This window comes from Sorghum bicolor, chromosome 5 (genome assembly GCF_000003195.3).
Source record: "Sorghum bicolor cultivar BTx623 chromosome 5, Sorghum_bicolor_NCBIv3, whole genome shotgun sequence".
Taxonomy (NCBI): domain Eukaryota; kingdom Viridiplantae; phylum Streptophyta; class Magnoliopsida; order Poales; family Poaceae; genus Sorghum; species Sorghum bicolor.
The window spans coordinates 10,596,947-10,669,035 of NC_012874.2; the positions used below are offsets into that span (position 1 = coordinate 10,596,947).

Below are 72,089 nucleotides of genomic sequence, written 5' to 3' on the forward strand. Positions count from 1 at the left end.
GCTCCCAGGCGGGTGAAGTGGTGATCCTTCACATCCAAAAGGTTTGTTTTGATTTTCAGTCATTCACATTAGAGTTCATCACTTCCTTCAGCCAGATGATTAGTTCTGTTTTACTACTTATCTATAAAAACTTGCCTATTTAGAGACACAGAGAAGTTTTGCAAAAGAGTTTGTCTGCATATTATTGTAATGCTTTTTATGTATTTTGTTTTAGAGACCGTTAAGGAAGCAAAGAATGAGGGGCAATGCGCATGGAGGGCACATGGCCTCGTGGACACGAGCTCTGCCACAACCTTGTCCTCACATTCTCGGCCACCGGCGAGCCCTAGACAAGAGAAATAGGTGCTGCGAGAGGAAGAAGAAGCAGGCTGTGAGGCTAATGAGCGGGGTTCGCTCATATAAACTAACAACATCTTTTTTATGAAATTTTATCTTGTTTTCTATTTTACCGTAGAGCTAGCATAAGCATCATGGCACATAGAAAGTTATTAAAAGTCCCTCCAGATTGGAGGCACCACAACAATTCAGGCCTCGTGGCCTCTCCAGATTGGAGGCACCACAGCAATTCAGGTCTCGTGGCCTCTCCTGCGTTCGACGTACACACATCTCCTCCCCTCCTTTGGAAACTGCCCACAAGCACACATGCCTGTCCGGCCCGTCCTGGCGTCCCTGTTTCATTTTTCCAGATAGCCCCCTCCACCTGGGCTGAAGCCCCGAAGCCTAGGCTCCTTTCTCCTCTCCCCTTTCTCTCTCTTCTCCCTACTCACCACCGCGCTGGATTCAGGAAGCCGCAGAGCTCCGTAGCATTGACGGATACCACAGCCAAGCAGGATCAAGAGAAGCTACGCGACATTAGTTGTTGGAGCCGACGGACATCCCACGTCAGCATGTGCGGGTAATCCAACGAGGTGAGTTCCTCTACCACCAAATCTGGTGTATGGCCCCGATTCATCTCCGATCTATGAAGGGAGGAGTGTGGTGTGGTGGATCCGAGCTCTTGACGGCTCCATCTCGCCCCATGGGCTAGAAGAGTCCAAGCACATGAAGACCAACAGCTTCGTTGTTTCCACAAGATCTACTAGCTCCACGGTCATCATGTTGGAGCGTTCCTGCTTCCACCAAATCTGTGAGTTCTCCATCATGTGGAAGTAGAGATCGGAGTGGAGACAGCGACCAGCTAGGATGGCTCGCGGATCTCTGCCATCTAGCAGCAGCCGTGAGCGCTCCGACGCACGCTGGAGTGGCACACTCTGTAGGCAACAGCATGCTGCAACGGGTTCATCCCACTCATCAGGTACTATGAATGAGTTTGGTTTGGGGATTTGTCTATCTGCAAACAGACTCTCTAATTTTTTTATCTGTTTCTTAGTTGATTTAGGTAACAGTGGGAGCAAGTGAATGCGGTGGGGAAAGGGGAAGGTTAGAGAAGTGGGAAATTTCATGATAATTTCTAAATTAAAATTAGTAGATGACGAGTGGTACAATATAATGTTGAAATGTTACTCCTTGAGATACAGATAGTCATTACTCTCGTATTTGTATTACTAACATCTTTGCCCATGTTTAGTTATGACTTAGTGATGCAGTTATGCAATTCTGCAATCAGTTTGCAATTCCACAATCAGTTATATATAATGTATCCTATACCCATTGTTCTGTTAGGCTCTGTTTTGACACTGACGATACACTTGATCCTGGAGGATTTGTATTCTGATCTGATTTACTTGCAAACAAGTGTATGCAACCAACTTTGATTTTTGATTTATCAAGTCCTTCGCCGGTTCTGCCGATGTCATGTAACTTGTGAAATGATTGTTTTTGCATTGCAGTGCATTATGCTTCTGTGGCACTCCAGGAAGGGATGTTTCTTTCAAGATATACTTCATTATCTTAAAGAATGTAATGATCGATATATTCCAGGAGTGTTGACACCAGTTTAAGTATGTCACTTGATGTGTGAACTTCCATCAAATTCAGGTAATAAAGTACATCTAAGTTATGCGGACATATTTTTTTCTGACATATTTGCTTTCTGGCATTCACAGTTTTTATCTGCTTGCAATGCTACTGCAAAAGTTGTCAAGATTTCATAGCTACACAACTTCTCATATGCACATGTTTCATAGGTACACAGATACTTCTCTTGGCATGTTTACTTCAACAATAAGTTAACATAACACCTCTATAGATATTCTTTTGTTCGCATTATGTTGAAAAAACAATTTTATCTGTAGTTTTGATCCCCCTAATAAGTAGGTTGATCTAGTTTGTGTTTGTACTTTGTAGCGCACCTATAGCGCTATATCTGCAGATTTGAAAGCCCTAGTTTGGTTTTGGATAATTGATGAAACCTATGTGTACTAACCTTTGTCATGAGTGAAATACAAAGATAGGTTGGTACACACCAAGTGATGGAGCTAGATGATGGTCATGGTGATGGAGATGACCAAATTATGATATTCAAGTGCTCCAACTTTGAAAAGAAGAAAGAGAAAACAAAATGGGCTCAAGGCAAAGGTATTTTTAATAGGGCCATTTTGTTTTGCCACTCAAGACACCTAGAGGGTGTGAGTGGATTTAGGATAGATAACCATACTATAAAGAGGGGAAATCTTTAATTGCAATGGTTATCTAGTGCCACTAAGTGTGAGTCTCTTTTGCATATGCATTGCGCTTAGTGACGTGGTGAGAATACTTGAGAAAGCCCTAAAAATCATTTGTGAAAATGCTAACTTAAGTGCTCAATTGTTTTTGGTACTTGGTGGGAAAGTTAGCACTTTAAAAAGGGGTTTTGAGTTGAAAAACCGAGCTAGTAGTCATGCCCAAACAGCAAGGGGTCGATCGGAGTTATTCTCTACCCTACCTGGATATTCTGGTATTTGTGCTTGCAACAGAGAGGGGTCGGTTGGAATTTTAGCTGCCCCGCACTGGAAATTTTTCAAAACTGGAGTTCACCCACGCCAACGGTCAAAAGCGTGTGCGTCTGGAATTATTTCCTACCCGCACTGGAATTTCTCGCGAGATTGGGCTGCTGCAACGGTCGGATGAGTGGCTGGCAGAGGATAAGGTCGGGTTTCACCCCTTCCTTTCTTCCTCCTCAATCCATTCCCCATTCTTGCTCTCTTGAAGAACTCCAAGAAAAGAAAAGCTCTCCTCTTCTCCTCTCTCACTCCCAAGGATTTGTGCTCCATTCAAGTGAGAGAGAAAGCTCTAGAGATCGATTTGAGAGCTCCAAGAGGATCTCCTCCCTTCCTCTCCATTCCCATGGTTGGTACTCTTTGGTGAGAGGAGTTGGGAAACCCTAGTGTTTATGCATTTGTGATTCATATTTGTGGCACTAGTTGATTGTTGGGATTGTGGATTTCTTGTTACTCTTGGTGATTGCCGTCACCTAGACGGTTGGTGTTGGATTGATTGGTGAGGGGATTTGGTGATTGTGTCCGCCCCCAATCAAGGTGATATTTGTGAGGGGTTGTTGTGGTTCCCCATCGGAGTGCTAAATTCCAACTCTAGTGGATTGCTCGTGTCATTGAGTTACCGCACTTGAGAGTGGGGTCTTGCGGTTTCCTTGCGAGGGTGGCTTGCAAGTCACACCGAAGAACCATCTAGGTGTTGGTCGACACAACGGGGACTAGCTTACCGGCAAGTAAGTGAACCTCGGGAGAAAAATATTTGTGTCATCTCTTGTTTCCCGGTGAATTGGATTGTTTGATACATATATTGTTGGAATTAATTATTTGGTGATTGGCAACATCCTCTACTCTTCACCGTCGGTATAAAAGTCAAATTCCCTTCTCTTTCATACTTGCAATTTATCTTGTTAGCTCTCTAATTAGTTAGAGTAGAGACCTAGCCGTTTGAGTGCATAGAGATTATAATTACTAGAATTGCAATAGGTGGCTTGCCTAACAATTAGAGCTAAAGCAAACCGCTTTTATAGCCATTTGTGTTACTAACAATTTGCTCTAGTGTTTTATAGATTTTTTAATAGGCTATTCAACCCCCCTCTAGCCATCTAGGACCTTACAAGATTGCAATATGACTATTTACTGCTAATGTTAAGATGTAATCAAATTTGCAAGGCAAAGCTTAATATATTAATCATTGCCTGATTTTAATTTTTTTTTCTTCTTTAGTTGTGTTGTTCACTGCACATTGAAATATTTACTTATTTTCCTTTGCTACCAAAGACGCGTAAGCAGATCATGTAGGTATAGGATCATGAAATATTTATTTACTTGGTAAGTGATGCTTTTGAGAAAATACTTAATCACCAAAAGAGACAAGAGCAACCAAATGACATATTAACTATTTAGAGTTAGGATCCAGATGTGTCGATAGTCCATAACTTTATTGCCTTATCATAATCTATGCACATCATACCTTGTGCCGTTTTTCCATTTACCGACATGTTCATCATACCTATAATCACCTAAAGAGGAAGGCTACATCCTTTTGCCTCTATTGGTTGCCCCTAGCTGTTTATGTGTGTTTGCTCACCTGCTGATCTACGTCTGATGTTCAGCACCAAAGGAACTTAGCACTATGATGATCGACTCTCTGTCTTTTGCAAACCTCATGGCGACAAACTGTGTAGTTCTCCGTTCTAAGTTACCAGCTGAAGTGTTCGGTTCTTATGAATTCCCGGTCATATATTGTAATCACTACCGGATAGCAGGGGTTTGCCATGTGCCTGGCGCACACGGCAAAGTCCAAATTACACACGGCAAAGGCTTTGCCGTGTGTTGCTCACGGCAAAGAACACACGACAAACTCTTTCACGGTGAACCTTATTTTTACCCACGGCCAAATTTTGGGCACACGGTGAAACTTTGCCGGCGGGAGACGGCCTAACGGCAGGGTCACACGGCAAAGTCTCAATGTTTGTCGTGTGCTAGGGTTGGGCACAACGGCAAACCCCAACGAAAAAAATCCAAAGTCCTAAATTTTTTTGTGGCCCATGGGATTTGAACCCATGACCTCCCTCTCGCGCTTCTTCGCTCTTAGCCACTACACCACGCACCACACTATGTCTTGTGTTTATATTACATTTCGGTTACTCAAATATTATATCAAATTATGTGTAAATTGATAATTTGAGATCTTAAATGATTTCAAATCAAAAAGTTGTCAACTACAAAGTTTCATAACTTTTTGGGATCTACAATTTTCATTTAGGGAGTTTCTCCATCCGAGGTCGTTTACAAAATTTGAATTTTAAATTTAAGAAATCCAAACGTTTTTGCATGACAAGATGATTCCAAAATAAAAAGTTGTCAACTACAAAGTTTCATAACTTTTTGAGATCTACAAAGTTTATTTAGAGAGTTTTTCCATCCGAGGTTATTTAAAAAATTGAAATTTTAAAATTTTCAATTAAAATGCTGAAAATAATTAAGAAATAGTAAACAATTCCGAAAATTTTCTAAACTTGGACACGACACAACCTATATGGTGTAGTGCCTATAGAAACAGTTTTAAAATCAAACTCAAATATAAAAGTCAAATCTACTCCAACTCAGGCTTCTTCACTCATATCTGTGTGAAACTTCTTCGAAGGTTGTCTGGTTTCTATACATCATACATGACAACTTGTTCGAAATCTTTCTAAACTTTTTTTATGGCCTCTATGTATGATAACATGACATATGTATAAGTTTTAGGATTTACGGAATAAAATAGCATTTATTAGAATTTTCGAAATGTACCGACGCACATTCTGCGTCGTGTCTCCTAAGCACGGCATTCAAAAGTCATTTCCGTTTCGAATGTGTGTTATCAGACAGGGTTGGGTAACATGAATATCATTTTTTCGATATTTTTTTCAACTATTTCACTGACTCGTAGTTCAAATTTGAACGTAACTGGAAAAATGAAAATAAATAATGTTAATTGCAAAAATATAGCAAACATGTTTCAAATTTTATGAAATTTGAGTATGGAGTTACAAATGGTGAATGTGTAGAGAAGAAAAAATTTGGAGGACAAAAACTAAAAAAAGATAAATTGTTTGTCATGTGTCGCACCCCTGACACGACAAAGTTTGTGTTTGCCGTGTGCCAGCCTCAAACACACGGCAAACCCAGGTTTTGCCGTGTGCCTAACGGCCACACACGGCAAATGTTGACGTCTGGAGGTGGGCGTTAGCGTGGGTTAGTTTTTGCCGTGTGCTCTGTTTTTCCCGTGTGTTGCTCACGGCAAAAGTTTGAGTTCGCCGTGTGCCTGGTGTTTGCCGTGTGCAACACACGGCAAAGGACAGATATACCGTGTGTCTGGCGTTTGCCGTGTGCGTGGATTAGACACACGGCAAACTCGACCTTTGCCGTGTGTTGCTCACGGCAAACGGGCTGACACACTACAAAGGCCGGCTCTCCGGTAGTGAATGAACAGTTATGTAATATATAGTTCAATAGAATCATTAATGTAATGAAGGGTGTGTAACATATAGCTGAACAGAACTATGAGAGCTACAATGGACATAAAAACCATATCGTTGCTTCATTGGTCTTAGGTACTGACTATTGTGATGATGGCAATTACTATTTATTAATGTATGTGACTGACATCTTTTCTTTACCATATCTAATTATGGAGACATGTCTATGGAGCATAGACTAGCTTTTGTTCTTCAAATCGTGGTAGGGCGCCTGATGTTCTAGTTACTATGAAGCTTTCAGGCCTAAGTGTAGCAGTCAAGGCAGATGCTTTTCACATGCTGTCAGGGGTGTGGAAGACCCCTATCGAGAGGTGTTTTATGTGGTTAGGTGGATTTTGACCGTCACAAGGTTTATGGTCTCTCCTCACTTGTTCTTATTGCGTCGTTGTGCTTCTGTCAAAGCTGATTTCCTTGTTCATCATAGCATAAATCTCATGCATATAAATATTAGACAGGTGAATAATATTTTCGAAGGGCTTCCAATTTAAGCTTGAAGTCCACCTGAACCACCTCATGCATATCAATTAAGCATATTTTTGCTGGATTTGGCTCCTGTTGGTAGATTGATTTTTTATGATATATATCAATCAATTTTCTCTAATAATGACATCAATTAAATTATTGGATTACCCGAGTGTGTGATTGGATAACTCGAGTGTTTTAAGGCCTTGTTCAGTTGGCAAAATTTTTAGATTTTGGGTACTATAGCAATTTCGTTTTTATTTGACAAATATTGTCCAATCATGGACTAAATAGATTTAAAGGATTCGTCTCTCAAATTAAAGGTAAAGTGTGTAATTAGTTTTTGTTTTCGTCTAAATTTAATACCCAATGCATGTGCCGCAAGATTCGATGGACTAAATAGACTTAAAGGATTCGTCTCTCAAATAGCATCTTGGAATTTTCTTTTCTACAATTATTAAACAAATTCTAGCATACGCTAGACATATTTGACCTTTTATCTGGTTAATTTTGGGTGTTGTTGGCAGTTTCGTATGTACATGCCTGTATATGTAATTGAATAATATTATAACATTGCAGGGATGTTGAGGAAGCTATAGCATGCTCGAGTCTGACAGCTCGTGAGTTTTCTTTCTTTCTTTTTTTTTGTTGTGTGATTTGTATTATCAAATATTACTGTAGTTACCACAGGCATTGGGTAAATCATTTTTTGGTTGTATGATTTGCATTACCAAATGTCATTATAGCGCTAGCACGGACATTATACTAGTCAACCTAAGGTGAAACAACAATCAGACCCATAAAACAAAAGCATTCAACCTAAACACAAATTTGCCTAAGGCACATCACAGATTGGACGAGGCAAATTCGAGAGAAAACACAAACTAAAATAGCCAAGTGATGCAAAGAAGCTCAGAACTCGTTGAGAAATGAAAATAAATAGCGTGGAAGAAGGAGTTCTGCTCGTATTTTTAGTTCCGTGTGTAATACACGACTATCTACTTGGGCTAATTTCATTGTTGCCCTGGCCCATCTGAGCAGATGCATTCTCTCCTTTTCTTTTCTATAGTGGAACTGAAAGCTCTACTACTCATCGTCTCATGGCCTCATTGGGCTGAAGCTGCATCCCTAGCCTTTCGATACTCATGGGCTGAAGCTACACCGAGGTTTTGACACATCGGAACAGCCTTATTCGTGATGCAAGGAGACGTGCTAAGGTAAAGTTAAATTGTTTTTGAGGACACGTGCTCCCACTTATTTCATGTTAGATTCGTATTGAGAAATATATATATGAATCGAGGTGTGTTTCTCAATGCGAATTTAATGGTAGAGGCAACGAGAACTCTTAATAGAAAAAAAATTGCCTATGATAACTCTGTTACAATGTTAACGGCAGTATTTTGACATCGTTAAAAATTTCCAATAAACACCAGCATAGAAAATCATTTTTCGAGGAGCCTCATTTTTAAAAGTAGAGGTAGCTCTACTAAAATTCGTCTCTAAGAGTAGTTTACGCAGGTTCACTTCTAGAAATCACTAAAACATATATAAGTAATCCGCCTACGTGATAAGTTATTTGCACGATGACAAGCCAAAATGTTGGGCCCATATGCCGATCTTATACCCCCTTATCACCACATGGGCCTAAAATATCGGTGCCATCATCATGCAAACAGCATGCTATGTAAGTAGATTAACTAAGTTAGGACAGTTTCGATGGTCAAAATTATGCATGATTTTCATAAAGCCACGTCAACATTGATACTGCCATTATGGTGCTTTAGGCCTTGTTTAGTTCACCGCAAAAACCAAAAACTTTTCAAGATTCCCCGTCACATCGAATCTTGCGGCACATGCATGAAGCACTAAATATAGACGAAAATAAAAACTAATTGTACAGTTTACCTGTAAATCGCGAGATGAATCTTTTAAGCCTAGTTACTCCATGATTGGACAATGTTTGGCAAATAAAAATGAAAGTGCTACAGTCCCGAAAACCAAAAAGTTTTCAGAACTAAACAAGGCCTTAGACCTAATGTGATACTTTGATCACTCATCTTATTCAAAAAAAATTATACAAATATAGCCAAATTTAAAGTTATTCTTGCAGAGGTTTTATTAATAAACCAAGCCACGATAAAATAAGCGGTATTTATAAGACCAGTCGTCAAATTTGGTGTTAAAAAGGTTAAATATCTTATAATTTAGGATAGATTGAGGTGTTTTTTAAAAACACCTTTGCAGTGTGTATGTAGAAAACATCAAAATGAAGATACTGATGTCCATTACTTTTATCACACCTCTTGAGATATTGGGAACTGGTTCATGCGATGCTTCCTCTCTATCTCTCTCTCTCCCTCCCCGATGCCCGACGTCATCCTCTGTCTCTCTCCCTCCCTGATGCCTGACGTCCTCCCGACGATGATGTAGGCCCTCCTAAAATCATGCGCAGATGCGTCGAAAACACCACTCTCTTGCTCTCGCCATCGCCACTTAGATAAAGGTGACTTTTTTAAATATATTTCGGTGCAGAAGGCAAAACACACACCACGGAGGCTATGAACTTTGCTTCTGCTCGATTGCACGGTTTGACGCACACTAAAGGTGCTTGAATAATAGGGTTCTGTCCTTTCTCCTTTTTAAAACAAGAAATGCTAAACAACACCCATGTGTTTTTTATACATTCCAACACATGAATTTTTCCGTGTCTATGATTTTAGGGCCCACACCTAATTCCTCCCTCACCCTCTTACTCTTCCTCCCCTCCCTTTCTCTCAATGCCCACCACCGCCACACCTGAGTGCCATCGCGCTTGCATGCCGGCGTGCCTGCGCCTCCCTTAGCGCAGTCCCTGACGGCGTCCAACAACAGTGCCTTCGTGCCTGCGCCGGCGCCGGCCACGGCGGCTGTGCCGCTAATCTCCTCCTTCTTATCTATGATATGTGATTGTGCTTGCATAGAAAACTTTTGTAATTTGTCCTTTCATAGACAAAATTATTTCTTGTGATATGTGGTTGTGCTTCCACAAAAAAATTATGATATATTTTTCCATAGAAAAAATTGTTTCTTGTGATATGTAATATGTGATCCGTGGCTGAAGGAAGAAGAAGGCTTGAGGCTGTTGGATCTTCATCTTATGGCTAACAAAATTTTGTGTATTGGAATGCTAAAAAAACGCATGGTTGTTAGGTAGACACTTTTAAAACACTCCTGCCTAATGCTTAGTCCATCTCTCAGTTAAATAACTTTAAGACAAATAATGGGGGCCATAGACAATGGACTTTGCACCAGCCATATACGAGAGTAGTAAAACAGGGACGCCGGCCACCAAACCATGTCGCGCGGTGGATGATGGAGACTGGCCAGGACAAAATAAAATGGCCACCGCCTGCCGCCTGCCGGCCGTTCGCAACCGCCGACGCCGCCGCCGTTGCTATATCCGTCACTAGCCAGTTAGCCACCAACTCGACTGGTCGTCGGTGCAAGTCCAGGCATCCACCACCAACCTACCATGGACGCCAAGCCGCAGAACCTGGGCGGCTCGCTGCCGGTGCCCAACGTGCAAGACCTGGCCGCGCGCCCCGCCGACGAGCTCACGCCGCCCGTGCTGCACCGCTACATCCGCGACGACGCCGACGTCGACGCCGACGCCAACGGCGACGCGGCCGCCTCGGTGCCCGTGGTGGACCTCGCGAGGCTCCTGGACCCGTCGCACGGGGAGCAGGAGGCCGCCAAGCTGAAGGCCGCCTGCGAGGACTGGGGCTTCTTCCAGGTGGTCAACCACGGGGTCCCCGACGCGGTGATCGCCGACGTCAAGGCGGACCTGCAGGGCTTCTTCGGCCTCCCGCTACCCGAGAAGAACGCGGTGGCGCAGGAGCCCGGCGGGATCGAGGGGTACGGGCAGGCCTTCGTCGTCGCCGCCGACCAGAAGCTGGACTGGGCCGACATGCTCTTCCTCTTCACGCAGCCGCCCGAGTACCGGGCCTCGCGCTTCTGGCCGGCGCGCCCCGCCACGTTCGGGGACTCGCTGGACCGCTACTCCGTCGAGGTGCAGCGCGTCGCCGCCGGCCTGCTGGCGGCCATGGCCGCCAACCTGGGCGTGGCGGAGGCGGACGCCCGGAAGCTGACGAGGCTCGCCGGCGCACAGTCCGTGCGGATCAACTACTACCCGCCGTGCCCGGACGGCAGGGTGCTCGGCCTGTCGCCGCACTCCGACGCCGTCGGTCTCACGCTCCTGCTCCAGGTCAGCGCCGCCGTCCCGGGGCTGCAGATCAGGCGGCGCGGCGCGTGGGTCAGCGTGGACCCCGTCCCGGGGGCGCTGGTGGCCAACGTCGGCGACGTCGTCGAGGTGCTCACCAACGGGAGGTACAAGAGCATCGAGCACCGGGCGGTGGTCAGCGCCACCCATCACCGGGTGTCCATCGCCGCCTTCCACTCCGCCAAGTTCGGCGGCACGTACGCGCCGCTGGAGGAGACGACGATGGTACACGGCGAGCCGGCGAGGTACAAAACCATAAGCGTCGAGGACTACGTCCGGCTGCTGCTGTCTTGTAAGCTTGAGGGAAAGAACATCATGGACGCCATGAAGATCAATCCCCCTGAACTGCAGTGACAACATGAATTTCTCAAATTTCAAACAATGGAGCCTGCTGCAATATATATACATGCAGATTTGTGTTCTTGTCGTCGTCTCTGCTTGTTGTTTCGTATCATCTAGATCTGTGCAAGACAGGATTGCTCTAAGCATCTTGGTCAAGTAAACCATGAATGTACATGTTCCGATTTGAAGGGACTCGTTCTTTCAGTTTATTCATAATATGCAAATCCTAGTCCTTGGGCCTGAAGCAAGTATGGGCCGAATAGCAGGCCCATCAGGCAGTTATTACAAGATATTTGTGTCCGATATATTTTATTTGTGCTGTTCCGTTCTCCTCCGGGCCTGTATAGTTCCAAAAATTTTACAAAGTTTTTAAAACTTTTCATTACATCAAAACTTGTAGTACATGCATGGAGAATTAAATATAGATAAAAAGATAACTAATTGCATATTTTAGCTCTAATTTGTGAGACGAATCTTTGGAGTCTATTTAGTCTATAAATTATTACTAGCAAATATGCCCGTGCGTTGCAACGGGAGAAAAACATCAAATGGTCATAAAAAGTGACATATCTATTTATATTTATAATTTTTATAAAATTTAAAGTCCATAATTTATTTTATTGATAACCATGACATCTATGGTATGAGATAGTTAATATTTACAATATTATGTAGCTTGGAGACATATTTATTTAATAATAAAAATAGATTATATTAAAACATGAGAAGTTTGTTGCTAGCTTTATTTTTTTATTTAGATTAGGATTCCTATAAAATATGATATATCAGCTAAATATATGTAGATTATAAACATATAGGCTTATGAAGTGTTCATATGATATAACAACACATCGTGCAAAGGTAGTGGAAGCATCTTTTTTATATTTTTTACACACTTAAATTGATGCTAAACTATTTAGCTAGCATAAATTTGGGTAAATTAGTAAATCAGTAAGATATGCAGGAATAGTGCTAAAACTTTTACCACAAATCAAGCATCACATTAAATAGGCTTCCATAAAATTTTTATAATAATTAGAGCAAAATAACTATAATTTCAATTTTACCCTAAAAAGCATAGGCAAGCATCTCCAGCAAAAAAATATACTAAAATTTATGATATTTTTTGTTTACTACATGGATCTACATATGTGGAGCTGAACACATTTTGTTTTGTAATTTTTAGATTTTTCTATAAATTTCTACGCATTTATTAATTTTCAGCCGATATAAAGAATAAAAGAAAAGTAAATTAATAGGACAAACACTTTGCACCTATTTTTTATTTACTGTATGGATCTACATATGTGGAGCTGAACAAAATTTGTTTTGTAATTTTTAGATTTTCTATGAATTACTACGCATTTATTAATTTTTAGCTAAACTAAAGAATAAAAGAAAATAAAATTAATAGGATATAGGAGATTTTGCATTGGGAACCCTGAAAAAAATTTATTTTCTTTTCGCTCTTCTAGCTAGCAACTCTAAGAGCGATAGAAAATGTAAAAGGAGATTTTGCATTGGGAACCCTAGAAAATATTCTATTTTCTTTTTCTCTCTTACAAGTGTTAAAGGAACGGAGAGACCGATTCCGGACGAGACGGGGCAGAAGAAATTTTTGAGGGACTGAATTTTTCATAATTTATTAGTAGATATATATAGGTATAAATATAGATGTATAGATATAGATAATTTTTTTTTCTTTTGCAATGACATGCTCCAAATGTGGACTAATAATGGGCCTCTAGCACTCAGCTCATCTGGGCACTCAAATGTTGGCCCAAATACAGGCCCATGCAATACATTCACACGCGCCAGCCCATCTGCATCGGCTCTGCCTTTTCTTTCTTGCGGACCAATACGAGACACGGAGGCGAAGGGTGGTCGGAGTCGGGAAGGCGTCGGCGGCAGCTCTGCTCGGTCGCGGCGCTTGTGGGAGCAGAGAAGAGGCTAGGACTCCGAAGGCAGAAGAATATTTTGGTAGACAAAATTTTTCACAATTTAGTACTAGGTATAGATATAGATATACACATGCAAACAAAAGTGCTACAACCAAAACAAAAAAAAAGAACTAAATAGCCCATTCCTCCTAGGGACTCTTGCCCGGCGGGCGCACGCTCAGAATGATGTTGACACACACGCGCTGGGAGCCAACAGCAACGCGCGCATGTTGTCATCTGTGGATCCTGAAGCAGTTTTCGTTCTTTCTTCTCGTGTCTAGTTGTAGCTCTACTTCCTTCCTTCCTTCTCATGTCTGATTTTAGCCTAGTTTTGTTTCTTCCTTCTCGTATCTAGTCTCTACTTTATACGAGTTGAATTACAAAACTATACGGATAATACGTGCTGAATTGGCCCAATTGCCATTTTATATTTCTCCTACGTACCTAGATTCACGGCCCAACATTTGAATTTTATAAGCTTTTTATTTCTCTTTCGAGATAGCGGAAACGTGGGAGATGAAACGGACGGGAGAATGGTTTCACATCTCTATGGATGCAAAACAAGTATATACAAAGTTAATATTATCTCATTTTATGCTCCATAAAAATTTTTGCGAGCTTATTCGAGTTCAAATTCAGGAACTTTATACTACCATATTTAAAAACTTTGTATTTTTAAGATTTAAAATTTTGTAATTTCAAACTTAAATTTTAAATTCAGGAATTTTATACTAGCACATTTAAAACTTTCTACTTTAAAATTTAAAACATCGCAATTTTAAATTTTATTTTTAAGGTTTAGGAACTTTATACTAGCATATTTAAAACTTTGTATTCAAGCTTCAAAATTTATAATTTTAAACTTAAATTTTAAATTCAGGAATTTTATACTAGCATATTTAAAACTTTGTAATTTTAAATTTTATTTTAAGATTTAGGAACTTTATACTAGCATATTTAAAACATTGTATTTCTAACTTAAAAACTTGTAATTTCGAACTTTACACTTTAAATTTAGGAATTTTGTATTGGCATGTTTTAAGATTCAAAACTTTCTAATTTAAAATTTTATTTTAAAATTTACGAACTTTATACTAGCACATTTAAAACTGTGTACTTCAAGCTTTGAAACCTTACAATTTTAAGATTTAATTTTAAATTGAAGAACTTATACTAGCATATTTAAAACTTTCCACTTTAAGATTTGAAATTTTATACTTTTAGTTTTTTTTTTAAAAAAAATCAGGAACTTTATACTAGCATATTTAAAAATTTATACTAGTACATTTAAAACTTTATACTAGCACATTTAAAACCTTGTATTTCAAACTTTGAAACTTGTAAATTTAAAACCTTACACTTTAAATTTAGAAACTTCATACTACCACGTTTTTATCTTTTACTTTAAGATTCAAAACTTTGTAATTTAACATTTTATTTTAAAATTTAGGAACTTTATACTAGCACATTTAAAACTTTGTATTTCAAGTTTTGAAATCTTATAGTTTCAAACTTTATTTTTAAAATTCAGGAACTTTATACTAGATATTTAAAACTTTCTACTTTAAAATTTAAAAATTTATACTAGCACATTTAAAATTTTGTATTTAAAACTTTGAAAATTGTAATTTCAAATTTCAAACTTTGTAAATTTAGAAACTATATACTAGAACATTTTAAACTTTTTACTTTACGATTTAAAAATTTGTAGTTTTATATTTTATTTTTAAAATTCACAAAATTTATACTAGCGTATTTAAAATTTTATATTTCAAGCTTTAAAAATTTTGTAACACTCCAAGTTTTGAAACTTTGTACTATAATATTAAAACTTTATACTCCTAAGTTTAAAACTTTATCATAACGAAAATTGTTTTGAAACATATCCAACATTGATATACTTTTATAGATCTCATCATAACAAATGTAATGGTGCAAAAATTAGATACTTGACAAAAAAATTATCATATTTTAAAGTTTTGTGTACCATATGCATATTTCGTATAAACGGGATCAGACATAGATCAGAAATGTGCATGCGCCTCCCGCCCCTCCCATGCGTCCACCCTCCATGATCAGTGACAGGGAAAGAAAGAAAACAAACCTAGAACGGAAAGTGGATACCCAAAATAGAAAGTGGATATGTACTACTTATAGATGTAAAAGAAAACAGAGCTAAAATAGAAAGCGTGCATGTGACTGGCGCACACATGCTGATTAATGTTTGGGGCCCCTCCTCTCAGCCCTACCCCCTCGCACTCGCTGACACTCTACTCCATGGCAAGTCTATCCTCTTTCCCCTATCTCTCCATTGGTCCTCCTCTTTCCCCTATATACTACAAGAAACTTGTTAATCCGTGCGATTTTTTTATAACAAATTCACATTTCGTCATTGATAGATGCAATCTGTGACGATAATTTTTATTTCGTCATGGATATTGCCCAATGGATATTTTTAGCCCGCTATCTCAGGACGATTTTATTAGAATCGTCATAGTGTATGATTTTAAATTCGTCATACTGTAGTTAGCCTAAAACAATCGGACTGCTATCATATGTTTGTGGCAAAGAAAAAAATAAAAATGTGTTTGCAAAAACATTCAAACCCAAATGATGATTTGTTAAATTTTTTGAACTAGGTAATTTTGTTACTTTGTTGCATGTATTTGGTGCATATGGTAAACCTAAAAATATGATGCATATATAGGATGTGCGTATGATGTGATTCTAACTCTATTTTATTTGTTTGCTGATGTTTTGTGACCACAGCGGCGTGGCCCATTCAATCGTGCTCAGCAAGGCCAAATGGGAGTCGAACCCAGCACAAACACAAAAAAAACAAACATATATACCACCGCACCACCTGTTCACTCATGGTTGAGTAGTATTCTATTTTACTTTTGTCCATTACGGCAAGGGGCAAGGGCACAGGGCCCAGTGGCCCAGTAAGATACCGTGATGGCTTTTGTTCTGTTCCCAGTTCCTCACGATGTGGACGGCGACTGTGTCAAGTCAGCTCGTGCTTCCCCTCACTATTCCCCAATCCAGCAAACCCTAAACTCGCCTCTCCGTTCTTGCTCGGCTCTAGCGAGCGGTGGTGCTCGACATCGACGAGCGGCAGCAGCCGCCAGGGCGGGCGGACGGCAACCGGGGCGGGGCCTCCTGCTGGGCGGTCACAGGAGCGGCGGCATGGCAGATCTGCAGAGCAGCGCTACCGCGGCCGGGCAGCGGGGACTGCAACCTGCTAGGCCTGCCGAGGGACGCCAGGACAATGCCGCCGACCCGCCGTGCAAGCAAGCAGTGGAGGTGAGGGACGACCACCGCAAGTAAGCAGCGGCCTGCGTGCAAGCAAGCAGCAGCTCTGTAGCTGAGCTGAGCAGCAGCGCAGCACCAGGCCACTTGGACGACCAAGAGCTCGAAGGTGAGGGATTTCCCAATTAGCTCCTCCACTTTTTTCTGATCTTGTAGGTCATCTATTACTTTGCTAGAAGTTTAATAATTTTAAAGCATATTGGACATTTTTGATGGTATGTAGGTAGTAACAGTAGCATTTGTTTTTCAGCAGGCACACAAAAGGCAAGCCTGGAAATCGGGATTTCAGAAAAGTTTGCTGGTTTCTACTTCAACTGGTATGTCTTGGTTTCTACTTCAACTAGTATGTCTTGATTTATGATAAGTCTGATTGGGATTAAGGTGATATTGCCTTGCTCTTTTGTTTTGTTAATTTCAGTAGCAATAGTGGCATCGATGGCAGGATAAAATTCCATTCTCTTTGTTTGTCTACTAGTAAAATCTATCAAGTGTTAGCTTAAAAGTTGAAATTTTAGAGCTACAGATGAATGACTGCTCCATGTGTATGTATCTTGATGGTTCCTGTTAGAAGAAAGGACATGTATTTCTTTGCTGTAAACTACAGCAGAAATTTCTTGAACTGAAACTGACAGCCCATCTACTACTTTGCTAGTAGTAGTTAAGATTGAAAAGTCATTTGCTTTGTGAGGGTGACAAATATGAAATGATTTTTCTGTCAGATTGGTTTGATACATGCTAGTTTGCTGCTGCTGTTACTGTCTTCTAAATCACCAAGCAGTAGTGTTATATTATCTTGTCATTGCAGTGATATTTGTTCTTGGAATCACCATTTGATTGAACATTTCTTTTTCATGGTTTTCAGGAAAGGAATTGGTGGATAAACAATATGAAGAAGTGCTTGATGAAAGAGCATTATTCGAGCATCATTCTACCGAGGCGGCTGCATTGATTATTTGCTTATTTGCGGCATGGTGGAGAGACAATATTGGCTATTTGAATTAGTGTTTTTTTAAATTGCCTCATCATCAATGTGTAAACCTTGTGTATATAAACATATTTACCAAAATAGTTGTAAATCTATAATTTGAAATGCAATAAAGAATTGTCAAATATTTCATATTTGTCATTCATAAAAGTTTGGGATTTCCTACAACAAATATAGATGGGCTATCTAGTGATATAAGTATCCATGTCATCATCCACGTAAACAGTCTAGATGATGTGGCAATTCATTTGTGACGATTTAGAACTGTCAAAGGTAATGGGTTTGGGTTGGGCTAACTAGGTCTTGGGCTCAACTGTGACGGTTTGAGATCGTCACAGATTTTGTTAATCTATGACATTTTTGTGAAAATCGTCACGGAGGTTAATCCATGACGCTCAATAGGTGACGTTCTTTGAAACCGTCACAAACGCTACATAGTGACGAATTTTTTGTGATCTGTGACGGAAATTTTTCATCATGGATTAACATATTCCTTGTACCCCTTACATCTGGCTATGCGTGAGAGTAATGGAGCCATAAGCATCACTATTGCTCTTTATCTCATTCTCTACTGCTCTCTCACCACCACTAACCACGCAATTGTCGTCCACTGCATTGAGCCCCACCCTTTCACGGAGTCTTCCCTACCTTCAAGAACCCCTAGAGATGAGTTCTCTATTGCCTCCTGTCTTCCCGTGGTTTTTCCAAAGCCAACCGAGGCTTTTATGCCATTTTAATCTCTGGAGAGCTCCCCACTACCCTTCGCGTCGCTCCTCACTGGAGTAACTGTTTGGGCCAGCATATGCCCCCAACTCCCTATAGTCATTGTAGACGGTATTTATGCCTTGTTTTTCACTATCATAACCGTCAACATTTCACTCATATTGGGAAGAATCCACTAGACAAGTAGTGACATAGATACAAATAACATGGTTCCACATGTCATTATTTGGATGAAGGTGGTCGATTAGGTACTTTTTAGGGTCTTAGAGCTCAAAATGAAAGAAGTAGCAAGACTACAAGTTTGCTACATAAATTTCAACATCACATAAGCATAGAGCAAGAGAAATGGAGCAAGGCTGACACCCTGGCCCCACAATGAGGGGGTCGCCTGACCCCCACCCTATGGGCCCAGTCAGTGTCAAGCTGGCACAATCGATGCTAACCTCCCTAAGCTAAGTCCCAACCCTTGGATCACAAGTACAACTCAAACAATAATCAAGGAGCAAAGTACAAGGATCAATGGGCCCTTAACACAGTAACCAAAGCAAATCAACAGATGGCACTCTCGATGACAAGCGGAGACAGCAGGAGAAGGAAGCTGGTGGGACCACCCTAACATAAGGGGATCAGCCGATTAGAGCATGTATCTTAGGAAGAAAGACTACACTTGTAGCTTTAGTGTGAGAATAGAGAGAAGAGAGTGAGGAGTTCCAAGGAGGAGTCCTGGCCTATTAGGAGCTTCTCCAAGGTGCGCCTCAGCAGATGCGAGTCTTCCTATAAGTCTTACATTTGAGTCTTTTATAGCATTTAATATTTTAATCTAGTTCTTTGCGTATAAATCATCTTACTGTGTGCACTGTTTTACTCTGGTAAATTACTCGAAGCATTAGCTACACTTAGAGTAATAAGATTAGTGTAGACGTGGTGTCTAGACTACATATTATCAGTGTGGGCTGCTTGTCACACTACAAGACACCTACAGCGAGAGTGATTGACCTCTCTAGGTGGAAAGTTCCTTGTTCGTGTGTTAGGCAAGTTAACTATGGTGAAAGTCGGGATGAGTAGGGTGCCGCCTCGGTAGGGGAGGTGGAAAACCTCTTTAACTCGATCTACCATTTTGGACACTGCCCCTAGTAAGGGAGGAGGTGGTAAACCTCACTTTAGGTAGAGTATCATCACCAAATATTAGTGCTAGTTAGACCTCTCTATACCCAACATTTACCCTTTGTTCACATCCTAGCGATCTTGAACCTAGTTAGTTCACTTCACGTTCCCTGTGGAAATCACGATACTTGGAATACTCCGGGTGAACGAAGGCTACATTGACTACCGTACACTTGCGATATAACCGTTTGCCACTTTTGGTGTCAACAGTCATCCGATCCCTACCCAGCCATTACAATTACATATCCATTTAATCTCATTAATCGGTCCACCGCGGATCTGTGGATAAGGTCCACCGCTCCGGTCCACCATTGGGTTGCCGCCTCCACCCAATCTCTGCAAGCGCCACCTCACCAATGACCCAATCACCACCGATAGCCGCTATCATATTTGTGAAAATCCCCTCTTTTTCCCCTTTATTAACCTGTCATTCGTTCTCTTTAGAACACTGCTACATGATTGATTTTGGGTGGTGTCACTTTTTTTTTTGCAGAGGCGGGCATTCAGGATGGCTTCCTCGGTTATTCCAAGGCCGGCCGACCACTGAGCGGTCGCCTTGGTTAATTTAACGGAGGCGGTCGCCGGTCGCCTTATTGTGACCGCCTCGGTTAATCACCCATTAACCGATGCGGTTAATCACTTATTAAGAATTGTGTAGTAGTGGAAAGTATTTCTATTCTTGTTTAGGTCCCTTCCCTTTTTTGACTTTGAAGCCGTCCATACCTCGGTGTAAAATCAATTTTGATGTCTTTTATTTTGAAAACAAGTACCAATTATTCACAAGAATACCACCGGGCCCTATTTAGGGCTTTAGGCTATAATAACTTCTCCGCTATAGTTTCTTGACTCCATGTTTTTTGCATCAATGTGTTCGTAACAATGTGTAAAATATTTATAAAACCTTTTCATTCACCCTATATTTCAAGACTGAGAGAGTAGTACATTTTTTTAAGGAATGAGAGAGTAGTACATGATGGGATGTCTCAAGAACAATTTATACATACCCAATTTATTCGTCAACAAGATTACAATCCGAATGCATTAGTATATTATAAATTTCCGTCACAAATACAAAACAATACACAAGACTTCTGTTACGTTTATATGGCCCAGCGTACACGCTATATACGTACGCAAGACGTATTACATATACGTTTTTTTTTAAGGAACTGGAGGGGCCTTGGCCCCTACAGGAATGTATTACATATACGTTGGCAAAGATCAGATGCTGGCTTATTTCATGGACGACCGGAATTCCGGATCAGAGCGCGCGCGTGTGGTGCCATTTACGAGGCGAAGGAGGTGAAGCCGCCGGCGTCAGCGCCACCGCCGGCACGGCGGAACCGTGAGACGGCGCAGTCCGTGGCGAAGAGCCCCGATGAGCGGTACTTGTCGGCGCCGCCCATGACGGGCATCTTGGCGCTGATGTCGAGCTTGTTGACGTAGTCCGGGCGGTAGGTCTGTCCGAGCACGCCGTCGACGTCCTTGGTCAGGCCGCCGTGGAACTGGTAGGAGACGTCGAGGTGCACGAGCGAGTCCTTCCCCGTCTTGCCGTAGGCGTGGACGCGTGAGTCCTCGTCGGTGATGGGCACGGCGTTGGCGGAGATGGCGAACGCGCCGTCGAGCTCGACGACGACGGCGTTGGCGGCGGCGTCGGTGCGCGTGACGGTCAGCCCCGGCACGGCGCTCGACGCCCACCGCGCGCCCTTGGACGGCTCGACGTCGACGGGCTCGCCGTCCAGCGCCACCACCACGTGGTCCTCGTCCTCGTCCCACTCCGCGGCCCTGCGCGCGCCCACGTAGAGCCTGTGGCTGTGGGTGCCGTCGCCGGCGCCGAAGGTGACGCCGAGCGCCTGCACCCAGGTGAAGTCGCGGCCGGAGTCGGCGTTGTGGTTGCCCATGAACCGCGCGTTGATGTGGAGGCGGTCGTCGGAGACGAGGCAGAAGCTCTCGTCCTTCTTGCCGTGGAAGTAGAAGGTGTTGCCGTCGGCGCCCGTGAACCGCGGGTCGCCGCACGAGGTGCCCGGCATCAGATCACACACTGACGACATCACCGGACAAGATGAGAGTTAGTTCATCATGAAATCTGCGACGACGCCAGAAAATAGTGGAATATATATATATATATATATATATATATATATATATATATATACACACGGTAGCGCTATTCTACACCCTAGCAAGCCAAATTTAAGCAGAAAAAATACTGAGCAGTACTGAACATCGTTCAGTATCATCCAACACTACACTCAGGACCACAAAATACTGAAAAATACTGAAACACGGGTACTGAACAATACTGAAATTTATTATGTATAACACTTTGGTGTAGAATAGTATTCTACACCTAGGGTGTAGAATAGCACTTATATATATATATATATATATATATATATATATATATATATATATATATATATATATATATATATATATATATATATATATATAATATAATATAAAACACTTACTGCAGAAGGTGAGGCAGTAGGCGCAGTAGGCGAGGCACTTGTTGGGGCAGCGAGCAGGGCACTTGACGTAGCAGGAGGCGCCCCAGTCGGTGGTGCAGGTGATCTCGTAGTTGCGCTTGTGGTGCCTGTTGGCGACGACGGTGGTGAACTTGCCATTGCGAGGGGGCTTCTTGGGGTCCCCCGGCGTCGACGTCCTCTGGGGCTGCTTGCTGGGCTTCCGGGAGACAAACTGCGCCGACGCCGACGACGACAGCGCCAGCAACGCCACCAGCAGCAGAGCGGCAATGGCTCCTCCACGGATGGCCATTGCTGCTAGCTGGACCTACTAGGACCGGTAGAGGTGAGTGAGTGTAGCCAAGCTGTAGACGACAGAGATGATGGCTGGCTGGAGATGGGGATGAATTTGTGTTGTGTGCTCTCTGACGACCATGGAGTCTTATATATGATCGAGGCGTGGCTTTTCGAGGGGCTGGATGGATTGGATTGGAGGTGAAGTGGCTTGAGAGGCAAGTGGCGTAGTAGGCGGCAAAGTGAGAGTGCAGGCGTGCATATTCGTCGTCGTTCGCCCAGCGGCCGGAATTAAGGGGTCGTCGTCTCACGGCGATCGAGCTCAAGGTGGAAATGATGGCACGTATGTCGTCGTCGTCGTAGCCGACTAGCTGTACGCGGCAGCCGGCAAAGCTACTGTGCATGTTACTGGTATGATATATACCGTGCGCTACGCAACGTACGTGTAGTATATGCAGTCTCGGCTAGTCCAGCTTTTTCTTTCTCTGAGATGACGAGGATGGGATGAGTTGACTTGCATAAGTCATAAAGGGCATTTTAATTTTTTTACTCTAATATTTCATAGCGTTATTTCTGAGACTATCACATTAACTAGCTTATAATAAAATCTAGATAAAACAACAATTCTTAATATATTGTTTCATTTTGTTGTTTTATATAAACTGTCCATATAACATTAACTACATACATGGCCACATGGGTAATTAGTGCCATATTTCTAGCTAAAAACATCCGCAGGGTTATCAGGGTCAGTTCACTACATGATATATTTTTTTTTTTTGAACTTTAGTCGTAGTGTTTTGCTAAAGGTTTTATAAATTTTATCTGGATTAACTGAGCCCAATAAATTAAACCCTCTAAAGTCTCCCTTTGGAATAATGTAGATTGAGAAAACTGAGCCAATCTAAGTTAGTTCTTGACTCCCTTCTTGAAAATGTTGTCATATCATAAAAAATGCCTATGTGAAACCAACTGCCCGTCTTTAGGAATCAACAATTTCTAAAGGCACCAATCTCTAGTAATCATTTTACATAATTTGATTTAGAACTTCGAAAGTTAACTACCACATATTACTACATCACTACCGGGTCTAAACCCAGCATCAATCCGGGAGTGACAAGTGATAAAAAGAAAATGTGGTCCGTGAACTTATACTAAGTATTTGATCTTATAAACCATTTCAACTTGTGAGGACTTAAAATAGAATTCCCAGGTCCTAAATTTCATATGAAAAGTAGTAAACTATAAAGATGTAAATCTCGTTAGGTACTGTAACTTTGATTTATCATTTTCTCGATCCATCCGATGTCATTTTTTAGAAACTTCAAAATATTGAATTTCAAACTATGAAAACTTTAAATAACATTTTTGTGTGATTTCAAAATGTAGAGGTCATAACAACAAATTTGCAGATTTTTTTGGTACTATAACTTTAATATAAAGTTTGTCTTCATATGACTTTATTTATAAAAGTTAAAAACTTTACTATGCTCCACCTATTTTTACAGACTGGCTAAATTGTTAACCGCCTCTATAAATCTCTCTGAGATGGCATGAAAATAAGGCTGAACCACCTCTAAAAATGCTATTTTAAAGATAGTTCAGCTTGCCAGCTATCTCCAAAAATCAATCTATAGAGACAGGTCAGGTAAGAAACTATTTTTAGAGGTAGATTCTAATAAAGCTACCTCTACCACAAAATAGAGATGCCTCTAAAAATGGTTTTTGTAGTAGTGTATATAAGTGTGAGCTTGTGCTGGTTTTTGTGTTGAAGTGTATATAAAAAAAACAAGTCAAAGAAAGAATTGAGGATTCTATTTTTCTACATACTTGGTAAGTCCAGGAAAGGTCAATTTCTAGCATTGTACCAAGTTAAAGTATCTTAATAAGTTTGACTAACTCTACGTAAAAACCACGTCAATATTTATAATATCAAATAAGTATTGGTAGATTATCATGAGATATATATTATTATAGTATACTTATTTATCACCATAAATATTAATATTTTTATCCACATATTTGGTTAAACTTTAGAAATTTTAACTAATAATATTTCTAGAATCACATTCTTTGACCGAGAGGTAGTACATATCAAGCTTGTGTTTTTTTGTTGAAAGTCCAGCCATCTGAAATGAGAAATTTGTGATTCCGCCAAATTCCTAGTCAATAGAAGTCCTTTGCATTTGAAGGAAAAACGATGTAGAGTGTTGACCAAACTAATGTTAGAAAATTGATTATGCTAGGTTTTACTTTCATTCTTGACTAGAATGAGCTAGGGAGGAGGAGTTGACCTTCATGTATATACTACTATGGGATTCGACTAATCTACCGCAAATCTTTGTTACCTAGCATGTCCTAGTGAACTAATTTCCTCTCTGTCCGAAGTCATGCGTATTTGTCTCGTACTAGCGCACACACACACAAACCAAGAACGGGGTACATATAAAAATAATAAATTGGCTGTGCACTTTTTAATTTTGAAACTTCTTATAATTGGGTTAGCCCGCGAAACCATATATATTTAATTTTGTGGGGCGCAAAATCCTATATATGAGTTTGTAGGTTAGAGCAGGTATAACAATGGGCTTTTATAGCCAAGCTAATGCTGATGTGGAGGAGAGAAGAGAGGAGAAAGATGATAGTTTGGCTCTCAGGCTAAGCTCAATACATGTTTCATGAGAATGTCATAAAACTATGCATTGTGAGACTGGCCTCATGTAAGCACCAAGCTGGGCACGGATGCATAGGTAATGATTGGTCCAAATAGCAAGTGTTGTGACAAGGAATAGGAAAGAGAATATATTTTACAGATAAGTATGAGACAACTTATTGTATAACTTATTGGCTCTAATCACTTGGCTTATAGCCAAGCACTTGGCTCTATTATTGACCTTGCTCTTATAGCCCATTTACATCCATTACTACTTACCTATAAGCAACTAAAAGATTGACTAGCAGACACCACAAGCAAAGTTACACCCGACGGCAATACATCGTCACTTAACATTGGAAGAATACCGTCATTTCTTCGTAGAAGGGGGGCAAAAAATCCACACACCACATGCATGCACCGAGTCGACGAGGATTTGAACGTGTAAGCAACTGAGCTGTATCCTCTGTATGTTCACAATGCAACCACACACATCAACCTATCAAATAGGACAAAACATAGTCAATTGAGTGTGGTTATAAGTTGGGCGTATGCGTATCTATCCGTGTTCGATCGAGTGACCCTTCAACTAAACACTTTCTTGTTTCAGATGTAGCGCTGGTGTTCATTTGAGTGACATGCACTCAAAATGCAAGTAAAGAACATGTTGAGCCGTCTGGAGTCGTGCGCGTTTGCTAGTCAAACTAACCCAAATTGGTGGCGCTCGCGTACATGCATGCGCCGGCCGGCTATAGATCAGCGCCATGCACCACACCACCAGCTGAAGCCGGCTGGGCGTCGGCACAGCCGGGAGTAGCACGTTATGTTACGCGCACTAACTTTTTCCTTTCTGAGACTCGTACTAACTGCCTATATTGTATATATGCATGTACACACAAAGAAAAGAAATTATTTCCTTGGCCCTAAAAAATGCTGCTTAGGCTTTGTTTAGTTCGCGATAAATTTTGTGTTTCGCTACTGTAGCATTTTCGGCTTTATTTGGTAATTATTATTCAATTATAGACTAACTAGGCTCAAAAGGTTCGTCTCGCAAATTACAAATAAACTGTGCAATTAATTATCTTTTTTATCTATATTTAATGCTTCATGCATGTGCTGTAAAATTCGATGTGATGGGGAATCTTGAAAATTTTTGAGAACTAAACAAGGCCTTAGTTTTGTAGCCTCTTTTTTTCCCCCGAATTTGCTTATTTCACCCTAAAACGAATTTTCTTTGGTTTCTTGGCCCTTGCGTTGGGCTAACAGTGCCGAAAGCAACAGTTCAGCAACCTACAGTCAGGTCTTTCATGGTATCTACTATCAATAATTTTTCCTAAAATAAATTATAATATTTTTTCAAACATGGAATCATTGTTTTTATATATATTTGTATATGACAACATCACACTTGGACAAACCTTGCAACTTTTATATGTATTTGCATTTTCCCAAAATAATGTTGTCATATGCAAATATATATAAAAAATAATGATGTCATATGCAAAAATAATGTTTTCATATGCCCTTCCGTTACATTTGCATTTCCCAAAATAATATTGTCGTATGAAAATATATAAAGAACAATAATGATTCCATGCATGAAAAATATTGTACCTTATTTTGGTAAAATTATTGATAGTAGGTAGCCTGAAAGACCTCAATAGAACAACCATAGGTCGTTGAACTATTGGTTTCATTCGGGCACAAGGGTAAAAAGGGCCAAGAAACCAAAGGAAATCCATTTTAGGGCCGAATAAACAAGTTCGAGAGAAAAAGGGCGGGCCCTGTTTTGCTGGCTAGAAAAAAGTTGTTGTTGATGCTGATTTATTATGAGAGAAAGATATTGTTCTATAGTTAAAAAGTAATACCGATAAGTTCAAACGAACATAAAGTAAGCAACACTACTTTGTTTAGGGCCAAGAACAACTTTTTTAAAAAAAGGAAAGAGAAAATAGAAGAAGGGCCGGTAGTAAACATGGACCGATCCGCTCCTTATTGGGCCCTCCGCGTGTGGGTGGGGACAACCGAACGAGTTGATTGTATTGGTGATGCAAATGATTCGGCCCAACACATAAACGTGAATTTCAAACGCATGATAGAGGATCTGCTAATAATAATAAGAGTGGCCCTTTAACTTGTCAGCCTGTGCCACTTTGGTCCATGAACTTGCAAACTCGAAAAAGTGACCTCTGAACTTGTCCGCCTGTGCCACTTTGATCCATGAACATGCAAACGCGAAAAAGTGCCCCCTGAACTTATCGACCTGTGCCACCTTGGTCCATGAACATGCAAAAACGAAAATAACACCAGTTGCATGGTATTGTTCTGCCACGTGGCCGCCTCTGGTAGGCCATGCATGGCACCGTTTATGGTGTTGACATCAGCGATGATGTCAGCACTTCTTTTTTAATTTACGAAATTGATATATTTTTATTCGTAGCCTCAAATATATCAAATAATATATCAATTCGTTGCATTTATTAATTAAAAGAGATAATTTTAAAACAAGCAAAAATTATTCGTTTTCTATGTTTCATATTTTTCCTAGGCATAGTACATCATGAAGAGGCTTCACAAAACATTTCATGAATTTAGCATTTCACTAATAATTAGTTATGAAATAAACAAATATTTGTTGACGCGTTGAAAGAGCCTTTACACGCATGGACCAAAGTGGCACAGGCCGACAAGTTCAGGGGTGAAAGGTCCTAATATGGCTAGAGGGGGGGTTGAATAGCCTATTTAAAAAATCTACAAACTCACTAGAGCAAGGAGTTAGTAAATAACAAAGCAAAGCTTTTTGCTCTAGCTCTAAAAGGGTGTTTGCAAGCCACCTACCCAACAATTCTAGTTGCTATGATCACTATGCACACAAGAACTAAGCTACACAAGGCAAAGTAAGCAACTAAACTAATTACACTAGTTTGCGGTAAGTAAAGGATAGGATGAGATATTTATACCACCGTGTAGGGGATGAACCAATCACCAATATAAACAATCAAGCACCGGGAGAATGCCAATCAAACATAATTGAGACACCGATTTTTCTCCCGAGGTTCACGTGCTTGCCGGCACGCTACGTCCCCGTTGTGTCGACCAACACTTGGTGGTTCGGTGGCTAAGAGGTGTAGCACGAACCTCGTCCTCACTAGGACACCACAAGAACCTACCCACAAGTGAGGTAACTCAATGACACGAGCAATCCACTAGAGTTACCTTTCGGCTCTCCGCCGGGGAAGGTACAAGACCCCTCACAATCACCGGGAGATGGCCACGAACAATCACCAACTCGTGCCAATGCTCCTCCGCTGCTCCAAGCCGTCTAGGTGGCGGCAACCACCAAGAGTAACAAGAAAACCGCAGCTAGAACGATCCCCAAGTGCCACTAGATGCAATCACTCAAGCAAATGCACTTGGAATCACTCCCAATCTCACAAAGATGTTTAATCTATGAAGGAGATGAGTGGGAGGTGTTTGCTTAGGCTCACAAGGATGTCAAGTATGCTAGAATGCCAAGAGTGTGAGCCCCAAGCCAGCCAAACACGTATTTATAGCCCCTCAAACAAATAGAGCCGTTGGCTCTTTCACTGGGCGAAATACGGGGTCACCGGACGCTCTTAAAGGGGCACCGGACGCTCAACACCAGCGTCCGGTGCTCCAACGTCAGCCACGTGTCATGCTCGTGTCAGAATCTAACGGTCACCTGCAGTGCACCGGACGCTGAGCAAGTGAGCACCGGACGGTCCGGTGCACACCGGACTCATGCGCAGAGAGCTCTGCAAACTTGCATGTTCACCGGACGCGAGCCACCGGACGCACCCTCAGCGTCCGGTGCTCACCGGACCCATGCGCAGAGAGGGTCGCAAAACGCCCGCACACCGGACGCTAACCACCGGACGCTCAAGCCAGCGTCCGGTGCCTGTCGTCCGGTGCCTAACCCTAACCGAGTCAGGCAGCCTGCACACCGGACGCTCAGACACAGCGTCCGGTGCCTCTGAGCCAGCGTCCGGTGAGTGTTTTCTCAGCGAGAAACACTCCCGCGACTTCTCCAAATTTCCCACCGGCGCAATAGAAAATATGCACTTCATTTTCTCGAAAAGCGCCGAATCCCGCCTCGCAAGCTCGGCGGGAGGGAGAGAGGAACCCATCCCCTCTCTACTCTTGAAACTCCACCTCCTTATCAAAGTGTGCCAACACCACAACGTGTGTACCAAACGAGCGTGCACGTGTGTTAGCATTTTCACAATCATTTTCTTTGAAGGAGTTAAGTTAGCTCACTAGGTTCTAAATGCATGCACATGAACAAAGACACCTAGTGGCAATTGATAACCGCTTAGCCAAAGAATTCCCCTCTTTATAGTACGGCTATCTATCCTAAATGTGATCACACCCTCTATGGTGTCTTGATCACCAAAACCAAAACCCTAAGCAATACCTTTGCCTTGATCTCCAAAGAGTTTTGTTTTTCTCTTTCTTCTTTTCCAAGTTGAGCACTTGATCATCTTGTGGTCATCACCATCATCACCATGATCATTACTTGCTCCATCACTTGGCATGTACCAACCTCATTAAGTCTACACACACTTAGTATAGAGGTTAGTACTAGGGTTTCATCAATTATCCAAAACCAAACTAGGGCTTTCAAGGGGCCACTGTTTTGCGTTTGTAAGTTCATAGACCAAAGTGGCACAGGCGGACAAGTTCAGGGGTCACTTTTTCGGGTTTGCAAGTTCATGGACGAAAGTGGCACACGTTGACAAGTTAAAGGGCCGCCAGTGTATTTTACTCTAATAATAATATCTACTATAATTCACCTAACAGAATTATGGTTGGTCCACCAAAAAAACTACTCACGTTGTGGGCCTCAATCACTATGTATCTCTACTATAATTTATCAGACAGAATTATGCTTGGTCACAAAAAACCACCCCCGTTGAGGGCTATCATTATGTATATCCAGGAAACATATACATAATTTTGTCTCCATCAAAATCAATATCTCAAAACCAATCAGAACCAAATCCAATGACTGTAGAGAAAAATTTAAAGCCTGTATCAAACTCCTCACCCCCTCCCGCGCTCCTTCCCCCTCATGCGATCGATGCTAGTGCTCTACTCCCACGCCCGCAAAAATCACGGACAAAGGGGCAGCGTCGACTAGCTCCGGAAGGATCGGCGCACCCTCCCCCTCCCCCCACCCGGCCCCCGATTGTGAGATCCACATCAACAGCGGTAGATCACCGCCAGTGCCATTCTGCAACTCGTGCTCGGTGCCGAGTGCAGGGCAGATGCAGGGCCTCGCCCCGCTCACGCTCAACACCGGAACTAAAGATGAATTTTTACACGAAATTCAAAACCCGATAGGTAATTACCTCATTAGGGTAAGGGTATGACAATTTTTTTACCCATAGGTAAGATAATAGGAAAAAAGCTTTACCCGGCGGGTAAAGCGGGTGGAGTATGGGACTGCATTGCCCATACCCATTAAGCCATGTGTAATTTTAACCCGATTCAATAAGTTAGAATCATGGGCCAAAATCACCATACACAACCCAAACCCAGTAAAATCATATATAATGCTGTCAAACCCTACGCCCTCACCTTAATACCTCACCCACTTTCCTCTATCTCCTTGCGGCGGCCACACAGCACAGGAACTTGTGAAAGTTGCCACTTGTTATCTAGTAATGATGGATTTATCTATTAGATTACTTGATCAGGTGTTCATGGAGCTTGTATATTTGATAATTTTATTAATGACTTGTGATGCTTTGACTGAAATTGGAAGCCTGAAATATTTAAATATGTATTTATTTTTTGCAAGTATTCTTGGAATCATGGGTAAGGATAACCCATGAGTTACCCGTTACCCGCGTGGGTAAGGGTATGGGAAAAAACTCTTACCAATACATGGGTATGGGTAAATTAGTGGGTAAAGTATTTTCTCGTAGGTAAAGATATGGATAGCATATACACAGCGGGTAATTACCCATTGCCATCTTTAACCAGAACGGGCAGCACTGTGTGTGTGGTGGTGGTGGAGGGGTGGGGGGCTAAGAGCGTGGCGGTCAATAGGTGAAGGCAACGCCAGGACACCAATGGAGCGCCTCCGACTCATATCCAACCCCCACCGATGCGAAGGCACATGAGCTAAAGTTTCAGTCATTTGTGAGAAGGCGAGCGAAGACTGACGGCGGCACGTGAGATGAGAGCATGTGTGGGTGTGCGGCCACACCTTGGGGCCACGCTCCTCTTGCGGCAGTCTGTCACTTACGCCTCTGGTGTCACTCTCCCATGTAGACAACCGCCCCATCTTTTCTCTAGCAGGGTAACAGCACCAGCTATTGCTTTGCTTCTTCCCTGTCTATTTGCATCTGCGGTAAGGCTTCACAGAAGGCTGGAGAGTTTATATTTCAAGTCTCCGTCTCATGTTATCGAAAGTTTATTTTCAATTTATATTTCAATTTCTTTGGGCTTTGCAGGAGGTTGACAAAGTGCAAGAAAATTTGGAGATGATAAAGATTCTGAGCACAATTCTGATAGCCTTGATGGCCCTGACACTGCGTCCTTCACAACATTCTTGATCTCATTTTGTCATCATCGAGCTCTGATAATGATTCAATGGAGATCATTCCTGAACAGAATGGGGACATGGGATACCCTACGTTAACACCCATGGGGAAGGGGAAGCAAGGGAAGAATAGGTCTGATAGGTAAGGGGAAGCACTCATGTGGGAGCCTCCAGCACTGGGTCTGCCCTTTTTAATTAAGGCGCCAAGGATTGGTGTAATTGCAGAGCCAAAAATTGACAGGGAGGCAGCAACTCATATTGAACCAGATGCACCTGTAATGGAGAGGCAGAAACCAAAGGAAGTTGCTTACTTCAGTAGTTTGCCAACTATGCCGGAACCATCTGTTCTTTTGTCAGAACTGATGCAATCGATTCTTTATGCCTCTCTCCCGGTTCTTTGCCTAGGGAAGGAACTGGGTCTTGCGAGATAGGTTTAAGATATCTCCTATTCTGATATGTTCTAACTTTTGATCATGTGTCTCTACTATTATCTAATTTTTATGTTCATAGTTGTGCAGTACATGGAGGCATGGCATATCTTTATCTACTTTATAATTGTTCAGAAGGAGCATGCTTTGCCCTGGTTTCTCACTCTTGGTAATGTTACTATTTCCTAAGTAGCTCAAATGTTATGTTTTTTTTTCACTATTACTTCAGAGACGATAGCCTATCTCACTATTTTTATCCATTTCATGGAAATCTTCACCATCGTCTCTTGGCAAATTTAGAAGCAAACAAATGACATAATATTTGATAGAGGAAGGTCTTTTTAAATTCTTGGAAGGTTCTCTTTCTTGAGGAGGCTAAACTTTAGGCACATAAATTTCTTGATGAGGCCAAACGAGCCACTTTTCTTCTTTGTGTAGAGCTTCTTGTTTAGTTATGTTTTGTTTTTCTTTTGGCCTTTTTAGGCCGGCCCCTGCCAAATATGTTTGTATAGTTTTTTCTCTCTCTTTTAATAAAAGCCTACAGTGGGGGCATCCCCTGCTATATTTAATGTTCAAAAAAATATTTTTGATGTACTTTTTGGTTAAATTTAGCTGTATAATACACATTCTTTTAATGGCGTATTGGCTTAGAGCAATTCCAACAACTTGGGTATTCTTGTTGTGGAGGCTATTTTGGAATTTGCATAACAAAAAGTAGACTCCAACAGATGTGCTATCTAGTTTTGTAAAATAGAAAGTTGGCTATTCCTTAATTTTCGCTGGCCATGTATAGCCAACCACTGACACAAGCTATATGATTTTGTAAAATAGTAAGACTATTGTGGATCTATTTTTTTTTTAAAAAAGTTTTCTACTTTACAAAATAGCTAAACAATAGAATTTGGCTACTAATTTTAGCCGGGCTCTTGGAGTTGCTCTTATGTACCAAACAAATCTTTCCTATAATTCACTTAATAGAATTATATACTTGGTCCACCCAAAAAAACCACCCCCGTTGAGAGTCTCAACCATTATGTACCTAGAAAAACACATATAGGATTTTGTCTCTATTAAAATCAAGAGCTATATGAGCAAAACATTAAATAATATATAAAAAATAATAATTCCGGAGACCAAACATGGTAGTTGTACCAAGGATGTTGGTGATATCGGGCGTAGACATTGCAATGTCCCAGAGCGTGTTGTCGTATGTGAGAATACCGCCGCCGCGCAGATCAGCCGCAACATCCGCTCGTGATATCCTAATATTTGCCGCAACAGTCGTGGATCAGCCGTCAACAGCCGCGGCCATCCACAAGAAACGGATCGCACGCTGGATCGATGCTCGGTTCGTCAGCTGGGACGTCGTCCCGATGGCCGCTGGATCGTGAGCCTCTGATGCATGCGTGCGACGCTAGGGCCGAGCCCTGGGAGGCTGGCGGTGGCGTATGCTTCCGATGTATTTGCGTCAGTCAAAAAGAGAACCTGTGGGCCTCCAGCCCAAACGGTGCAGCGAGAATTGACTCATATTCTTTTTATCATATATCTAAGGCCTTGTTTATTTCCACTCAAAAATCTAAAATTTTTCAAGATTCTCCATCACATTGAATCTTTAGACGCATACATGAAGTACTAAATATAGATAAAAATAAAAACTAATTGCACAGTTTGGTGGAAATTTACGAGACGAATCTTTTGAGTCTATTTAGTCCATGGTTAGACAATAATTATCACAAACAAACGAAAATGCTACAGTGTCACGAAATTTTTTTCCTTCACCAACTAAACACGGCCTAAGCAATCTAAAATTATATAGCACACGTGATTATCATCTTATACTTGCGGTTGTTTCTATAAATTGTTTTATGCCACCTATAAAAAAATTGTCTATGAACTCAAATATCTCAATATCACTATTCTTATTTCATAGCTACGTTCCAGGTATATCGTCCCAATTATTTAGGGATCCCATTCCTCGTCATGAACCAATCGTCCCAAAGAGGCATACCCCTTACGAACCGGGAACTTAAAATTATCGATCCACATCCCACGTTCCTCGTACCTACATACCGGAAACTTTTGTGATTGTGCTTCTTTTATTTTGGATGTAGCTGTCTTGCAGTACATGCTGTATAAAATTCCCAAAATTCTTTGGAACTTCTTGCGCTGATGTAAAAACAGCAAAATACAAATGTATTTTATAATCTCCTTTACTCACAGCACAGCCATTCTTGTTTCTGTGGCTAAATATATTTTAGTAATCTCCTCCCCTCATCACTGATAATGTCTAATTGTGTGATGCACATGCTAAGTGGCTAACAATGTAGTTCAGGAAAACATGCAATAGGTTATTAGAAGAATGTTGAGATGACCATTCATATATATTCTAGAAATGAGTAAAATAGGAAACGTATCTGGTGCAAACCATAACTTCATGAAAACCTATGCAAACCATGACAAAAGAGTTATCTGAATTCACCAAAAAAATCACACAAGTAGATGATATGATGATACACAACCTTGTAAAATATCTTATCCAAACTCGAATTCGTTTATGATATATAAAAATAACAAATTTCAATAATCTTTTCTTTTTGTGTTTGCTTTACTGACATGTTCGTTCACATTAACCTGCAATGCAGTACAGGTTATTACTATATGCATGTTTTCATTCTTTGAACTTGCACCAAATTTTGTTAACCTAAATCAGTTCAAGCTATTAGAGTATGGCTATCCCGCTTACTTACTCGATTCTCTTGCAATTAGAGTATGGTTATCCCACTTACTTACTCATCTCTTGCAATTAGAGTATGGATTAACCAAACATGTTTTTAGGAGATGGTGGTCATGAACTCATGATCACGTTAGGTGAAGGCTTGGCAAATCTTCGACAGCCACGACAACCCCAATGTCGAGGTGCATTTTGCTGTCTTCCAAGGACTGTGAATTTTTGAGTGCTCTGTGTTGCATTGTTCCTCAGCCAGTGGTTGGCTTGCTTAGGTGTGTCGAGGGATTTGAGTGGTGAGATTAGTCGATGTTCTGTTGCTCAATGACACTGTGTCTTTGTTGGTTGTGGATTTTGATTCAAAAGAAGAGTTGTCCCAAAAAATCAACAGAAGGGTTAATCTTAATAGCCCTTGTTACCAGAGTTTATATATAGTGTTGCAGTCACTGAGACTAAATTTGATCATTTGGTCAATTTTGATGCATGGATAGAGGCGTCTTTCTTCCTGTATGTTGCTAAGTATGATTCCACAATGCTTGTCAGTATAGGAGTCATTGAGACGCCTTTTCGTACGAGAATATCTTTCTATTCAGAATGCAGGAGTCGACGCCTTTTTATAGATAAATTATCAGTATAGGTGCCTTGTGTCAGTTTTGCTTGTGCCAAAGTTTTTGTGGCTTCAGTTAGTTGTCAAACAACATTTTAGAAATTAACTGTTGTGACTTCATGATTGCTGCTCTATTTTTGACTTACATATCAGGTTTCTTTTGCTCCTTTACTGAGCAGCACTAGGGCAACAGGTGGCTGTTGACACTTCTTAACGCAATTCCTAAAAATAGACTTTTAAACCTATCCCTAGCAACAGCGTCAAAATTACTTAATATCACTTAAGCTAGGTTGTCATCCCTAACATGATGTAGAAGTGCTGGTATTAAATCTATATGCTTTTCTAGGAATAAATAAATAAAGGATCCGCAAGGGCACAAATAATACCGATGTAGTATTTTAACCAGGAGTATTCCAGGTATCATTATTTATATTTTTACCACTAGGAAGGGACTTGCAATGGATAATGAGCAATGAGCACCGCATGTAATCATGGAGACCTTAACCATGCCTTTATCTATCTCTCATGCAGGGTAAGTGTCACATAAGATAAATATATGAATATGAATAATAAGTGACAGATGATAAATAAGAATTCATAGCCATAAGATAAACATGATAATCATCTCAATTAGATTACTCTAAGTCTATAACACTAGCATAGTATTAGGACAATCTACAAGAATAAATCCTAAGTATTCTAACTATATTGTCAAAGCATACTTTAATTAGTGCAAGTACACTTAGCATCGTCACTAGAAAATGTTATATCTATGCATAGTGATATTAGCAAAAAAGATCAGGAACATAACAATCACTTTCCTGTAATAATGGTGCTCTACAATCCTTATAATCGGGAGAAGGAATACAAAGGACTCAATAGGACTGTCACTCCCGTGATCTATCTCAAGCTCCAGACTATAAGGGGTAATCGCAGATAAATACGGTCTAGGTACCTCGCCTACACAATATCTATCACTTACCCATCGGCCTAATGAGTAAGCGCTATATGATCCTATGCATAAACATAATTCTAATCTAACTACGCTAAGCATATAATCAAAGTAGTCTAAGAACAATATAATTGAGAACATAAGCAAATAGAATAAAGTCAATTATGATATAATCAAATAGATCAAAGTCATATTCATAGTAGCAAGAACTAATATAAATATAACAAAAAGAATAAGAGTTTACCAAGAACTGAAGATAGATCCGGACCTCAAGATTGACTTGACTCCATCTAGATCTATTCCTATGTAGCTATGCTAAAGAACTATAGAGATCTAATTAAGATGGTGGCTAAGAACCTATAGAGATAGATCCAATCGAGGGATCCCTCTCTGTCTAATTCTTCTCAGAGAATAATGAACTCTTATTATTATCTCTTCCTCCAGGGGGGTCATGGTATTATTTATAGCTCCCTAGGAAGCACCACAGCCTTTGGATCAAACTGACTTAAACGTGCGTTTAAGATTAATCCTCAAAGTCGGTGGATGCAGGATCCACGAGGTGGAGCCTGATTGGCTCTACCCACTGGGTGGCCACCCCTGACAAGGTGGGGCGCCCGCCCCTGCCCTATGGCATGTGGACCCCACCTTTCAAGTGGTGTCTTCCCATGTCTTCTAGAGTATTCCTGAGTTGACGTTTCACGTATTCTCTCTATGTAAATCTAACATGTGAACCTCCTTTTGTTCTTATTTCGATAACCCCCTGCAGAAATAGACAATCACCAAAACTTGTGAAATTCTGTTAGTGATAACCCCTATAGCTAGATAGTCTTCTGATTTATGTCCTTTCTCATGCTATGTTGACGGTTAAAAAGAGTACTTATATCGTTTGGTCATTTTATGTGCATCCCTGAAATGAAGTCGTGGCATTAGCACGTGCACTCTACTAGTTTCTATAATATACTAAAAATGATGCAATGAATTGGAATCTCTCTAAGTTGTCTTGTTATACTCAATTTATGTTACGAAATACCACCGTAGTTCAATTATTTTTCATTTGCATCCCTCACCTTAGTTTAGTTTTTTCATATGCATCCCTCAAATGAAGCCGTGGCGTTAGCACGGATATTATACTAGTAATAAAAAAAAGCATGATAGAGGAGGATAAGAGGATCCCTGTCGCCAAACAACGGAATCAGCACGCGCCTGGCGCCTTCCCTCGCAGAAGCCGCACCGTGTGCCCACAACGTTTGTCATCATTGGGGGATGGAGGCTAAAAGGGGGCTAGTGAGGCAGACATGGAAGATACGAAACTGCACTACAAAAGGAGAGAGGGAGGTACAGATCGGTTGAGGGGGGGAGGTATAGGGAAAATGGGTCAGGCAAAGGCTTGGATCAAATTATGGGTCCATTGTTCCTGATCACTGCTAGCTAGCAAGTGTAAAAATCTAACAGTGATGCAACCAATGCCGATTTTTAACTTCGACTGATAGTGACAATGAGCTATCACTCTTGGTGGATTTATAAAATTCTTCAACTGATAGTGACAATAAGCTATCACTTTGGTGGATTTATAGAATTGATAGTGATGCTCATTCCCCTTACAAAAGATAGTGATAACTTATCACTGTCAAATTTGATGAAAGTAATAATACTAAGAGTGTTATGCATTTTTGAGTAGTGAATGATGATGTATTACTATCGATGTTTTGCATATGAAATTTGGACTCTAGATAAATATTTGTGATTAGGAATACTAAGACTGATTAATTAGGATTAGCACCATATTTTGGGTCCATTTGGTGGGGCTTCGGCTCTGGCTTCTCACGTGGAGCAGCTTCTATGGTCGAGCTAAATCCATTTTGAAAAACATTTGGCAAAAATAGCTCTAGTGGTAGTTTTGTAATAATTTGTATTAGGTTTGTAAAGGAGTCAAGAGAAACCACGTTTATGTGGCTTTGACTCTAGACATAAACGACTCTAGCCCCTTGGGCTCATTGCAAGAAGCTGCTTTTAATGGCCAATAGCAAAGCTCCTTGTAAGGAGCCGTGAGAAACCGGAGTTGTAGCCATGCTAAATGGGACCTACTAATTCTACCATATTGGACTAGTATTAGTAACCAATAAATGCATATGATATTTAGACACTAGATAAATATTTATGGTTAGGAATGGTAAGATTGATTGATTAGAATGAGGATCATATTTGATGCTGCCATACTGATATAGGAGTACTATTATTAGCAACCAATAAATGCACTAGAGACATGATACTTGAGTTAGCAGCGAATAAATGCAAACCTATATCAGATAAGTGTGTACCAAATGTTTTGGTTTCAATATGGTAGAAATTGACTGGCTATGATTAATTTGCTTGTGGCTTCGGTCTATATAAGGAAGGACCCGCACCATGAAAGAGCATCAAGAAACCATTAATCTCTCACTGAAGAAGAGATTAGCTAGATTATATTCATGGCGCTACTCAAGACAAGCTCCAAGAGTACTCTAGTTTTCACCATCACATGGCTCCTAATTGCACTTGTTGCTACGACTGAAGATGGTGACACTACTCTAGATAAGCTCGGAGGACTCTGCGAGAAAGTAGCAAAAGGTCCATGTACAGAAAAGGGGTGTGGCTCAATGTGCGCCGTCATAGGCTTTAATGGTATCGGGAACTGCAACGGTCCCTACTGCTGCTGCAACCCAAAATCCTCCAGGCACATCGGTGTCCCCTAGCTAGGAACTAGCTTTCAATTCCTTTTCGATCTATCCAATGTTTGTTAGAACATTTTTCATTAATGAACAAATAATATATGGTGCGTACGTGATTGCTACATGCATGTCAAGATGCCATATGACCATTTCCAATAATCTTAGAATAGTCTTTGATAAGAAAAATACAACACATTCTCAATTTTTGGTAGGCTTGAGGTTCATACACCTCTTGTTGTCTTTCCTACTCCATGGCAATATATTTATGGTGTGTTTGGTTGTGGAGTTGCCTCATGATTCATGTGGTGATGCATCATGAGTTCATCCCGTTTGGGTGGAATTAACTCATTTCTCATGTATATACTAATTATTAGCTTAAGAAAGGGGATGGTGATGGATCAACTCATTTCATTCCACAAACCAAATACAAAAAGTAAGAAGTGAGAAAAAATGGACCACCTCATTCCTCAAACCAAACACACTATAAACTAGCAAGTGGCCAAGTTTCCTTCCCTACCATTTAAGTTGCGTACAAAAATATACAACTTTTCCACTAAATACATTTTTCACTATTTCTTATCCAAGATCTAGAACACCCCCTAATTGTACTAAATAAGTCAAAATAAGCCAAAAGCAAGATCCAAGGTGCTCTAAAAATTGTACTAAATAAAAGTAGGTACTTCTAAAAAATAGCTTATGAATTCACCCATTTGGTTGGCTCTCTACTCTTTAGCAGAAGAAGCACTTTCTAGGAATTGGACTGAATGCAGCCTGAGTCATCCTCCTCATCACATTGTTTTGTCCTATTGGCCACATTACTGCTATTGTCGACTTTGCTCTCATTCTCGGCAACACGGCACACACTGCCTATACTCCTCCTCATTGACATGCCATAGCCACTGCCATCGTCTTGATGGATGCTATGTGAGGCAGACAAACAAGTCATGTGTTTGGTCTTGTGTGATTCTTGGAGATTGATAGATCAAAGGGGGTGAGGCCATGGGGCACAAAGAGGGTGGAACAACAATGTGTGCAGAGGCACCAAAGAGTCCACTTATTGGTGACAAAAAACACTCTAGGCAGGGCAATCTAGTAATGCAGAAATGCTAAACCTTTGTTCTTTTTAGGCCAGTCTCAATGAGGAGTTTCATATTCTAGTTTCCAGCACATCTGATTTTGGAAACAGTGCAGAAGAGTTTCATACGGATGAAACTCTCTCTGCTCCCATAAAACTCTTACCACCTCTCACTTCATTAATACAGTGCCACATCAGCATATTTAATACCCATGAAACTCTGATGAAAATCACATTTAGACTAGCCTTAGGAGTAGATTTATAGAACATGAACAAACTATTTCTATAGTAGTGTTCCAAGTTGGCCATTGACCTTCATTAAGTAACATGTAATCACTATAACAAAACCACAAAACACTGTCAGTCTCAAGTTCGCCATCACTGTCAGTTATGCCAACTAGACAAGCAGCAATTGTAGCATTGACTATCTTTGCTGGTTGAACTGTAAGCTACAATCCAGTAGTATTACCTATTTCACAAAATAAAAAAATATAAATAGCCCACCTGCACACTGTGCCCACCACAACCATGCACTACCAAGTCTGCCACCTGTCGCACTTGTCGTTGATGGCTACTAGGTCATAGACTGCCATGCTCGTTGTCATTGGGTGTTATGCCGCACACCCCGCCTTGTTTCTATTGCAACCACAGCCACCTCCATTGTGCCATAGTGCCGCCCATGCATTGAAGCCACAGAGCAGTCTGTCGCCCATAGCCACACCATGCGCCAAGCATTGCCATTGCCTCCCATGCAATTCCAACCGCCACCCGCCCCGCTCCCACAGCAGCCATGCCATGTGCCCACAACATTTGTCATCATCAGAGAGGGTACAAGGGGGGCTAGTGAGGCAGATAGGGAAGATAGGATGCTGCACGACAAAGGGGAGAGGGAGTGCAGATCAGTTGAGGGGGAGGGGGAGAGAGGTATGGGGAAAACAGGTCAGGCAAAGGCTTGGATCAAATTCTGGGTCTATTGTCCTGATCACTCGGCTAGCAAATTTGAAAATCCAACAATGATACTACTAGTGTTGGTTTTTAACTACAACAACTGATAGTTATATTTTTTTCTTGAATACATAGGAGATTTGCATATCATTGCATTGTAGAGAGAAAAGGATCGACCCCTTACAAACACCACCACCTCACTCTGGACCAGGCTATGAGTCATTATTTCCTTACATCAAAAAACTTAAACTAAAAGAACTAAGAAAGGGGTGATCCCTTACAACAAAAACACCATCCAGCTAAACTAAGGTAGGGTATCCAAGCCCAACACCATGACCTAGACCAAGCATGCACAAGCCGCGCGCACCCACCAAACACCAAAGGTGATGCTCGCCTCTGAACTCTTTGAGAAGCCTAGTAATCGAGGGGTGAGACCCTTAAAGAAACAAGCATTATGGTGCTTCCAAAGGATCTAGGAACTTAGAATGATAATTATGTTCAACCCCTTCTTCTCCTTTGGAATTCTCTTGGTTACTTTTCACCACCAATCAGCCTGTGATTTTTCTTGCCTTATGGGAGTCTGATCTTGTAGTCCTAAAGGAGTCAAGATCCGTGACCAAAATTCTCAAGCGAGGACACATGTAGTAGTAAGTAGATGCTGGACTGTCTCATCTTCCTAAGCACACAAGGGGTAGTGGCTCGGATGAGGTAAACCTCTCTTGGATAATCGGTCTGCCGTCCAGCACCTATTTTGGATTGCTAACCATAAAAATAATTTGCACTTTACTGGTGCCCAGGATTTCCATAGACATCGCCAAGGCACAAACTTGATGGAGCCATTGAAGAATGCTCAATATATGCAGATTTTGAGCTAAGCTGGCCTGACCCTTCCAGTCTCGAAATATTGACATTGTCATCCTGAGAGAGGGTTGTCTCATGCAGAATCTCCCATAATTGAAAATATTCAAAGAGACCCACCAATGAGTGACCCCACGTCAGTAGGCCAAGTATGATTCTAGAGGGTGTCAGCCATCGTGCGTTGTTTGCAAGTATGAGATGGAACTGCAGCAACTACCGCTGGTGCCAAGTCCATCAAACAACAACCCATGAGCCACTTATCCTTCCAAAATAAAGTATTTCTTCCATTACTAACCTTAAATTCCAATGCAATTTTGAAAAGAGCTACAACATTTGGACAAATATGTATGACATTAAGGCCAGTCCATGCTCGATTGCGATCTGTTTTCTTGAACCATAGCCAACAGATTTGAAGTGCCCAACTCATGAACTCAAGGTTCAATATCCCAAGTCCGCCCAAATCAAGGGGTCACTAGACCTTACCCCAAGCAACCACGCAAGCACCACCATACACTTGGCCTCTCCCTTTCCACACAAAGGCTCTTCTTATCTTATCAATGGTCATAAAAAACATTTGGGCACCTTAATCGCTATCAAGACATAGATAGGAATAACTGAAAGGACGAAGCAGACCCAAGTAACTCTCCCAGCCATGTTCATGAGAGCAGCATTCCACTAGGGAGTTTGTCAGTAATCTTCTCAATCCATTTGAGTAGCTCTGCCTTTCCTATTTTTCTAGTTGAGACTGGTAGACCCAAAGAAGTGCAAGGGAAGTCTACTAGCGCACATGGAAGAGTAGATGTCACAGGCTCCATTTGTGTCGACTCACATCGAATAGGTGTAACACAACTTTTTTTACAAATTTGTTTGAAGACCAGATGCCTCCCCAAACTTGTCTAGGATGCTCACAGTGAGGTTCATCTCTGCCTCTTGTGGCCAAGTGAATAGGACAACATCGTCAGCATAAAGAGGGATGCGCTGACTGGGACTTCCTCGAGACAGTGGTTGTAGCAGCTCCAAATCTCCCGCCTTGGAAAATAAACTATTGAGCACGTCCATCATGAGAATAAACAACATCAGGGGAGAAGGGGTCAACTTGTTGAAAACCTCACTGGTGTCTAATTTCTGGACCTGGTTCACCATTAAGAAGCACCCTAGCGAAGGTCGTGGAAAGCAAGTTAGCAACAAGGTTATAGCAAAGTTGACCGAAACCCAAATGAGTGAGGACTTCTAGTAAAAAGGACCAAGATTCTGAGTCGAAAGCTTTAGAAATATCTAGCTTTAGAAAGAGGCTCGAGACTTGTCAATGATGGAGGAGTTTAATTGTTTGCTGCACCAATATATAGTTATAATGAATACACCATCCTCGAACGAAAGCACTTTGGTTAGCAGCTACCAAATCATTTAATAGAGGAGCCAAACGGTTTGCCATGATTTTTGTCACTAGCTTCGCAAAGCTATGGATGAGGCTTATCGGACAAAAATCCTTGGGATGCAGAGCCTCAGCTTTCTTTGGAATAAGAGTGAGATATGCTGAATTAAGAAGCCATAATTTACTTACATCTCCCTGCAGTACCATGATGGCTACCATGAAATATGCCTTTATCAACTGCCAACATGATTTAAAGAACTGACCTGTATATCTATCCAGACCGGGTGCTCTATCCGCTAGCAAAGATCACTACTACAAAAAAACTTAATAGAGGCGGGCAAAATCGATTAACGGAGGCGGTCTTGCCAACCGCCTCCAATGAAAGGTCACGATTAATCCAACCTTAACGGAGGCGGTTGGCTCCACTACCTTAGTTAATCAATTATCCGAGGTGGTCGTTATAACGCAACCACCTCGGTTAATACCATTAATGGAGATGGTTACACTAAGCAGCTGATGAGGACATGACACATTCAGATATAACTATTGATTATAAGGTGAGATCATTCATATATTTATATAATGATTTTTGATACAATTCACTTGGTTCCACATGTACATGTCACTATTTGATTGTAGCGCATGTACATGTCACTATTTGATTGTAGATTCAAATATTTCTCAAAGTGCAAGTCATCAAAGTTGAACTTTCGATACGTCGGCAGTCTCATAGTTCTTTATTGGGAAGGCCATAACTCATCCATCCGGAATGAGATTGAGGTCAATGAGCACTTGATAGAAAGCTTGTTTGATAAGCTTTCGAATAGATCCAGTTCTACCTCAATATCACATCGGCTAGGCTTTCAAATTGTTATTATATTCTATCGCTGTTTCTGCCAAGAGCTACTTTATCATCATGGACATGTTTTTTATCCTTTGGACCCTAGCCCAAGTGGGAGCACATCCCAAGGAGAAGAAGAAGCCACCAAGGGAGCCCTCGGACGTCCTCCTCCTTGGCCACCATCTGAAAAGGTCAGCAAGGTCCTTCATGCCAAGTCAGAGGCCCAATCCATATCATGTTCGAGTCCATCTCATTCTCCAGGACCACCATGTAGTAAAACGGATGCCCAGAACACAACCGGACTTCGTTTTTGATGATCCACATATGGATGGAAAGATAATTTCATAAGCTAACCAATGGCTTTAGTTTGAGGCCCAAATTCTATCGGAGTAAACAGGAATCGTTGAAACAAGTTGACGTCCAGAATCTGTCACGGCGTTGCGTTGCCGTTTATTTGGGCTGTTGGGCCTTGTAACGTGTTAGGGCACCGATCTTCCGAAAGGTTCTGGTAACTCTCGATTTGGTGGAAATGAGACACAAATCAATTCGGCTTCCGAACAACACGATCTGAAACCCTACAATCGCATCACCACATCTCCTCTGGTTATCAACCGGCGCTGCGCGGTGGACCTCACCAAGAAGGCTAAGTCCTTTGCCTGCGAATCGAAGAACACAAGCAAGAACAAGGAAGAATGCAAACAATTTGCAGATGAAAGATTAATCTCACGATTTGGGGTCTCACAAACGGATAACAGTGAAACTGTTCTTAAGAGAATAATCTAAGCAAAACCCAAACCCTAATATAGGTGGCAGCTTCTAATTATATAGCCTAAGGGACGTCTAAGGACCCCTCTTCATGTCCATAAGGTTCCCTAACACGTTACAAGGCCGAACAGCCCAAAAGACAGCGACGCAGCGCCCCGACAGATTCTGAACGTCAACTTGTTTCGACGATTCCCATTGACTCCGATGGAATTTGGGCCTCAAACCAAAGCCATTGGTTAGCTTATGAAATTATCTTTCCATCTATATGTGGATCATCAAAAAAAAGGAGTCCAGATGTGTTCTGGGCATCCATTTTACTGCATGCTGGTCCTGGAGCCCGAGATGGACTCGAACTTGATATGGATTAGGCCTCTGACTTGACTTGAACGACCTTGCTAACCTTTTAAGGTGGTGGCCAAGGAGGAGGACGTCCAAGGGCTTCCTTGGTGGCTTCTCCTTCTCCTTGGGATATGCTCCCACTTGGGCCAGGGTCCCAAAGATAATAAAAAACATGCCCATGATGATAAAGTAGCTCTCGACAGAAACAACGATAGAATATAATAACAATTTTAACACCTTGCCGATGTGATATTGAGGTGGAACCAGATCTATTCGAAAGCTTATCAAACAAGCTTTCCATCAAGTGCTCATTGACCTCAATCTCATTCCAGATGGATGAGTTATGGCCTTTCCAATAAAGAACTATCGAGCTGCTAACGTATCGAAAGTTCAACTTTAATGGACTTGCACTTTAAGACATATTTGGATCTACAATCAAATAATGACATGTACATGTGGAACCAAGTAAATTCTACCAAAAATCATTATATAAATATATAAATGATCTCACCTTATAATCAATAGTTATATCCGAATGTGTCATGCCCTCATGAGCAGCCTGCCTTGGTTAATAGATTAAAAAATAAAAAACATCAAGGAGCCCCACGAGCCCATCCATGAGGCCCACTGAGCCCATCGACGCCTTGCGCCATCGCTTGTTGGATCTGCTACCACCCCGAGAAGCACTATTGGGGCTGTACACCTACTTGCCAAGCATCTGCTCGCCCTGATAAGCACTGTTGGGGCCGCGCACCTTCTTGCCACGAGCCCATCCATGAGGGCCCTAGCTCGGGGCGCCGTCATGAGCCGCTGTCGGGCACCGCACCATCATGAGCCAGGTTGTTGTCGTGAGCCACCACCAAAGGTGACAGAGCCGCTGCCATGGGGGATTGGCTCCTGCTCAATGCGCCCTAACGAGCCACCGCCGAGACCGTGCACCTGCACGCCACACCCTAGGGAGCCGCTGCCAGGGCTAGGCCCCGCTCGCTATGGTCTAGGGAGCTGCCGCAGGGGCTGAGCAGCTGTTGCCGAGGTGGAGGTGGAGGCGCTGCCGTGCTAGAGATGGAGGTGATTGGCTAGAGTTGGAGGTCGAGGGCTCGCCGGAGTTGAGGGAGAAGGGTCAGAGAGAGAGAGCGCACGCGTTGAGAGTGGGCACGACCTTCATACGAGAGAGAGAGGAGCTGCTCGGGTGTTCAAATAGGGGCAAGATATTTCTCATTTCATCTGGTGTTCTATCCATATCTTGTAGGGTCCGCTCGTTATACTCAATGAGGAAGCACAAAAACATCAATGATGGACATGTCTCTACGCGGCGTCCTATCCAGCCATCCATAAGTCCACGTCAACAATTCGAGACTCCTGCACAGCTGTGCACGTACAGAACCCAGAATGGACGAGCACGGTTTCCCATGGGTGCAGTCTGTGTGCTAAAATCTGTGTGGTCAGATGTGTGGCAGTTATTGTGTATCCATTGATATTGCGCCACATGTTAGAGATTTCTCAAAATAGAAGGCACATCCAGTGGTTTTTTGAATCCATGCAGGGAACCATGCACAACATACAGTCCAGACGTTGATTTTTGGAAAGGTGTGTGGCAGAGAGGAAACAGGTAGGGCCAGGCGCACATGGTGCACACTGATTTGATTTTTGGAAGTGGACGTCTATAATTTTACCGTGACAATTACTTTTGACCGTCTCTATTAATCTATTAACCGAGACGGTTGCATTAGGACAACCGCCTCGGTCAGTAGGCATTAACCGAGACAGTTTTTTTTTTATATTGTCACCTTGGTTAATACATTTTAGGAGGCGGGTAGTTCTAACCGCCTCGGTTAATAAAAAATAACCACATCGGTTAATCAGGGCATTCACCGAGGCAGTTCAAAAAATTGCTTGCCTTCGAGGCTGTTTTGGAAAGGTCACTGAAAATATTTTATGTAGTAGTGGACTTTTATTGTATCCCACACTTCCTCTTATGAAATTGCTGCATCCAATGCCGAGAGATCGACTCCCTCCCTATGGATGAAATTGAGGTCAAGAGAAGCACGGTGCAAGGCAGAACCTAACAGACCATCAAGAGTGTAGGCACGGGGCAAGGCAGAACCTAACAGGTCAAGAAATCGACTCTCTCTGCTTGTCTTCTTGGCTGGTGACAACCTGGTACTTAATTTTTTCCTTTTGCGGAATCCTGCTTGCCCATGGAAAAGAGCTGTGTTGGCATTTCCATCTTTCAAGAACCAGATGTGTTACCGAAGGCAAGCGATCATCCTCTCAAGGGAAGCCAAAGAGCTACTCCCTCCGTCCCAAATTATAAGTCATTCAAAGAATCTTGGAGAGTCAGTTTTTCAAGTTTGACCAAATTTATATAGCAAAATAATAATATTTTTGGTACCAACCAAATATCATTAGATTTTTGGTACCAACCAAGTATCATTAGATTCTTTGTTAGTTATATTTTCATAGTGTACCTATTTTATGACATAAATCTTTATATTTTTCTCTTTATTTTTGGTCAAACTTGAAAATGCTTTGATTCTCAAAGATTCTTGGAATGACTTATAATTTGGAACGGAGGGAGTATATATCATTGTTGGTGGATTTATAAAACCGATAGTGATGCTCATTCCCCTTATAAACAGATATATAACCACTGTCAAATTTGATGGAAGTGATAATACCAAGAGTGTTATGCATTTCTGAGTAGTGAATGATAATGCTTTTACCAATGTTTTGCATATGAAATTTAGACTCTGGATACATATGTGTTTGTGATTAGGAATGCTAAGACTGACTAGTTAGGATCAGCATCATATTTAGGGTCCATTTGGTGGGGCTATGGCTCTGGCTTCTCACATGGAGCAGCTTCTCTGGTGGAGCTGAAGCCATTTTAGTAAACATTTGGCAAAAATAGCTCTAGTGGTAGTTTTATAATAATTTGTATTAGATTTGTGAAGGAGTCAAGCGAAGCCACATTTGTGTGGCTTTGGCTCCTCTAGACATAAATGGCTTGGGCTTCTCGGGCTCATTGCAAGAAACCGCTTTTAATGGCCAATTAACAAAGCTCCTTGTAAGGAGCCGTGAGAAACCGGAGCTAGAACCCTGCTAAATCAGACCTTAATTCTGCCATAGTGATATAGTAGTAGCATTAGCAACCAATAAATGCATATGAAATTTGGACTCTAGATAAATATTTGTGATGAGGAATGCTAAGATTGACTGATTAGGATGAGGATAATATTTGATGCAGCCATACTCATATAGGAGTAGTATTAGCAGCCAACAAATGCACCTAGAGACATGATACATTAGTTAGCAGCGAATAAATGCAAACCTATATCAGATAAGTGTGCACCAAATGTTTTGGTTTCAATATGGTAGAAATTGACTGTCTATGATTAATTTGCTTGTGGCTTCGGTCTATATAAGGAAGGACCCCGGACCATGAAAGAGCATCAAGAAACCATTGATCTCTCAGTACAGAAGAGTAGTTTAGCTAGATTCATGGCGCTACTCAAGACAATCTCCAAGGGTGCTCTGGTTTTTGCCGTCACATGGCTCCTGATTGCTGCAGTCCTTGCAGCAGCTGAAGATGGTGCTACTCAAGTTAATCTCGAAGGGGCCTGCGAGAAAGTAGCAAAAGGTCCCTGTACAGATAAGGTGTGCGGCGGAATGTGCGCCGTCGTAGGCTCCAGTGGTAAGGGGTCATGCAACGGCCCCTACTGCTGTTGCAACCCAAAATCCTCCAGGCACATCGGTGTCCCCTAGCTAGGAACTAGCTTTCATTTTTTGATCCGCCTTATGATTGTTAGAACATTTTTCATTGAGAAATAAATATGTATGGTGCATGCTTGTTACATGCATGCCAAGATGCTAGAAAATATCATTTGCAGTACATCTTACAACAGTCTTTGGTCAAAATACCACACATTCTCAATTTTTGATACGTTTGAAGGTTCATACACCTCACCTCATTTCCTTTTTCCTCCCGTGTGGCAATATACTTAGCCGATGAGCGGGGAAGTTTCCTTCCCTGCAATTTAGGTAATGAACAAAGTTTACAAGTTTTTAATTAATTAAATGAAATTTTCACTATTAACTACCACAATCCCAATTATCTTGAGTACCAAAAAATGTGAAGGAAAAGGCCTAAACCACCAAAGAAATGATCCTTGGCTACAAACTATCAAGTAAATTCACTCAAGGACAGAAGACAAGGGAAGTTAGTTTCCTCGGTAGTTTTGGCACTCAAGGATAATTTCTTTGGAGGCTAGCCAACCAAGAAAACTATGTCCAGACCTAATTTGTCAAAGAGTCAAGTAAATATTCCAACTTTCGAGAAAATTAGTGTCCTTGAGGCTCAACAACCTCCAAAGAAATTATCTAGACCGCCAAGGTAATAGTTGTTTTCTTGGATGCCCTTACCTCCAAGGAAATTGTGATTTTCCTTAGCTGCCATTGACCTCCAAGGTAATTGTGATTTTCTTCAAGCCGGACCTCAAGTAAATCCTTATTGTCAACAAAAAATGCTTGACATAATAATTTCAAGATTCTAATCACTAAATTCAATTGGTACATGATGACATGCATATAGACCATTTTATCATGGATCATAACCATGATATTGATTTTTACAAACTTGCATACAATCATATATCAACCATGATTAGTTTGTAAAAATCAATACCATGGTTATGATCAAGAGCCATGTCATGGCGATAACCGGAGTACTCTTGGAGCTTGTCTTGAGTGGCACCATGAATCTAGCTAAGCTCTTCTTCACTGAAAGATTTATGGTTTTCTTGATGCTCTTTCATGGTGCAAGGCCTTGCTTATATAGATCAGAGCCACAAGCAAATTAATCATGGCTATATATATATATATATATATATATATATATATATATATATATATATATATAAGATGCCAGATTGGTCAAAATACAACACATTCTCAATTTTTGGTCATACGCTTGAAGGTTCACAAATAAGGATGGCAGTGGGGCGGTTTCGGGTCGGATATCTGCAGGTTTCAGTTCTCGCGGGTTCAGGTTTGGGGGATGATTTTTCACCCCCGGTTTTCGGGTTCGGGGCCCCGAAACCTATCGAGTTTGGTTTTGGGCATGGGCTATCACCTGAATCGGTGTTCGGTGCGGTTTCGGGTTTCGATTTTGGGTTTTGGGTTCGGGTGCACATAAACTTCACTCGATCCGAATCCGCCCCGTTGCCATCCTTATTCACACACCTCAGCTCTCGTTGCCTGTTTCCTCCCCATGGCGATATATTTAGCTGACGAGTGGATAAGAAATAGTGCAAATTGTATTTAATGGTCAATCAATCAGTGGGTTCTTGTGATTGGGAATTTGTACATACATTATCTTTTTTATTAATTTGAAATATTTGTACCACATAGGCCACGTTTCAATTGTAGTAGTGTACTAATTTTATATTTTGTTTTCTTGCATACTCTGTCTGTCTTTCTCTAGGATTTTTCGTAGAGATAGAAATATCAAATGAATATGGAATCCCCTATTAATTCGGGGTTGTTCTAATTTTCAAGAGCTCCTAAGGTTAGTGGATGAACACAAGAGGATACATTGGGGCTTTTCGTATATATGTCAAATGAAGCAAGTGGTCCATCATCGTTTCACTCTCTGATTTTCCATTTGGTTCATTACCACCTCATTTTTCATAGGCTAATGATTAATACTGAATGAGGTCATTCTACTAAATTCGAAAAATAGACCCATGATGCATCACCTATCTAAAATAAGTTGATTTCCCAAACCAAATGCTCCTAGTGTACATGAGCTTGACTTGTATGTGTCCAAGTATAATAATTTATTTTATGGAACAAAATTGAATCCTAAAATGTGATTTTTTTGATGGATGGATATGTAGTGTGTCATTTTTGTAATATATATATATATATATATACAAGCCCCCTGCATTTTTTGGTTGCATAGTACTCCCTTCATCCCAAATTATAAGTCATTCCAATAATCTTGGAGAGTCAAAGTATCTTAAGTTTCACTAAATTTATATGATAAAATAATAACTATTATGATACCAATTAAGTATCATTAAATTTTTTCTTAATTATATTTTATAGTATACTCACTTTATGTTACAAATCTTAGTATTTTTCCTCTATAATTTTGGTCAAATATGAAAATGCTTTAATTCTGTAAGATTATAATTTGAAATGGAGGGAGTAAAATTCAGTGTTCATATATACTATGTTCAGGTCATTTCTGACTTTCGTACGTGCACATAGTTTGTACTATTACGGCTGACTCAACTATGGAGCAATGAGCATCCATAGTCACCACTTGTGATTGGCTAACGGGCCAAAACAACGAGCATCCCGATTTCTCGTGTTGTTTACAATTTGATTGATTGCACACAAAATATCCGTACTATATTGCCAAACAATTATGCAGCTAATGACGAAGTCAAGTTTACCTTGTCAAATGACATGCCAACAATTACTGCGGGTCGAAATAAAAAATATATATATAGCTAGACGACAGTAGAAAACCGAGATTCCAAAGAAGCAAGAAGTCCACTTTAGATCCCTCAACTTTCGTAAAAGTCTATTTTTCATCCCTGAACTTTAAAACCGGGTAAAATACATCTTTCAATTTTTGAAACCATGCATATTACGTCCCTGACATGGTTATGAGCGGTTTTGAAGGCAGTTTTGTCTTTTTCATTTTTATTTATTTTGGCTGAATATTTGTAAAATTATAGTAAATCACATAAAATTCATAAAATAGTAAATCTGATTTTGTTGGACTCCAGATAAGTAGATCTACATAGTGAATATATAATATAATATGCTCTAGTATAAAATTTTTATTGTAGCTTTAGAACTGTTTTTTTCTATAATTAATTAGAATAATTCATAGCTATAGTTTGTATAGTCCAATTGTGGTGAATTTTTTATGTTAGACTAATTATTATATGTTTAAACTATGGTAAAAAATTCATACTTATTAGATCATGTATAACTTAGTTATAGATTTATTATAATTTAACAAGCATAAACCTAAATAAATCTATAACTAAGTAATACATGATTCAATGAGTATAAAATTTTTACTATAACTCAAACATAGAATAATTAGCTCACCATATAAATTTCATCACAATTAGACCATAGAAAATGTAGCTATAATTAGTCTAATTAATTACAGAAAAAATATAGATCTAAAGATGCATAAAAAAATTGTACTAGAACATACTATATTATATATTCAATGTGTAGATCTACTGATCTAAAGTCTAACAAAATTGAGTTTTCTATTTTATGATTTTTATGTGATTTACTATGATTTTTCAAAAAAATTCAGCCAAAATAAATAAAAAGAAAAAGGTAAAACCGCTTTCAAAACCAGGTCAAGGATGTAATGTGCACGGTTTAAAAGTTGAGGGATGTATTTTATCCAATTTTAAAGTTCAAGAATAAAAATCAGACTTTCACGAAAGTTGAGGGACCTAAAGTAGACTTTTTCCTCCAAAGAACCCAAAACCTTGCTAGGTGGGCCAGGCTCCTCCCCAGACACACTACTCTGTCGGTCGGTTTCGGCCCATGGGCCGGATCCATAAAACCCTAGCCCGCGTGGCCTTTAGCAAAACCTCCACTTTCCGACCTGCCGTTTCTCTCTTCCTCGTCGCCAAGAGAAGCTTGGCCCTTTCTTCCCCTCCCGCAAGCCGCAAAGGCCTCCAGAAGCAGCCAGGCGGGCGGCGCGGCGCGATGGAGGAGCAGGTGGTGACGGAGCGGATCCGGCGGAAGCTGGAGGAGGTCAACGCCACCGTGCAGCAGCACCTCGCCGGCGTCCAGGACCACGTCAACTTCACCATGCAGGTAAACAGTTACGGGGAGGGTGCGTCTTGGGGGGATCCGCCGCCTCGGTTTTGCTGTCCTTCGAGGGTTCGTGGTGTTGGAGAGGGAGGCGCGAGTAGCTGCGGTAGCCTGGTAGGCCTCGTAATCTTGGATTGGTGGTAGAACTTTGGTCGGATTTTGGGGTTCCTTATTCTGATATAAAAATTGTAGGGTGGAGGAGGGCGACGATCTTACTCTTGTGGTTGAAATTTGTCCGGATTCTTTAGATGTTCCGCTGAATGCTGGTCAGGGTAGTGGCCCGTTAGTTTGATACCCATGTATTGGAGGTTCTGGGTTGTGCGAGTCTTGTCGGTGATTTATTTGGTTCTGATGATGCAATTACAAGTCTCTGAATAAGCTTATTTGGCAGTGCGCGAATTTGTTGGGTGTTGGCGTGTTGCTGCAGGATGTAGCGAAGAGCAGCATCACAGTAGTGGACAATGGATGCTAAATTTTTGAGATATGTGAATATAGTTTTTGGTGCATGTTTTTTTGTACCATCTCTTAGAAATCTGTTAGGGTCACCTTGTTGTTTTGTACTAGTAACTAGTAGTAACCATCCACTCCTGTAATTGTTCACTATTATGTTTATTTTCTTCACCTAATTTCTGGATACGAGAGGAAATTACTTTATACTAATTGTTCAAGGTACCTTGACAGTTGACATTCATTCTTGTGATGATGGAAAAGGGGGTTGGACTAATATTAGTAATTATTGTACTGAGGATATTTATTGGTATAAAAACTGCAGACATCGTTGATATCTTTGTAGGAGTAGGAGGGGAAGGGGCATGCTCCCAAATCAAAACACTTGAGTGCTAATTATTGTTGAATTTCTGTTTTATTCCAGCAAGCATACTTCAAGTGCGCGCATGATTGCTTTGATCGGCGTCGTACTCAGGAAGGGATCAACAGCTGTGTGGAGAATTGTAGTGTGCCTGTCCTTACCGCCAACAATGTTGTTGAGAATGAGATGGCCAAGTTTCAGGTACTTCTAAGTTCTAATTTCCTGCAGTACACATTCCTTTTCCCAAATAGAACATCGCATCAGGCTTTTCTTTGTTCATCTTTTTTTAGTAACTTATTAATTGCTTTGTGCTTATGTAGTATTGAAATTATGATTGGCTTGGCTGTCTTTTGATGCAGTAAAGTGAATAGTTTCATAGCTGTAACTTTTTACTACAGAATCTTTCAGATTTTTATACAAGTTACTAATATTTGTTTTGCGTTCTCCATTTTGCTCTGATTTTACTTATCATTGCAACCACTCGAATGCTGTATTGCTGTGTGTAAATGAATTATCAAATTCTCAAAGTTGTGTATGCATGATAGTTCACAGTCACCAGGACAAATTCCTCAACAAGCATCCTGTATGTGGTTGGTTATCTGTGATGGTGTACTTGTTTCATGCAATCAATCATGTATGCAATTAATTGCCATATGGGAAAGTCAACTTCCCAGAAGATAATTTAGGATTCATGAGCAGTATATTTGTCGCTATAGTTATTTTGTTCGATGAATATGGATTTATGATCTCAATGATACAACAGTAGGAGTTTTATAAGGTTTTCCCCTGCAGCAATTTAGTTTTTGCTCCATCCTTATGTACATTGTACTTCTGGCAAACCTGAGAACCTTCTCTTTTACTTCATCTGCTCTGTTGAGGTTCGCATGTTGTTATCCGCAAGATGGCCTAGTGCATGTTTCCCACCTGGTTATTTTATTGTAAAATAATTATTAGTGGTTTTCAGTGTTATTGGAGATGGCTGTCTCAAGTATCTGGAATCATGTACAGACACCATGTTACACATCCTGAACTTTGAACAGCAAACTATATCCTTTTGTAGGCAAACAACTGGATGAATAATGTAGCTGCCTAACTGTTACTCATCTCCCAGTGGATTCATAGGAACCTTGTTTTAGCCTATTGCTATTTTAGGGTTATGATTATGCATGTATTTCTCTGCATAAACTAGCATGCCACTTACATCTTTGTTAATCATTGCCCCTTGCTTCAGGAACGGTTGAATCGGTCATTGATGGTCTGTCAAGACAAGTATGAAGCAGCCAAGCTCCAGAAGTTGAAAACAGATGCAACTCAGGAACTGGAATCCTGTGTCAACAGATCTATCGATGACAGCATCAGGGTGCTCCCACATGTGGTGGAGCAGATCAAGTCCGCCCTCAGTATCAATTAGAGGCACTATTGCTTTTAGCATATGGAATCAGATATAGTTGAGAATGTCTCATACTCACATTTGCGGCCTAAGTCCACATTTTTCAGTGGAAAAATCCTAAGCTAGAACTATGCAGAGCTCTTACCGATATCGATATAACGTGATCAAATCAGTGTACCGTATTACTCTCCTGGCTTGTCAGCATCATCGACATTCTGAATTGTGCTGAGCTTACAGCTTAGGCATTGAAATAGTACAAGGCTAGATGAACTTGTTCTGCTGCATGTACCAAGTACTCTTACGTCTCACAATTTTTCATGTTGCTTCTGTTGCAATGCAATTTACCTTTTATTGTAGAGTATCACCTGTGCGGGGGAACATTTTGTGAGACAAATGGGAAATAATTCAAACGTGAGAATTTCATAAAAAGTCTTTGCGTTGCTGTTTGCTATGAAATTGTTTTAAAATTTATGTAAAAATTGTTGCAGGTTCCTGTGAACATGGCATAAATTTACCTGTACGCCATTATAAAAGATTGACCAAACCACGATGCCATTAAAAAGTTGTTTCGCACCACTGTGACCAATTTCATCTTCGACTGTACCCGTGTGCCATCCCGTTCTCATTTCGTCCGTTTTCTTCCGTTTAAGAGGTCTGACACGTGGGTTCTAAATAGCACAATGTCCATCGTACCCTTCCGGTCACGGGAGCTGGGTTGTTTGTCTATCCAGATTCGGAACGGACCGATGGGCACCGATCCATCCAAACCACCCTTCTCTTCCTCCTCTCTTCCACCACCAGCAGGCGGCAGCATCAGCGACCTCGTCGTCGTCCTCAATTCAATCAAATTCAAAATCCCCCCGTGCTGACTGCTGTATTGGACTCCTTGTCTGTCGCCCGCCGTGGTTGCTCTGTACTAAACTCGATTCCTCACTCCTGCCCCGTGCTGTTGACCAGACGGACCGCAGGAGATCCATCCGCTTCTCCTTGTGCTGCTCTGGTAAGCAACCGCCCTACCTCTGCTTGCAGCTTGCTTGCTTGCTTCCTCAACGCCAAATCTCCGATTTCAATCAAGCGGATGGAATATGTATGGATGGATGGATTACTTTGCTGCGTGGCATCCACGTTATGAGAACCAACAATTTCGCTGTGGACACCCAAACCCAACCGCAATTGGATAGATCCCCTTGTTAAATTTAACTTATTACTCTATGTATATGAACACATGTGTAATATAATTGGGTTGGATTGGATCCCCCTGTTTTAACTAACCAAGCTCTTTCTGCCTGCTACTGTTAGCCTCCCTCTGCTCCAAGTCACCTTTCAAAGCCATGTCACATTTGAGCCTTGTTTAGTTCCCAAAAATTTTACAAAATTTTTCAGATTTTCCGTCACATCAAATCTTTAGACGTATGCATGGAGTATTAAATATAGATGAAAATAAAAACTAATTGCACAGTTTGGTTCGAATTGACGAGATAAATCTTTTGAGCCTAGTTAACTAGACTAAATACAAACGAAAGTGCTACTATTCCTATTTTGCAAAAAAAAATTTAGAAGTAAACAAGGCCTTGATTATTTGGAGGTGGCGCGGGTGCCTGAATCGGTAGGAACAACTCCAAGGTTTAAGCATCTGCCTAGCTTTTGAAATTAATCTTACCAGATGAACTGAAGAAAGAGTAGAACTTATTAGTAATCTAAGTATTTTTCAGGTGAATTTTACTAGCATTATTGTTGCAACGGAGGAAAACTGGCAGTCAGTGGCACTGGGGACAAGAATATTTCGTTGTCGAGACCAAGTGACCCAGGGGCATTCAAGTCTATTGCCAGGCCACTTAACTGCCGTTAGGCTTCAAAATAGACGGAATGACACACGGGTATAGTCGAAGATGAAGTTGGGCACAGCGGTACGAAACAACTTTTTAATGATATCGTGGTTTGGTCAATCTTTCATAATAGCATACAGGTAAAAGGCTCGTGAGGCCTAAATTTGTCCGCTCGCAGCCGCCAGGAGAAACAGCAATTGTAGGATATAATTGTATTCGAACATTTTCAATACTTCATAAACGAAATCAGTATTGTTGTTTTTTACTTTTTTTTTAAACAAAAAGCAAATCAGTATTCAAAAGTCATTACAAAGCCCAAACCAGTCAGGCAGTCCAACTTGACGAGCCCAAATGTCGAAATGCCAGCACGACCCTCAACCGCCGCCGCCGTCCTCGTCCGCCTCATCACCGCCGCCGCCACCGTGTCCTCCTCCCCGGCCTCCCTGCGCGCCCTCCTCCCCATCCACGCCCGCGCCATCGTCCTCGGCGTATCCGCGAACCTGGCCTTCGCCACCAGCCTCATCGCCGGCGCGGCGCCCGCCTCTCTCGCCTACGCACGCAGGGTGTTCGACGCCGCGCCTGTACGCGATGCCTACATGTGGAACACGCTCCTCCGCGCGCACGCCCACTCCCACTCCCACTCCCAGTCGTCGCACTCGCACGCCGTCGACGCCCTCGCCCTCTACAAGCGGATGCGCGCCGCGGGCGTCGCGCCGGACCATTACACCTACCCGATCGTGCTCCCGGCTTGCGCGGCTGCACGCCAGCCGCGGCTCGGGCGGGCCGTGCACGGAGACGCGGTGCGGTTTGCGCTCGATGGGGACGGGTTCGTGCGCTGCACTCTTATCGCGATGTACTTCCAGGAAGGAGAGGTGGCGGACGCTGAGCTGGTCTTTGCAGAAAGCCATGGATCGTCCCGGACGGTCGTGTCGTGGACGGCCATGGTTGCTGGCTACGTGCAGAACTACTTCTTTGGGGAGGCACTTGCGCTGTTCAGCACGATGGTCGCCGAGGGTGTCCTTCCGAATGAGATCACTCTGATCAGTTTCCTGCCCTGCTTGCAGGGCCAAGAATGGCTGGATGCTGGGGAAATGGTGCACGGGTTCGTGATCAGGTCAGGGTTTGATGCAAACATTCCATTGGCTAATGCCCTCATCGCAATGTATGGGAAGTGTGGGAGCATTCCCATGGCAGAAGCTCTGTTTGAGGGAATGGCAGTACGCAGTCTGGTTTCTTGGAACACGATGGTTGCAATCTATGAGCAGCATGGTGATGTGGTTGAGGCAATCAAGTTCTTCCACCGGATGCTTACTGAGAAGGTGGGGTTTGATTGTGTGACTTTGGTCAGTGTTCTATCTGCCTGCGGACGGTCAGGAGCCCTGGAGACTGGCAAATGGGTGCATGAGTTTGCCCGGAGTCATGGGCTTGACGCAGATGCAAGGATTGGCAATGTTCTTGTCGACATGTATGCAAAGTGTGGCGAGATTGCTGATGCAAGGAAAGTCTTTGACTGTTTGCATGTGCGTGGTGTTGTGTCCTGGAGTGCCATGATAAGTGCATATGCCAACCATGGGGATTCTGAGGAGGCTCTCAAGCTCTTCTGCCTGATGAAAAGTGAAGGGGTGAGACCAAATTCTTTCACATTCACTGCAGTTCTTGTGGCGTGTGGCCACTCAGGCCTTGTTAACGAAGGACTGAAGCATTTCAACAGCATCCTTTCTGACTATCAAATGTCGCCTACACTGGAGCACTATGCCTGCATTGTTGACATGCTAGGGCGAGCTGGTAGACTTGTGGAAGCATATGAAATCATCAGGGGAATGTCGTTGTGCCCAGACAAGTGCGTGTGGGGCGCATTTCTTGGGGGTTGTAAGCTTCACAGCAATCTGGAGCTAGCTGAATTCGTTGCCAAGGACCTCTTCCAGTCAGGCTCCAATGATGTCACATTCTATGTTTTGATGTCAAACATGTACTTCGAAGCCGGAATGTTGGAAGATGCAGAAAGGATAAGACGAGCCATGAAGGAGATGGAACTCAAGAAGACAGCTGGGCATAGCGCAGTAAACCAATAGGGAAAAAATAGCGATCGTCATGAGGTAGCACTTGTGTAATTCTGATATTAGTTAGCTTAATCGTTTCCCATTATATGTACTAACATGGAGTTTTGATGGCCAAATTGTTTCATCTATAGTTATAATGTTATATAAACTTCACATGTGTGGTTCTTCCCTTCTCACTGACCATTTTTATCCACGTCGTCTAGCATGCTTTCCAACCTTCACAAATCTGCTGATGTCCTCCAGGATTTTCAGAGGACACATGTTTGACATAATTTTCATACCAGATTAACAAAAACATTAGAAACAGAAAACTCCAGCCACCAATGTATACTGTGACTCTGTGAGTAAACCCTGAGAAAATGCCTTTTTTCTGAAGCCATATTCGGCCAAAATGACATGGTGATCTCTAAGCGGAACTGCAAAATGTATCCCAAATCTCCACTCCTTGCCTGTTTCTGAGGTGCGATTTTGCTCCCAGCAGCCTCTCTCAATTTATTTACTGTTACATCTCTTGTTCATTATTTTGGTTTTGTGGTGAGCTGGGTTCGTAGGTACTTCTGGTTGGGTTCAATTAATGGCTGTATTACTGTACGCTACACAGTTTCTTGTAGATTATTAGGCCTGTAATTTATTCATTCAAACAAGGTTTAGTTTTTAAGTCTCCACTGCAGGGAAGGCACTAGTAGTTTGATGAACTGAAGCACCTTGATTTTTGGCAGTAATTTCAGTGTCATCAAAATTTTTGTGCCTATGATCTTTTCTGGGATGGTGTTGGACTGATGATGAGACCCAAGATAGATCCCATTTTGATATTCTGGTTACGCTTATAATCCTCAGCATTAAGAAACCTGAACTCCTGAAATCCTGATTATATGTTGGGGGTGGAAATTAGTTTTGTAAAATTTGGTCCATCTTAGCCAACCGAGTGCTAGTTTCGGTAAAACTTAGTGAATGTTAAAACATTTTATTATCTAATCTCTGAAAAGCTTAGTGAATTTTACAACTCTATAATTTCTATTCTTTGGTCCGATTAGTATCATCAAACCAGAGGTCATTGCTAGAGTGAAAGAGGACATTGGACAACAAAGAAGGGCTATTGAATGGAGGGGTTAGCAGGCACCAGTTTAACATTATTTCGGCCATCAATTTGGATGCTTGCTCGTCACTGTCAATACGTTGACACATAACTTTGCACCTTGCTCTAATGACCATGGCCCTTAAACAAAAATTGTAGAGCTTTACAGGGCTTCAACTTTGCTTTTGGGCCCAAGGTCTAATTTGGTCTATAACTGGCCTAAAATTGCCTTCCATCTCGTCCACACCGTTACCCGCTGCGTGTTCGACGAAATGGCTCAATAGATGACGCGTGTCCTGGACGTGATGAGCGTGCCCGAGCTTTACGCGTCCACCTACCTACACCCTGTCTCCTCTCTCCTGATGTCCGAAGTGGAGGCGCTGAACTCTCCTTCCCTCTTGCTGTCACTCCTACCCTCGCTTGGCCGCTCTTCCGCTCTCGGCTGCTGCTCCGGGGCGCGCTCTGCCATGGCCACCCAGCTGGAGCTGCTGCTGTTGCTGCTGCGACGCTGCTGCTCATGGTCTGCTACCGCAGCACCACAGTCGCCGGCTGCCCGAGCCGGCGAAGCAGCCGTCACCGCGGCTAGTACCATGCATGGATGGACCACCATTGGCCGAGCTGTACCCCCTTTGTGTGTGCGCTGTACCCCCTTTGTGTGTGCGCGCTGGCCCTGTGGCACCACCGCGCCCCTCCCTAGCCGCCAGCGCCACCCCAGTCGCCGGAAATCGCGAAGCCAACGGCTCCTCTGCTCCAACCGTGACCAACCACAGGTTAAAATTTGAGAAAAGCCAGGGGACTATCTGCACAGCCTTAGAGTCAGATGAATAGTGCTCCAAGGACCTTTTTGTGTTATATTTGCAGAAAGTTTGGAAAATCATAGTAATTTGTAGAAAAATCATAAAACAGCAAATTGGGACTTTTTAGAATCCTTGTGAAATTTTCTATGCATTAGATCTATAATATGGCATGTTTTAGTTTGAAGTTTAAGCTGTAGAAATAGATTTATGCAGCTAGGTTTTTAAAGCTAGTTGAATTTTTCTTTTTCACAACTTCTGCTGTAGATCTCCAAATGAAGTGAAATTTTTATGGCATGTTTTTCATGTGATGTTTGATGTACAGTAAAAAGTTCATGCTTTTTGGATGCAGTATGAGTGAGTTATTGATTTAACTTGCTGCATGCTTGATAAATGAATTTAAGTAAGTTATAATTATTATAAACATGTGAAAATGGAAAATGTGGTTCCATTACCTCGTCATAATGTTGTTATATCATGTTGGTACATAAAATGGCTATGAGTTTATATAAAATGTGTATTTTGTGATTTATCTTGCTCTCACATGATTTGTAGCTATTGCAATTTGTATTTTCCACAGAGGTTACTATGCTTATTCAAATCAAATGAAATTTGTAAAGTAGTGTATTGAATGTATGCAGAAGCTACTCTAATTTTTGTAGAATTTATTGTGCACTTTTGGTATATGTCCGTATTTATGCCTTATTATCTAATTAAATTGAGAAATGCATTAAACAAAAATTAGTTGGTGATGGACACCATATTTTCTGGTGTTCATTATACATGTGCAGCATGATAAAGTTGGTTTGGTCAAATTGGATGTTTTCACCACCACTTAAAAGTTATTTTCTTATAATTCAAGTTTCTGGATAGATATGGAAACTTTGCAATTTGTCCAATGGTAATGATATTTTCTTGGCATGTGATCAATAGCAAAGTTATGTTAAACTTCACGATCTAGCTGCTGTTAAATTTTGGTGACCTTTAGCCAAGTAGTTTATGAGTTATGCATGTTTTAAGTTGGAGATCCTGCTCTCTGTTTATCAGGAACAGATTCTGAAACTTTATAATTTTGATCAACTTAGGTTGGGAAACATGCTTTGATGTCTAAAGATGAAATGTAGATAATTTCATAAGCTTTTAGAATGTCTTCTGGCAAGTCATTTGGAGTGGTATAACTTCAGTTATGATTTAAACAAGCAGCTTCTTTTTGCAGTCCTGTAAATGACATATTCTTTTTTTATAGTTGTTTGCTTGGTATATTGCTTAGTGTGGCTCATGCCTTTGATGATGGTGAAGTTAATACACCTGAGATCTTGTGAAACTTATGTTCCATGCCTAATATGCTTGCTATCTATTGATATTAGGTTGTGTGATATTTATTTAAGCAACATGAAGTGTCTATGCATATGTAGAGTAACATGATGCTTGTCTTGCTTACTATATGTGATGCCTTGTCCATTGTGCTTTCATGTCTTCATACACTTGCATCTCATTTAGGTATGCTAGATAAACTACGTGAAGGATATGACGTGGAGCTGAACCCAAAGATAGTGTTGGTGGACCTATACCAAAGATGGAAGGACTAAGCAAGTGTCGAGATGGGAGATACTCGCCAAGCGAGTGTCATCTAACAAACACTGACCTAGTGTTGGATCCCAGGCAAGCCTCGGAGCATTCTAAATCTTCTACCCTCTTTTTTTTTATAAATGCACATGAGTATAACTTTTATATGATGCATTAGGTGGTAGGAGTTGAATGAAACTGTGCATATTTTCTACCTTGCCCACTATATGTAACTACCTGAACCCTTACTAATATGAGAAATACATTCTATGCTTAGCTCGATAGAAGTCAGGTAATTTCTTGTCACCTACGAGATATAGGGAAAATATCTGGTCATGGTTGGCTATATTTGCTATCATGGAAATAACCATGTGTTTATAAATGAATGGAGATCGGGCGAGATGACGGTAGTGAAGTAACAAGGCATGGAGGTCTTGGGTGTGGATCTATCTCCGTTTGTGTTGTTTAAGGACCGATTCGCTGTACGTCCTCTTATCATGTTGAATGCATGCCTAACACTGAGTTGATTGGATAAGTCAGTTCGACCACGAAGCCGAGTATGCTATTGTTGGAGGATGTCAGTTATGTTAGCAATGTATTGGAACTTATGTTATTGTAATCTTTTGAAAGCTATGTTATTTTCTCTAATCGATTTGGAAACCCAAACTTGTACTATTATTTGTGAACTCCATAATATTATTTCTGTTGCATTCTCTGTTTATGTGACGTGTATTTATTTAATCATGTGATCTTGGTGTGAAGTTGATTTGCCGGGGTCCTTCATGGCACTCAACGTACTATCGGGTTTATGTAAGTGAGAGTATGCGTGTGTCAGTGTGTTAAGCGGGGATAGTCATACTCAATCTTGTATAAATTGGGCGGTTCCATCACAGATGTTGATGGAGGTGGATGGTTTTGGGACATAACAAGAGGAGACCCCACCAACAACCTTGCATATCCCAACTGCATTCAACCCCAAGAAGGAACACATCACCCCACATGACTGTTCGTTGAAGTTGTTAGCCGAGGCAAGGAGAGCCATCAACAGTAGAACAACAACAATGGCGAGGGTCTTCTTGGAACACACCATGAAGCTCTAGTCTAGGCATCCGTAAGAAGAGGCTAGTTGGTGCCTTGTTGATGCTCGTATTCTTTGTGATTGTTCGCTTATAGAGAATTGAGTGCCCTTGTGCTTGTGGTCCTTTTCTTATATAGGCTCGAGCCACAACCTGTTTATCTCGAGCAATCAATTTTTGCCATTTTTTCTATAAAAATATCAAACCTTGAGATTTTTACTCGTAGCACCGATGTCCTCTAATATATTTTGCCCACTCAATCTTTAGAATATTGGTAGCTATTTAAATCATATATTTACAATTTTACATTTTGCTTGATAAGCATAAGCTGCGTCATATCTATTTTGATCCTTGCCAATGAAATTTTTAATGATATAGATTCACTCCATAGAAATCTACCATGCATAGGCACTTATTGTCTGCTAATACACCATATCAATTTTCATTATTGCTAATATTATATTGATCATAATTAACAACATTTTAACATGATTTAAGGGTCTGGTTGGATCCAACCAGATAGTAGTTATTAGCTGCTAAAAATTAGTTGTGGTGGATCCAAGACCTATCTATTAGGTTAGCTCACTATTAGATGGACACCAAGCACACCAAACTAATAGTAGCTAATTAATGGCCAGATGAGTAGAATTCCCTCCCCCAGATCTTGGAGGTGGTTGAGGAGTTTTTACCTCAGATGAATTTGTAGAAGGAAAGATCAATTTTGATGCCTTTGATCTTTTCGACTGGTTCTAGCCGATCCATTCTAAAGCATAGTAGAGCATACTATAGATTAGTAGCAACTTGAACCTATGCCTGTTTCTCTAGCATCATGCAAATCTCGTCAGGAAGTTCATCGACCAAAGGCTTCGTGATGCACATAGGATTGCTTGAATTAGTCGGACCATATTGCTTACAATCGGCCATAGTAGTCCAAATGTTTGCTTTCTTCCCTAGCAAAGTTGATAAAAAGTGTGTTGATGCAAATTCCGGTCACACTAGCATGGGCTTGATCGTCCTGCTGCACTTGTCCAAGATATGTAGCAAAAACAGATCCAAACGGTGAGGCCGACTAGCTTTTTGTAGAGGTCGATTCAATGGTAATTCTAGCTAAAAAGACCCACAAAGCTCGCCTAGGATGACCCATCTACAAATCGAACTCGGGTGGCATAAAATCGTCATGACCACCTAGGTGTCGTCAGATCTCACAAGGAGAGGCCCTAGACATCAAGGAGACTGGGAGAGGTTTAGGTACAAGAAAGGTAAAAAGTTTAATATTATTTTTGTAGATTGGATAGATGGATATCTCAATCGCCCATGATACCCCTAGTTGAAAACATATTCTACACATAGTTCTCTCATTTCCTAGTAGATCAACGGAGGTGTTTATAAGAAGAAAACCTTGAGTTGTCATTGGGATATGCTGCTAAATTGTATGTCCGAGTGGTTATGATTAACTGTGAGGCATTGGCCTCATCATCACTGTTAGAGAACAGATCAACATCTACATCTATATGACCCAACTATAACATTGTCACTGGAGCCCTCTGTAGGAGTTGCATCTCCTTATATCACAATTTCTAGCACCCTAACTATCATGGACGTGATATTTGTGGCCTCTATAGCAATACTAGTAGTGCCAAAAATAGCAATATGTGCACGCTGGTTAGCAGGATTGTGGACAATGTTGGGCTAGTAAGCGCATCCACACTACATCACACACCAATAGTTAGGACAACATGTCCAAATTCTTGTTACCAATCATTGGGAATTGGGTTGAAAAGGTTAAAACAATTTAAGATGAGAATTCATCAAGCGCATCGTCATAATGTGAAGTTTTGCGTGACCAAATTCTTGTTACTATAACTAACGTATGTTTTGCAGTGGCAAATCATTTGAGTTAGGTCATGGTAATGGTGATCGATGGACCAGTATGTTTGTGCCTACTTGATGGTGGAAATTGTTTCGATTTTCAAAGGATTGTTGGACATCATCAAGACTAGACTAGGTCTAAGTACCACTTGGTATTGAAGGGTGCTTAGAGTAGTTTAGGACTTTGTTTTCCTTTAAACCGTACTATTAAGGGGGCAACAAATGGGTAGCTTGACCTAGACAAGTCTTAGGTTTAGGTGTGGTGCACACTTGATAAATCTAGCACTAGGTAGCTCAGATGAAGTCCTTAGCTCGAGAGGATCAAACTTTGTTTTGGAAAGTTCACGATTCGACAAAGTCTTGATTGAGTAGAGACAACGGATGCTGGCACCGGATGCTGCAGTGTGACTGTTGGTGGATCCGGTGTATGCAGGAGTTGAGCCAGCATGTCTAGGGTTAGGCACCGGACGCGTGCACCGGACTCTATGGTGTGCGTCCATTCCCTTACCCAGAGAGGTTGTAAATCTGGTTTCCTCACCGAACGCGTCCAGGGTGAGGACATCGGACGCTTGAGTGCATCCGGTGCGAGCTAGTTTTCAAAGTACAACTAGCCGTTGGAGAGGCATCAGACTCTCTGTGGAGAGCATCCGGTACAACATAAAGAGCGTCCGGTGCATAGAATTCTACTGATTTCATGTGACCGAATCTTGGACTTGATGGAGAGTATTTATACTTCTTCACCTCGTCCAATATAGCTCTCTGGCCCATTTGTTCAGCTGAGAAACATCTTGTGCTGCAAGGGAGAAGCAAAATCCTAGAGAGAATTGAGAATTGAGTGATTTTTTGACAGATCCTTCTCTAGTGAGATTCAAGAGTTCAAGTGTGCATCCACCACTCTCTTTAGCCTTGTTTGAGTCAAGTGAGAGTTATTTGTTTGTTACTCTTGGTGATCGCTATTACCTAGATGGTTTGGTGGTGATTGGAGGGACGAAGATCACCCGGTGTTCTTGTGGGTGGCTCATGTCAAGCTTGTGAGCGGTTGTGGGCGATTCACCACGACGGAGTGTTGAAGATTCAGCCCTAGAGAGCACTTTGTCCGTGCGCGGACCACGGGGGAGCAAGACTATTACGTGGGTGCTCCAACAAGGACTAGTAGAGAGTGGCGACTCTCTGATACCTCAGCAAAACATCATCGCGTTTCTCTTCCTCTCATCCTTTACTTTCTAGCATTTACTTTGAGCACTTTACATTCTTAGAATTGTGATGCTAGAATAGGATTAGAAGTAGGTTGCAAAACTTTTATCCAGTAGCTCTCTAGAACACACTTAGGCACAAGGGTTGAATTAAGGCTTATAGGTTGCTTAAATTTTTAGAGAAGCCCAATTCACCCCCCTCTTGGGCATCTTGATCCTTTCAATTGGTATCTGAGCCGAGTGCTCTTAATTAGGCTTCACCGCCTAGAGCAAGATGTCTCACGGGGATGGACCACCACCTATGTTCGACGATGATGACTTTCTGTATTGGAAAATACGGATGGAGTCGTACCTCGAGGCTTGTGATGTCAAATGCCTAAAAGCTGTGACCGAAGGATTTACTCCTCTGGCTAAGGACACCGCTCTTACTCCACTTGAGCAAGAGAACGAAAAGTGGAATGCAAAGGCCAAAAACCACATCTTTAGAGGTCTTGGCAAAGACATGTTTAACCGTGTGCGGAACCACAAAGACGTCCATGAACTATGGACCGAGCTTTGTGCGCTCAATGAGGGAACTAAGGGTGAGCGCGAGGAGCGATTCCATCTTGTCATGCACAAGCTTAATACATTCGAAATGCTTCCCAAAGAAAATGCTAATGAAATCTGTTCTTGCTTGAATGTGATTGTAGAGGAGCTCAATAGACTTGGACTCAACCAGATGAGTCCAGCAGATGTGACAAGAAAGATTCTATGTGTCTTACCCATTGACAAATATGGGCACATACTCACGGTGCTTCATCAAGGAGATCTCTCAACCACCACTCCAATATCCATCTTGGGGAAGATCAATGCTCATGAGATGTACATGCACATCAACCCCCCAAGATAGCTCCTCATCATCCAAGAAAGAAGAAAAGATGGACTTGGCTTTCAAAGCCGCTCTCAAAGGCAAGTCCAAGAAGGTTGAAGTTGAATCCTCAACTTCAAGTGATGATGATGCCACCATTTCTCTCATGGTGAGAAGAACCACCAAAATGTTGAATAAGCTCAACAAGAATGGAGTCATTTTTGACTCCAAGAAGAAGTTCTTCACAAGTAGCAAAAGAAAGCCCATCTCCAAGATGGATTGCTACAATTGTGGTGAACTCGATCATCTTGCTCATCAATGTCCTAAGCCTAAGAAAGACAAGTACAAGAAAAAGAACAAGGACAAAGATGATTGAAGTAATGATGAGAATAATGACAAGAAGCCATTCAAGAAGAAGGGTGGCAAGAAGGAGTACCATGAGAAGAAGAATGGCAAGGCATACATTGTTGGTGATTGGCTCACCAACATTGAGAGCTCTAATGGTGATTCCTCCGGTAATGATAGTGGTGATGAGAAGGTGGCCGCCATTGCTATTGATGCTTCATCTCCACCACCATCGCCATCTCCTCATCCTCTACACACCTATGCCTCATGGCAAAGGGTGATCGGAAGGTACAAAGTGAGGATGAGAGTAGTGAAAGTGATAGTGAGTTTGAATCACCTTCTTATGATGAGCTTGTCCACTTGCTAAACAAATACTCTAAAATCATAAGAAAAACTAGAGTTGGAATGAAAAGCTAGAAAATGAATCTCTTATTGCAAAACTTAAGTCTAGTGATGAGCTTAGAGATCAAAATGAAATCATGACCACTAAACTCAAGGAGCTCAAACTCTCTTTAAAAGAGCTCAAAGAAAAGAATGATAAACTTGAGGTAGTGCATGATGATCTCATTACTAGGCATAGGGTATTGAAGGAAGAATTCACAACTCTAAAAGTGAACAATGATAACCTTGAGCTTGCTTATATCTTGACATCAATGAAACACATGTTGCTACTAACCATGTTGCTAAGCTTGATGTAGCCACTTCTTGTGATGACTTACTTGTGGAGAGCATTGGCAAATGTGGTAGTTGCAAAGGCAAAAATGTGGTAGTGGCCGAGAGCTATGATGACACAATCAAGATCAAGCAAGAGAATGAGAAGATCAAGTGTGAAAATGTGAAACTCAAGAAAGAGTTGCAAGAGCAAGCAAAGCACAACACCATAGTAGTTGAGACACTTGACCGTGACAAAGCTCTTGCATATGAGAACAAGAAGCTCAAGGAAGAGAACCAATACCTCAAGCTTGGATTGATGTATGACAAAAAGAAGAAGATGAGTCTTTCATGTTGGAAGAGCTTGATAGTAAGGATGATCCCATCATCAAAAGACTAACTCAAGAGAAAAAGAAGCTCAAGCTAGAGAAAGAATATCTCACCAAGGGTCTAGCCAAGTTCACTAGAGGTAAGGACTTGCAAAGTGAGCTATTCATGAACACCATCATGAAGATGGACAAAAGTGTAATTGGCTACAAGGCTCAACAAAGCAAGCTAATCAAAGCTCAAGCTATTCATGATCAACCAACAAAGCCCAAGCCAAAGAGATGCTTTGAGTGTGGACAAGAAGGTCACTTTTCTCATGAGTGTGAGGCACCACTACCACCTCCTTTGCCCAAGCATGCTAGACCATTTGCCTTCAATGCTCACTACACTGTAAGGCAAGACAAGAATGACAAAGTCAAGGTTACCTTCATGGGGCCACCCAACAAGCAAAGGACAAAGAAGATTTGGGTACCAAAGTCACTAGTGGAGAAAGTTAAGGGCCCTAAACAAATGTGGGTCCCCAAATCTCAAGCTTGATCTCTTGTGTGTGTAGGTGAACTACAAGACCAGTGCTTCACATTGGGTAATTGATAGTGATTGCACCCAACATATGACTAGAGATCCCTGGATGTTCACCTCACTCAATGAAGATGTGGATAATTGTTGACGGTCCTTAAGTACAAAAATTAATCATCAAATAAATAAAGGAAAGGATCCAAATGCAACAACACCCAGACTTAGGGTTTTATCTGATAGAATTCCACGAGTTTTGGTGTTTGTCTATTTCTGCAGGGGGTTATCTGGAAATATGGAGGAAAGGCCCACACGTCGGGTTTACATAGAGATATTAACATGTGCGCGAATTTTCTATCATCTAGAAGAGTCTAAAAGCCACGGGAATGAATGGGAGGCCGAGCGGGCCCGGGGGCAGGGCGCCCGCCCTCTCCCCTAGGGCGCACGCCCTGTTGAAAGAGCATCTAGGCCCCTAGTGATTTCGGTGATTAAAGACAATGTTGATTACTATGACTATCGTGTGTTTTGCAGAGGCAAAGTCATTAGTGAGGTCATGGTAATAGGTACTCGATGGACAGGGACGTACATGCCTACTTAATAGTGGAAATCGTTTCGGTTTTCAAAGGATGGATGGACATCGTCAAGACTAGACTAGGTCTAAGTGCCATATGGTGAAGAAGGGCACTTAGAGTAGTTTAGGACTTTGTTTTCCTTTGACCGTACTATTAAGAGGGGTTTTGATCTAGTAGCTTGACTTAGGCAAGACTTTAGGTTTAGGTGTGGTGCACACTTGGTAAACCTAGCACTAGGCAGCTCAGAAATAGTCCTTAGATCGAGAGGAACCAACTTTGTTTTGGAGTGATCGCGTTTCGACGAAGTTAGGGTGACCAAGGGGGCACCGGACGCTGAGAGGTAGCGTCCGGTGAGGTCCTTAGCCATTGGAGGGTTTCGGTGCTTAGGGTTAGGCACCGGACGCTCGCACCGGACTCATCGGGCAGCGTCCGGTCCCACACCTAGGGAGGTTGTAAACTTCCCTTGAGCACCGGATGCTAGCACCGGACGCACCGGGTAGCGTCCGGTCCCATACTCAGGGAGTTTGTAAAACTCCCCGGAGCACCAGACGGTGCCACTGGACGCTAAGAGGTAGCGTCTGGTGACCTGTCAGACACAGGTACAGTTAGCCATTGTGTGTCACCGGACGCTCGGTGCAGACCGTCCGGTGCAACATTAACAGCGTCCGGTGACCCCGTTTTCAGTGGAAATAAGTTGGCTGACCTTTGGACTTCGTGGCGTGTATTTATACTCCTTCACCTCGTCCATGAGAGGTCTCTTGCCCATTTGAACATCTGAGAAACTTGTTGTGGAGCAAGAGAGTAGCAAGAGCCTAGAGAGGATTGAGTTTTGAGTGTTTTCTTGAGAGAATCCTTCTCTAGTGAATTCCAAGAGTCAAGTGTGCATCCACCACTCTCTAGAGCCTTGTTTGGGTCAAGTGAGAGTTCTTTGCTTGTTACTCTTGGTGATCGCCATCACCTAGACGGTTCGGTGGTGATTGGAGACACAAAGACCGCCCAGAGTTCTTGTGGGTGGCACGTGTCAAGCTTGTGAGCGGTTTTGGGCGATTCACCGCGACGGAGTGTCGAAGAATCAGCCTATAGAGAGCACTTGGTCCTTACGCGGACCAAGGGGGAGCAAGACCCTTGCGCGGGTGCTCCAACGAGGACTAGTGGAGAGTGGCGACTCTCGGATACCTCGGCAAAACATCGCCGAGCACTTTCTTCCACTACTCCTTTACATTCTAGCATTTACTTTGTGTTTTTACATTCTTAGAATTGCCATGCTAGAATAGGATTGGAACTAGGTTGTAAAACTTTTATTCGGTAGCTCTCTAGTCACACTAGGCACAAGGGGTTGAATTGGAGCTTATAGGTTGCTTAAATTTTTAGAGAAGCCCAATTCACCCCCCCTCTTGGGCATCTTGATCCTTTCAATTGGTATGAGACCCTAGTGCTCATTTTTTAGGCTTCACCGCCTAGAGAAAGATGTCTAACGGGGATGGACCGCCACCCATGTTCGATGGGGATGACTTCCCGTATTGGAAAATATAGATGGAGTCATGCCTTGAGGCATGTGATATAAAGTGCCTAAAAGCTGCTGTTGGTGCAAAAGCTGGTCTGCAAACACAAAGGGCTAATACCCGATTCAATCGTTAAGGCGTGCCAGCCGATTTGACCTTACTATCGGCAAAGGTGATAACTCGAATACTTTAGTCCTGACAACAGCGATGCGCCCGGATGTCACGGCTAAGAGGTACTCACGCGGAACTTGAGAACACGCCGAGCTTAAGTCGACGAATTCCTAAGAACTCGTAATAAAAAGGAAAAAAGTATGACGAAGTCGTCGAAAAAGTAGATGCTGGAATATGAGTAAAAAAACGTGTGTTTGATTGATTGATAGATCATTACAAGGTCCTAGGGTCTATATTTATACCCTGCTCAAAGAGCTACAGCCAGGCACGATTAGAATTCGAATTCCAAATTACACGGAATCCATATACAAAACGATTTAAATAATTAAGGAAATAACAAAACTATCCCCCGTGACAAACTGAAACTCTTCCACAAACCATCGGCGGCTTCCGAACTCTCCCTTCGTATCATCGGCAG

General features: G+C 41.7%; 4 protein-coding genes, 1 long non-coding RNA gene and 1 pseudogene across 6 annotated transcripts; 5 read left to right on the forward strand and 1 right to left on the reverse strand.

Moving 5' to 3' along the window:
• On the forward strand, positions 10,097-11,690 carry LOC8057114 (S-norcoclaurine synthase 1). The gene has a single exon (XM_002449176.2). The coding sequence runs from the start codon at positions 10,410-10,412 to the stop codon at positions 11,508-11,510; it is 1,101 nt and encodes a 366-aa protein (XP_002449221.1). The 5' UTR covers positions 10,097-10,409; the 3' UTR covers positions 11,511-11,690.
• LOC110435843 lies at positions 16,416-17,869 on the forward strand. 2 transcript variants are annotated; one of them, XR_002453703.1, is made up of 3 exons: positions 16,416-16,859; positions 17,001-17,067; positions 17,613-17,869. It is a non-coding gene; the product is annotated as an uncharacterized LOC110435843 (long non-coding RNA). The 2 variants fall into 2 exon arrangements; XR_002453702.1 differs by having other exon boundaries at positions 16,417-16,859; positions 17,004-17,067.
• On the reverse strand, positions 20,639-22,503 carry LOC8076790. Its single transcript, XM_021461172.1, has 2 exons — positions 22,097-22,503; positions 20,639-21,663 (listed from the first exon to the last, which is right to left on the reverse strand). Exons 1-2 carry the CDS (start codon positions 22,401-22,403, stop codon positions 20,909-20,911), a joined length of 1,062 nt encoding a protein of 353 aa, XP_021316847.1. The 5' UTR covers positions 22,404-22,503; the 3' UTR covers positions 20,639-20,908.
• LOC8057115 lies at positions 30,326-33,427 on the forward strand (annotated as a pseudogene).
• On the forward strand, positions 52,874-55,713 carry LOC8076791 (protein FAM136A). Its single transcript, XM_002449178.2, has 3 exons — positions 52,874-53,089; positions 53,958-54,095; positions 55,126-55,713. The coding sequence occupies exons 1-3, from the start codon at positions 52,979-52,981 to the stop codon at positions 55,303-55,305; spliced, it is 429 nt and encodes a 142-aa protein (XP_002449223.1). The 5' UTR covers positions 52,874-52,978; the 3' UTR covers positions 55,306-55,713.
• LOC8076792 (pentatricopeptide repeat-containing protein At3g12770) lies at positions 55,832-59,346 on the forward strand. Its single transcript, XM_002449179.2, has 2 exons — positions 55,832-56,284; positions 56,997-59,346. The coding sequence occupies exon 2, from the start codon at positions 57,470-57,472 to the stop codon at positions 59,180-59,182; it is 1,713 nt and encodes a 570-aa protein (XP_002449224.1). The 5' UTR covers positions 55,832-56,284; positions 56,997-57,469; the 3' UTR covers positions 59,183-59,346.

What these genes read in the sequence shown, in the direction of transcription:
- LOC8057114 (XM_002449176.2), top strand. Translation starts at nt 10,410, where the DNA reads ATGGACGCCAAGCCGCAGAACCTGGGCGGCTCGCTGCCGGTGCCCAAC.
- LOC8076791 (XM_002449178.2), top strand. Translation starts at nt 52,979, where the DNA reads ATGGAGGAGCAGGTGGTGACGGAGCGGATCCGGCGGAAGCTGGAGGAG. An exon ending in ACGTCAACTTCACCATGCAG is followed by an intron (nt 53,090 to 53,957) that starts GTAAACAGTTAC and finishes GTTTTATTCCAG; the next exon opens with CAAGCATACTTCAAGTGCGC. An exon ending in ATGAGATGGCCAAGTTTCAG is followed by an intron (nt 54,096 to 55,125) that starts GTACTTCTAAGT and finishes CCCTTGCTTCAG; the next exon opens with GAACGGTTGAATCGGTCATT.
- LOC8076792 (XM_002449179.2), top strand. Translation starts at nt 57,470, where the DNA reads ATGCCAGCACGACCCTCAACCGCCGCCGCCGTCCTCGTCCGCCTCATC.
- LOC8076790 (XM_021461172.1), bottom strand. Translation starts at nt 22,403, where the DNA reads ATGGCCATCCGTGGAGGAGCCATTGCCGCTCTGCTGCTGGTGGCGTTG. An exon ending in CTACTGCCTCACCTTCTGCA is followed by an intron (nt 21,664 to 22,096) that starts GTAAGTGTTTTA and finishes TGATGTCGTCAG; the next exon opens with TGTGTGATCTGATGCCGGGC.